This window comes from Triticum aestivum, chromosome 5D, assembly GCF_018294505.1.
Source record: "Triticum aestivum cultivar Chinese Spring chromosome 5D, IWGSC CS RefSeq v2.1, whole genome shotgun sequence".
In the NCBI taxonomy this organism is placed as follows: Eukaryota; Viridiplantae; Streptophyta; class Magnoliopsida; order Poales; family Poaceae; genus Triticum; species Triticum aestivum.
Window position 1 is genome coordinate 487,295,614 of NC_057808.1, and position 72,089 is coordinate 487,367,702.

Sequence of the window (72,089 nt, forward strand, 5' to 3'; positions counted from 1 at the left end):
TGTATTATTTCCAATAAGTCAGTGGTTCACTCCATTGTTCCGAAGAATGGAGTCTTAGTCATCTTGCCCACGAGGCATGGTTTGCAAGCATCAAATGATTCATAATCAAGTGATTCCAAAAGTCCATCGGCATGGAGTTTCTTCATGCGCTTTACACCAATATGACCTAAACGGCAGTGCCACAAATAAGTTGCACTATCATTATTAACTTTGCATCTTTTGGCTTCAATATTTATGAATATGTGTATCACTACGATCGAGATTTAATAAACCATTTACATTGAGTGTATGACCATAAAAGGTTTTTATTCATGTAAATAGAACAACAATTATTCTTTGACTTAAATGAATAATTGTATTATAATAAACATGATCCAATCATATTCATGCTTAACGCAAACACCAAATAACATTTATTTTAGGTTCAACACTAATCCCGAAGGTAAAAGGAGTGTGCGATGGTGATCTTATCAACCTTGGAATCATTTCCAACACACATCGTCACCTTGCCCTTAACTAGTCTCTGTTTATTTTGCAACTCCCGTTTCGAGTTACTACTCTTAGCAACTGAACTAGTATCAAATACCGAGGGGTTGCTATAAACACTAGTAAAGTACACATCAATAACATGTATATCAAATATACCTTTGTTCATTTTGCCATCCTTCTTATCCGCCAAGTATCTAGGGCAGTTCCACTTCCAGTGACCATTTCCTTTGTAGTAGAAGCACTCAGTTTCAGGCTTGAGTCTAGCTTTGGGTTTCTTCACGGGAGTGACAACTTGTTTGTCATTCTTCTTGAAGTTCCCTTACTATTATTTTGCCATTTTTCTTGAAACTAGTGGTCTTGTAAACCATCAACACTTGATGCTCTTTCTTGATTTCTACCTTCGCCAATTTCAACATCGCGAAGAGCTCGGGAATTACTTTCGTCATCCCTATATTATAGTTCATCACAAAGTTCTAGTAACTTGGTGATAGTGACTAAAGAACTTTGTCAATTACTTTAAGTTCATCACAAAGTTCTAGTAACTTGGTGATAGTGACTAAAGAACTTTGTCAATTACTATCTTATCTGGAAGATTAATACCCACTTGATTCAAGCAATTGTAGTACCCAGACAATGTGAGCACATGCTCACTGGTTGAGCCATTCTTCTCCATTTTGTAGGAAAAGTACTGTCAGAGGTCTCATACCTCTCGACACGGGCATGAGTATGAAATACCAATTTCAACTCTTGGAACATCTTATATGCTCCATGGCGTTCAAAACATTTTTGAAGTCCCGGTTCTAAGCCATAAAGCATGGTGCACTAAACTATCAAGTAGTCATCATACCGAGCTTTGTCAAACGTTCATAACATCTGTATCTGCTCCTGCAATAGGTCTGTCATCTAGCGGTGCATCAAGGACATAATTTTTCTGTGCAGCAATGAGGATAATCCTCAGATCATGGACCAAGTCCGCATCATTGCTACTATCATCTTTCAACTTAGTTTTCTCTAGGAACATATCATAAATAAAACGGGGAAGCTATTTGCGAGCTATTGATCTACAACATAGATATGCAAATACTATCAGGACTAAGTTCATGATAAATTTAAGTTCAATTAATCATATTACTTAAGAACTCCCACTTAGATAGACATCCCTCGAGTCATCTAAATGATCACGTGATCCATATCAACTAAACCATGTCCGATCATCACGTGAGATGGAGTAGTTTTCAATGGTGAACATCACTATGTTGATCATATCTACTATATGATTCACGTTCGACCTTTCGGTCTCCAGTGTTACGAGGCCATATCTGCATATGCTAGGCTCGTCAAGTTTAACCCGAGTATTCTGCATGTGCAAAACTGGCTTGCACCCGTTGTATGTGAACGCAGAGCTTATCACACCCGATCATCACGTGGTGTCTCAGCACGAAGAACTTTCGCAACGGTGCATACTCAGGGAGAACACTTATACCTTGAAATTTTAGTAAGGGATCATCTTATAAAGCTAACGCCGAACCAAGCAAAATAAGATGTATAAAGATAAACATCACATGCAATCAAAATATGTGACATGATATGGCCATCATCATCTTGTGCCTTTGATCTCCATCTCCAAAGTACCGTCATGATTTCTATCGTCACCGGCATGACACCATGATATCTATCATCTTGGTCTCTATCAACGTGTCGTCATATGCTCGTCTCGCCAACTATTGCTTTTGCAACTATTGCTATCGCATAGCGATAAAGTAAAGCAATTACATGGCACTTGCATATTATGCAATAAAGAGACAACCATAAGGCTCCTGCCAGTTGCCAATAATTTCAAAAACATGATCATCTCATACAACAATTTATATCTTATCACGTCTTGACCATATCATATCACAACATGCCCTGCAAAAACAAGTTAGACGTCCTCTACTTTGTTGTTGCAAGCTTTACGTGGCTGCTACGGGCTGAGCAAGAACCGTTCTTACCTACGCATCAAAACCACAATGATTTTTCATCAAGTATGTGCTGTTTTAACCTTCAACAAGGACCGGGCGTAGCCACACTCGATTCAACTAAAGTTGGAGAAACTGTCACCCGTTGGCCACCTGTGTGCGAAGCACGTCGGTAGAACCAGTCTCGCGTAAGCGTACGCGTAATGTCGGTCCGGGCCGTTTCTTCCAACAATACCGCCAAATCAAAGTATGACATGTGTAACATCCCAAAATTCTAAATTTTGGAATGTTATATTAAATAGATAGTTTTGATTGATTGTTTGATTGTTGTGTGATTGATTGTGTGAAATTGAGTGAAATTCGAAACTTTTGAAAGTTAAATGAGAGCGAATAAAAGGACTTTCCATAACTTTCATTTTTTGCTTTTATGATCTCCGTGAATTCAAATTCTTTTCACCACAAAACCTTGGAGAGAAGATGACATGACTTCTTCCATTTATTTAAATGACAAGGGGTGTTGAAAATATTTGAATTTCATTTGAGAATATTTCCAATTCTGAAACTTTATGCAACTCAATGATTTTCACGAGCGAAGATAAAATGACTTCTTCAAAACATATGAAATATGAGTTGGGAGTTTCAAAGGATCAAATTCAAAGTCCTTTTGGAAATTATTTTTAATTTGGAGTTATTTGGGTTTTATTCAAATTATTTTTCTCCAAAAATAAAATACATGGAAAAGGGTAACATGATTCCCTACAATAGAAAATTGGAGAGAAATAAATTTGAATTCATTTTGGTATTTTTAAAATAATTTTTATTGGGTTTTATTACAACAGCAGCACTCTTTGCTTTATTTAAAATTGTGTGGATTTTATTTGACGCTAGGAAAATGTTCATGCTGTAGGAAATCTTTTTCTGAAAATTTGATATATTATATGCCTATATTTTTTTTTCTGTTTTATTGTTCTTATTTATTTTCATTTGTCTGGGTTTTTTTTTAAAAAAAACCTCCCCCGAACTGGGCCGGCCCAGCTAGCCACCAGGCCAGCCGCAACGCAGCAGCTCCCTCGCCCGAATCAGATTCGCTCCGCTCGCCCGCTCTGCCAACCGATCGGCCGCGCCTCTCTGTGTCGCCGACAGGTGGACCCCACCTAACGGGTTCTTCTTCTTCATGCCATGGCGGAGTCCCGCTGCTGCACGCCGTCGCCGGCCACTGCCGAGCTCGACCCGGACTCCTCCCTCGCCCTGCCCCTCGCCCAAGCCACTGCCTCGCACCCTTCATTAAATACCGAGGCCCCGGCCCCGTTTTCCCCCACGCCGCAGTAGCCCCGCACACCCTCGCCGGAGTTGCAAACTCCGACGAGATCCGCTGCCGTCGCCCGCTCCGCTGCTGTCGCCCTCGACCCCCGCCAACGCCACCATCGTCCTTGCCTCGCCAAGCCGCTCCTCGCCGAGCCCTTCGCCGCTCTCCTCGATGATCATCATCATTAGCTTCCTCACTAATTGGTGTAGGAGTCACAGGAACAGGTTTCTGTGATGAACTACTTTCCAATAAGGGAGCAGGTACAGTTACCTCATCAAGTTCTACTCTCCTCCCACTCACTTCTTTCGAGAAAAAATCCTTCTCCAGAAAGGATCCATTCTTAGCAACAAAGATCTTGCCTTCGGATTGTGATAGAAGGTGTACCCAACAGTCTCTTTTGGGTATCCTATGAAGACACATTTCTCCGATTTGGGTTCGAGCTTATTAGGTTGAAGCTTTTTCACATAAGCATCGCAGCCTCAAACTTTAAGAAACAACAACTTGGGTTTCTTGCCAAACCACAGTTCATAAGGTGTCGTCTCAACAGATTTAGGTGGTGCCCTATTTAACGTGAATGCAGCTGTCTCTAATGCATAACCCCAAAACGGTAGTGGTAAATCGGTAAGAGACATCATAGATTGCACTATATCCAATAAAGTATGGTTATGACGTTCGGACACACCATTATGCTGTGGTGTTCCAGGTGGCATGAGTTTGTGAAACTATTCCACATTGTTTTAATTGAAGGCCAAAACTCGTAACTCAAATATTTGCCTCTATGATCAGATTGTAGAAACTTTATTTTTCCTGTTACAATGATTCTCTACTTCACTCCGAAAATCTTTGAACTTTTCAAGTGTTTCAGACTTGTGTTTCATCAAGTAGATATACACATATCTGCTCAAATCATCTGTGAAGGTCAGAAAACAATGATACCCGCCGTGAGCCTCAACACTCATTGGACCGCATACATCGATATGTATTATTTCCAATAAGTCAGTGGTTCACTCCATTGTTCCGAAGAATGGAGTCTTAGTCATCTTGCCCACGAGGCATGGTTTGCAAGCATCAAATGATTCATAATCAAGTGATTCCAAAGTCCATCGGCATGGAGTTTCTTCATGCGCTTTACACCAATATGACCTAAACGGCAGTGCCACAAATAAGTTGCACTATCATTATTAACTTTGCATCTTTTGGCTTCAATATTTATGAATATGTGTATCACTACGATCGAGATTTAATAAACCATTTACATTGAGTGTATGACCATAAAAGGTTTTTATTCATGTAAATAGAACAACAATTATTCTTTGACTTAAATGAATAATTGTATTATAATAAACATGATCCAATCATATTCATGCTTAACGCAAACACCAAATAACATTTATTTTAGGTTCAACACTAATCCCGAAGGTAAAAGGAGTGTGCGATGGTGATCTTATCAACCTTGGAATCATTTCCAACACACATCGTCACCTTGCCCTTAACTAGTCTCTGTTTATTTTGCAACTCCCGTTTCGAGTTACTACTCTTAGCAACTGAACTAGTATCAAATACCGAGGGGTTGCTATAAACACTAGTAAAGTACACATCAATAACATGTATATCAAATATACCTTTGTTCATTTTGCCATCCTTCTTATCCGCCAAGTATCTAGGGCAGTTCCACTTCCAGTGACCATTTCCTTTGTAGTAGAAGCACTCAGTTTCAGGCTTGAGTCTAGCTTTGGGTTTCTTCACGGGAGTGACAACTTGTTTGTCATTCTTCTTGAAGTTCCCTTACTATTATTTTGCCATTTTTCTTGAAACTAGTGGTCTTGTAAACCATCAACACTTGATGCTCTTTCTTGATTTCTACCTTCGCCAATTTCAACATCGTGAAGAGCTCGGGAATTACTTTCGTCATCCCTATATTATAGTTCATCACAAAGTTCTAGTAACTTGGTGATAGTGACTAAAGAACTTTGTCAATTACTTTAAGTTCATCACAAAGTTCTAGTAACTTGGTGATAGTGACTAAAGAACTTTGTCAATTACTATCTTATCTGGAAGATTAATACCCACTTGATTCAAGCAATTGTAGTACCCAGACAATGTGAGCACATGCCCACTGGTTGAGCCATTCTTCTCCATTTTGTAGGAAAAGTACTGTCAGAGGTCTCATACCTCTCGACACGGGCATGAGTATGAAATACCAATTTCAACTCTTGGAACATCTTATATGCTCCATGGCGTTCAAAACATTTTTGAAGTCCCGGTTCTAAGCCATAAAGCATGGTGCACTAAACTATCAAGTAGTCATCATACCGAGCTTTGTCAAACGTTCATAACATCTGTATCTGCTCCTGCAATAGGTCTGTCATCTAGCGGTGCATCAAGGACATAATTTTTCTGTGCAGCAATGAGGATAATCCTCAGATCATGGACCAAGTCCGCATCATTGCTACTATCATCTTTCAACTTAGTTTTCTCTAGGAACATATCATAAATAAAACGGGGAAGCTATTTGCGAGCTATTGATCTACAACATAGATATGCAAATACTATCAGGACTAAGTTCATGATAAATTTAAGTTCAATTAATCATATTACTTAAGAACTCCCACTTAGATAGACATCCCTCGAGTCATCTAAATGATCACGTGATCCATATCAACTAAACCATGTCCGATCATCACGTGAGATGGAGTAGTTTTCAATGGTGAACATCACTATGTTGATCATATCTACTATATGATTCACGTTCGACCTTTCGGTCTCCAGTGTTACGAGGCCATATCTGCATATGCTAGGCTCGTCAAGTTTAACCCGAGTATTCTGCATGTGCAAAACTGGCTTGCACCCGTTGTATGTGAACGCAGAGCTTATCACACCCGATCATCACGTGGTGTCTCAGCACGAAGAACTTTCGCAACGGTGCATACTCAGGGAGAACACTTATACCTTGAAATTTTAGTAAGGGATCATCTTATAAAGCTAACGCCGAACCAAGCAAAATAAGATGTATAAAAGATAAACATCACATGCAATCAAAATATGTGACATGATATGGCCATCATCATCTTGTGCCTTTGATCTCCATCTCCAAAGTACCGTCATGATTTCTATCGTCACCGGCATGACACCATGATATCTATCATCTTGGTCTCTATCAACGTGTCGTCATATGCTCGTCTCGCCAACTATTGCTTTTGCAACTATTGCTATCGCATAGCGATAAAGTAAAGCAATTACATGGCACTTGCATATTATGCAATAAAGAGACAACCATAAGGCTCCTGCCAGTTGCCAATAATTTCAAAAACATGATCATCTCATACAACAATTTATATCTTATCACGTCTTGACCATATCATATCACAACATGCCCTGCAAAAACAAGTTAGACGTCCTCTACTTTGTTGTTGCAAGCTTTACGTGGCTGCTACGGGCTGAGCAAGAACCGTTCTTACCTACGCATCAAAACCACAATGATTTTTCATCAAGTATGTGCTGTTTTAACCTTCAACAAGGACCGGGCGTAGCCACACTCGATTCAACTAAAGTTGGAGAAACTGTCACCCGCTGGCCACCTGTGTGCGAAGCACGTCGGTAGAACCAGTCTCGCGTAAGCGTACGCGTAATGTCGGTCCGGGCCGTTTCTTCCAACAATACCGCCAAATCAAAGTATGACATGTGTAACATCCCAAAATTCTAAATTTTGGAATGTTATATTAAATAGATAGTTTTGATTGATTGTTTGATTGTTGTGTGATTGATTGTGTGAAATTGAGTGAAATTCGAAACTTTTGAAAGTTAAATGAGAGCGAATAAAAGGACTTTCCCAAACTTTCATTTTTTGCTTTTATGATCTCCGTGAATTCAAATTCTTTTCACCACAAAACCTTGGAGAGAAGATGACATGACTTCTTCCATTTATTTAAATGACAAGGGGTGTTGAAAATATTTGAATTTCATTTGAGAATATTTCCAATTCTGAAACTTTATGCAACTCAATGATTTTCACGAGCGAAGATAAAATGACTTCTTCAAAACATATGAAATATGAGTTGGGAGTTTCAAAGGATCAAATTCAAAGTCCTTTTGGAAATTATTTTTAATTTGGAGTTATTTGGGTTTTATTCAAATTATTTTTCTCCAAAAATAAAATACATGGAAAAGGGTAACATGATTCCCTACAATAGAAAATTGGAGAGAAATAAATTTGAATTCATTTTGGTATTTTTAAAATAATTTTTATTGGGTTTTATTACAACAGCAGCACTCTTTGCTTTATTTAAAATTGTGTGGATTTTATTTGACGCTAGGAAAATGTTCATGCTGTAGGAAATCTTTTTCTGAAAATTCTGATATATTATATGCCTATATTTTTTTTCTGTTTTATTGTTCTTATTTATTTTCATTTGTCTGGGTTTTTTTTAAAAAAAACCTCCCCCGAACTGGGCCGGCCCAGCTAGCCACCAGGCCAGCCCAGCGCCAGGCCAGCCGCAACGCAGCAGCTCCCTCGCCCGAATCAGATTCGCTCCGCTCGCCCGCTCTGCCAACCGATCGGCCGCGCCTCTCTGTGTCGCCGACAGGTGGACCCCACCTAACGGGTTCTTCTTCTTCATGCCATGGCGGAGTCCCGCTGCTGCACGCCGTCGCCGGCCACTGCCGAGCTCGACCCGGACTCCTCCCTCGCCCTGCCCCTCGCCCAAGCCACTGCCTCGCACCCTTCATTAAATACCGAGGCCCCGGCCCCGTTTTCCCCCACGCCGCAGTAGCCCCGCACACCCTCGCCGGAGTTGCAAACTCCGACGAGATCCGCTGCCGTCGCCCGCTCCGCTGCTGTCGCCCTCGACCCCCGCCAACGCCACCATCGTCCTTGCCTCGCCAAGCCGCTCCTCGCCGAGCCCTTCGCCGCTCTCCTCGATGATCATCATCATTAGCTTCCTCACTAATTGGTGTAGGAGTCACAGGAACAGGTTTCTGTGATGAACTACTTTCCAATAAGGGAGCAGGTACAGTTACCTCATCAAGTTCTACTCTCCTCCCACTCACTTCTTTCGAGAAAAAATCCTTCTCCAGAAAGGATCCATTCTTAGCAACAAAGATCTTGCCTTCGGATTGTGATAGAAGGTGTACCCAACAGTCTCTTTTGGGTATCCTATGAAGACACATTTCTCCGATTTGGGTTCGAGCTTATTAGGTTGAAGCTTTTTCACATAAGCATCGCAGCCTCAAACTTTAAGAAACAACAACTTGGGTTTCTTGCCAAACCACAGTTCATAAGGTGTCGTCTCAACAGATTTAGGTGGTGCCCTATTTAACGTGAATGCAGCTGTCTCTAATGCATAACCCCAAAACGGTAGTGGTAAATCGGTAAGAGACATCATAGATTGCACTATATCCAATAAAGTATGGTTATGACGTTCGGACACACCATTATGCTGTGGTGTTCCAGGTGGCATGAGTTTGTGAAACTATTCCACATTGTTTTAATTGAAGGCCAAACTCGTAACTCAAATATTTGCCTCTACGATCAGATTGTAGAAACTTTATTTTTCCTGTTACAATGATTCTCTACTTCACTCCGAAAATCTTTGAACTTTTCAAGTGTTTCAGACTTGTGTTTCATCAAGTAGATATACACATATCTGCTCAAATCATCTGTGAAGGTCAGAAAACAATGATACCCGCCGTGAGCCTCAACACTCATTGGACCGCATACATCGATATGTATTATTTCCAATAAGTCAGTGGTTCACTCCATTGTTCCGAAGAATGGAGTCTTAGTCATCTTGCCCACGAGGCATGGTTTGCAAGCATCAAATGATTCATAATCAAGTGATTCCAAAAGTCCATCGGCATGGAGTTTCTTCATGCGCTTTACACCAATATGACCTAAACGGCAGTGCCACAAATAAGTTGCACTATCATTATTAACTTTGCATCTTTTGGCTTCAATATTTATGAATATGTGTATCACTACGATCGAGATTTAATAAACCATTTACATTGAGTGTATGACCATAAAAGGTTTTTATTCATGTAAATAGAACAACAATTATTCTTTGACTTAAATGAATAATTGTATTATAATAAACATGATCCAATCATATTCATGCTTAACGCAAACACCAAATAACATTTATTTTAGGTTCAACACTAATCCCGAAGGTAAAAGGAGTGTGCGATGGTGATCTTATCAACCTTGGAATCATTTCCAACACACATCGTCACCTTGCCCTTAACTAGTCTCTGTTTATTTTGCAACTCCCGTTTCGAGTTACTACTCTTAGCAACTGAACTAGTATCAAATACCAAGGGGTTGCTATAAACACTAGTAAAGTACACATCAATAACATGTATATCAAATATACCTTTGTTCATTTTGCCATCCTTCTTATCCGCCAAGTATCTAGGGGCAGTTCCACTTCCAGTGACCATTTCCTTTGTAGTAGAAGCACTCAGTTTCAGGCTTGAGTCTAGCTTTGGGTTTCTTCACGGGAGTGACAACTTGTTTGTCATTCTTCTTGAAGTTCCCTTACTATTATTTTGCCATTTTTCTTGAAACTAGTGGTCTTGTAAACCATCAACACTTGATGCTCTTTCTTGATTTCTACCTTCGCCAATTTCAACATCGCGAAGAGCTCGGGAATTACTTTCGTCATCCCTATATTATAGTTCATCACAAAGTTCTAGTAACTTGGTGATAGTGACTAAAGAACTTTGTCAATTACTTTAAGTTCATCACAAAGTTCTAGTAACTTGGTGATAGTGACTAAAGAACTTTGTCAATTACTATCTTATCTGGAAGATTAATACCCACTTGATTCAAGCAATTGTAGTACCCAGACAATGTGAGCACATGCTCACTGGTTGAGCCATTCTTCTCCATTTTGTAGGAAAAGTACTGTCAGAGGTCTCATACCTCTCGACACGGGCATGAGTATGAAATACCAATTTCAACTCTTGGAACATCTTATATGCTCCATGGCGTTCAAAACATTTTTGAAGTCCCGGTTCTAAGCCATAAAGCATGGTGCACTAAACTATCAAGTAGTCATCATACCGAGCTTTGTCAAACGTTCATAACATCTGTATCTGCTCCTGCAATAGGTCTGTCATCTAGCGGTGCATCAAGGACATAATTCTTCTGTGCAGCAATGAGGATAATCCTCAGATCATGGACCAAGTCCGCATCATTGCTACTATCATCTTTCAACTTAGTTTTCTCTAGGAACATATCATAAATAAAATGGGGAAGCTATTTGCGAGCTATTGATCTACAACATAGATATGCAAATACTATCAGGACTAAGTTCATGATAAATTTAAGTTCAATTAATCATATTACTTAAGAACTCCCACTTAGATAGACATCCCTCGAGTCATCTAAATGATCACGTGATCCATATCAACTAAACCATGTCCGATCATCACGTGAGATGGAGTAGTTTTCAATGGTGAACATCACTATGTTGATCATATCTACTATATGATTCACGTTCGACCTTTCGGTCTCCAGTGTTACGAGGCCATATCTGCATATGCTAGGCTCGTCAAGTTTAACCCGAGTATTCTGCATGTGCAAAACTGGCTTGCACCCGTTGTATGTGAACGTAGAGCTTATCACACCCGATCATCACGTGGTGTCTCAGCATGAAGAACTTTCGCAACGGTGCATACTCAGGGAGAACACTTATACCTTGAAATTTTAGTAAGGGATCATCTTATAAAGCTAACGCCGAACCAAGCAAAATAAGATGTATAAAAGATAAACATCACATGCAATCAAAATATGTGACATGATATGGCCATCATCATCTTGTGCCTTTGATCTCCATCTCCAAAGTACCGTCATGATTTCTATCGTCACCGGCATGACACCATGATATCTATCATCTTGATCTCTATCAACGTGTCGTCATATGCTCGTCTCGCCAACTATTGCTTTTGCAACTATTGCTATCGCATAGCGATAAAGTAAAGCAATTACATGGCACTTGCATATTATGCAATAAAGAGACAACCATAAGGCTCCTGCCAGTTGCCAATAATTTCAAAAACATGATCATCTCATACAACAATTTATATCTTATCACGTCTTGACCATATCATATCACAACATGCCCTGCAAAAACAAGTTAGACGTCCTCTACTTTGTTGTTGCAAGCTTTACGTGGCTGCTACGGGCTGAGCAAGAACCGTTCTTACCTACGCATCAAAACCACAATGATTTTTCATCAAGTATGTGCTGTTTTAACCTTCAACAAGGACCGGGCGTAGCCACACTCGATTCAACTAAAGTTGGAGAAACTGACACCCGCTGGCCACTTGTGTGCGAAGCACGTCGGTAGAACCAGTCTCGCGTAAGCGTACGCGTAATGTCGGTCCAGGCCGTTTCTTCCAACAATACCGCCAAATCAAAGTATGACATGTGTAACATCCCAAAATTCTAAATTTTGGAATGTTATATTAAATAGATAGTTTTGATTGATTGTTTGATTGTTGTGTGATTGATTGTGTGAGATTGAGTGAAATTTGAAACTTTTGAAAGTTAAATGAGAGCGAATAAAAGGACTTTCCCAAACTTTCATTTTTGCTTTTATGATCTCCGTGAATTCAAATTCTTTTCACCACAAAACCCTGGAGAGAAGATGACATGACTTCTTCCATTTATTTAAATGACAAGGGGTGTTGAAAATATTTGAATTTCATTTGAGAATATTTCCAATTCTGAAACTTTATGCAACTCAATGATTTTCACGAGCGAAGATAAAATGACTTCTTCAAAACATATGAAATATGAGTTGGGAGTTTCAAAGGATCAAATTCAAAGTCCTTTTGGAAATTATTTTTAATTTGGAGTTATTTCTGTTTTATTCAAATTATTTTTCTCCAAAAATAAAATACATGGAAAATAGGGTAACATGATTCCCTACAATAGAAAATTGGAGAGAAATAAATTTGAATTCATTTTGGTATTTTTAAAATAATTTTTATTGGGTTTTATTACAACAGCAGCACTCTTTGCTTTATTTAAAATTGTGTGGATTTTATTTGACGCTAGGAAAATGTTCATGCTGTAGGAAATCTTTTTCTGAAAATTTTGATATATTATATGCATATATTTTTTTTCTGTTTTATTGTTCTTATTTATTTTCATTTGTCTGGGTTTTTTTTTAAAAAAAACCTCCCCCGAACTGGGCCGGCCCAGCTAGCCACCAGGCCAGCCCAGCGCCAGGCCAGCCGCAACGCAGCAGCTCCCTCGCCCGAATCAGATTCGCTCCGCTCGCCCGCTCTGCCAACCGATCGGCCGCGCCTCTCTGTGTCGCCGACAGGTGGACCCCACCTAACGGGTTCTTCTTCTTCATGCCATGGCGGAGTCCCGCTGCTGCACGCCGTCGCCGGCCACTGCCGAGCTCGACCCGGACTCCTCCCTCGCCCTGCCCCTCGCCCAAGCCACTGCCTCGCACCCTTCATTAAATACCGAGGCCCCGGCCCCGTTTTCCCCCACGCCGCAGTAGCCCCGCACACCCTCGCCGGAGTTGCAAACTCCGACGAGATCCGCTGCCGTCGCCCGCTCCGCTGCTGTCGCCCTCGACCCCCGCCAACGCCACCATCGTCCTTGCCTCGCCAAGCCGCTCCTCGCCGAGCCCTTCGCCGCTCTCCTCGATGATCATCATCATTAGCTTCCTCACTAATTGGTGTAGGAGTCACAGGAACAGGTTTCTGTGATGAACTACTTTCCAATAAGGGAGCAGGTACAGTTACCTCATCAAGTTCTACTCTCCTCCCACTCACTTCTTTCGAGAAAAAATCCTTCTCCAGAAAGGATCCATTCTTAGCAACAAAGATCTTGCCTTCGGATTGTGATAGAAGGTGTACCCAACAGTCTCTTTTGGGTATCCTATGAAGACACATTTCTCCGATTTGGGTTCGAGCTTATTAGGTTGAAGCTTTTTCACATAAGCATCGCAGCCTCAAACTTTAAGAAACAACAACTTGGGTTTCTTGCCAAACCACAGTTCATAAGGTGTCGTCTCAACAGATTTAGGTGGTGCCCTATTTAACGTGAATGCAGCTGTCTCTAATGCATAACCCCAAAACGGTAGTGGTAAATCGGTAAGAGACATCATAGATTGCACTATATCCAATAAAGTATGGTTATGACGTTCGGACACACCATTATGCTGTGGTGTTCCAGGTGGCATGAGTTTGTGAAACTATTCCACATTGTTTTAATTGAAGGCCAAACTCGTAACTCAAATATTTGCCTCTATGATCAGATTGTAGAAACTTTATTTTTCCTGTTACAATGATTCTCTACTTCACTCCGAAAATCTTTGAACTTTTCAAGTGTTTCAGACTTGTGTTTCATCAAGTAGATATACACATATCTGCTCAAATCATCTGTGAAGGTCAGAAAACAATGATACCCGCCGTGAGCCTCAACACTCATTGGACCGCATACATCGATATGTATTATTTCCAATAAGTCAGTGGTTCACTCCATTGTTCCGAAGAATGGAGTCTTAGTCATCTTGCCCACGAGGCATGGTTTGCAAGCATCAAATGATTCATAATCAAGTGATTCCAAAAGTCCATCGGCATGGAGTTTCTTCATGCGCTTTACACCAATATGACCTAAACGGCAGTGCCACAAATAAGTTGCACTATCATTATTAACTTTGCATCTTTTGGCTTCAATATTTATGAATATGTGTATCACTACGATCGAGATTTAATAAACCATTTACATTGAGTGTATGACCATAAAAGGTTTTTATTCATGTAAATAGAACAACAATTATTCTTTGACTTAAATGAATAATTGTATTATAATAAACATGATCCAATCATATTCATGCTTAACGCAAACACCAAATAAAATTTATTTTAGGTTCAACACTAATCCCGAAGGTAAAAGGAGTGTGCGATGGTGATCTTATCAACCTTGGAATCATTTCCAACACACATCGTCACCTTGCCCTTAACTAGTCTCTGATTATTTTGCAACTCCCGTTTCAAGTTACTACTCTTAGCAACTGAACTAGTATCAAATACCGAGGGGTTGCTATAAACACTAGTAAAGTACACATCAATAACATGTATATCAAATATACCTTTGTTCATTTTGCCATCCTTCTTATCCGCCAAGTATCTAGGGCAGTTCCACTTCCAGTGACCATTTCCTTTGTAGTAGAAGCACTCAGTTTCAGGCTTGAGTCTAGCTTTGGGTTTCTTCACGGGAGTGACAACTTGTTTGTCATTCTTCTTGAAGTTCCCTTACTATTATTTTGCCATTTTTCTTGAAACTAGTGGTCTTGTAAACCATCAACACTTGATGCTCTTTCTTGATTTCTACCTTCGCCAATTTCAACATCGCGAAGAGCTCGGGAATTACTTTCGTCATCCCTATATTATAGTTCATCACAAAGTTCTAGTAACTTGGTGATAGTGACTAAAGAACTTTGTCAATTACTTTAAGTTCATCACAAAGTTCTAGTAACTTGGTGATAGTGACTAAAGAACTTTGTCAATTACTATCTTATCTGGAAGATTAATACCCACTTGATTCAAGCAATTGTAGTACCCAGACAATGTGAGCACATGCTCACTGGTTGAGCCATTCTTCTCCATTTTGTAGGAAAAGTACTGTCAGAGGTCTCATACCTCTCGACACGGGCATGAGTATGAAATACCAATTTCAACTCTTGGAACATCTTATATGCTCCATGGCGTTCAAAACATTTTTGAAGTCCCGGTTCTAAGCCATAAAGCATGGTGCACTAAACTATCAAGTAGTCATCATACCGAGCTTTGTCAAACGTTCATAACATCTGTATCTGCTCCTGCAATAGGTCTGTCATCTAGCGGTGCATCAAGGACATAATTTTTCTGTGCAGCAATGAGGATAATCCTCAGATCATGGACCAAGTCCGCATCATTGCTACTATCATCTTTCAACTTAGTTTTCTCTAGGAACATATCATAAATAAAACGGGGAAGCTATTTGCGAGCTATTGATCTACAACATAGATATGCAAATACTATCAGGACTAAGTTCATGATAAATTTAAGTTCAATTAATCATATTACTTAAGAACTCCCACTTAGATAGACATCCCTCGAGTCATCTAAATGATCACGTGATCCATATCAATTAAACCATGTCCGATCATCACGTGAGATGGAGTAGTTTTCAATGGTGAACATCACTATGTTGATCATATCTACTATATGATTCACGTTCGACCTTTCGGTCTCCAGTGTTACGAGGCCATATCTGCATATGCTAGGCTCGTCAAGTTTAACCCGAGTATTCTGCATGTGCAAAACTGGCTTGCACCCGTTGTATGTGAACGCAGAGCTTATCACACCCGATCATCACGTGGTGTCTCAGCACGAAGAACTTTCGCAACGGTGCATACTCAGGGAGAACACTTATACCTTGAAATTTTAGTAAGGGATCATCTTATAAAGCTAACGCCGAACCAAGCAAAATAAGATGTATAAAAGATAAACATCACATGCAATCAAAATATGTGACATGATATGGCCATCATCATCTTGTGCCTTTGATCTCCATCTCCAAAGTACCGTCATGATTTCTATCGTCACCGGCATGACACCATGATATCTATCATCTTGGTCTCTATCAACGTGTCGTCATATGCTCGTCTCGCCAACTATTGCTTTTGCAACTATTGCTATCGCATAGCGATAAAGTAAAGCAATTACATGGCACTTGCATATTATGCAATAAAGAGACAACCATAAGGCTCCTGCCAGTTGCCAATAATTTCAAAAACATGATCATCTCATACAACAATTTATATCTTATCACCTCTTGACCATATCATATCACAACATGCCCTGCAAAAACAAGTTAGACGTCCTCTACTTTGTTGTTGCAAGCTTTACGTGGCTGCTACGGGCTGAGCAAGAACCGTTCTTACCTACGCATCAAAACCACAATGATTTTTCATCAAGTATGTGCTGTTTTAACCTTCAACAAGGACCGGGCGTAGCCACACTCGATTCAACTAAAGTTGGAGAAACTGTCACCCGCTGGCCACCTGTGTGCGAAGCACGTCGGTAGAACCAGTCTCGCGTAAGCGTACGCGTAATGTCGGTCCGGGCCGTTTCTTCCAACAATACCGCCAAATCAAAGTATGACATGTGTAACATCCCAAAATTCTAAATTTTGGAATGTTATATTAAATAGATAGTTTTGATTGATTGTTTGATTGTTGTGTGATTGATTGTGTGAAATTGAGTGAAATTCGAAACTTTTGAAAGTTAAATGAGAGCGAATAAAAGGACTTTCCCAAACTTTCATTTTTTGCTTTTATGATCTCCGTGAATTCAAATTCTTTTCACCACAAAACCTTGGAGAGAAGATGACATGACTTCTTCCATTTATTTAAATGACAAGGGGTGTTGAAAATATTTGAATTTCATTTGAGAATATTTCCAATTCTGAAACTTTATGCAACTCAATGATTTTCACGAGCGAAGATAAAATGACTTCTTCAAAACATATGAAATATGAGTTGGGAGTTTCAAAGGATCAAATTCAAAGTCCTTTTGGAAATTATTTTTAATTTGGAGTTATTTGGGTTTTATTCAAATTATTTTTCTCCAAAAATAAAATACATGGAAAAGGGTAACATGATTCCCTACAATAGAAAATTGGAGAGAAATAAATTTGAATTCATTTTGGTATTTTTAAAATAATTTTTATTGGGTTTTATTACAACAGCAGCACTCTTTGCTTTATTTAAAATTGTGTGGATTTTATTTGACGCTAGGAAAATGTTCATGCTGTAGGAAATCTTTTTCTGAAAATTTTGATATATTATATGCCTATATTTTTTTCTGTTTTATTGTTCTTATTTATTTTCATTTGTCTGGGTTTTTTTTTAAAAAAACCTCCCCCGAACTGGGCCGGCCCAGCTAGCCACCAGGCCAGCCCAGCGCCAGGCCAGCCGCAACGCAGCAGCTCCCTCGCCCGAATCAGATTCGCTCCGCTCGCCCGCTCTGCCAACCGATCGGCCGCGCCTCTCTGTGTCGCCGACAGGTGGACCCCACCTAACGGGTTCTTCTTCTTCATGCCATGGCGGAGTCCCGCTGCTGCACGCCGTCGCCGGCCACTGCCGAGCTCGACCCGGACTCCTCCCTCGCCCTGCCCCTCGCCCAAGCCACTGCCTCGCACCCTTCATTAAATACCGAGGCCCCGGCCCCGTTTTCCCCCACGCCGCAGTAGCCCCGCACACCCTCGCCGGAGTTGCAAACTCCGACGAGATCCGCTGCCGTCGCCCGCTCCGCTGCTGTCGCCCTCGACCCCCGCCAACGCCACCATCGTCCTTGCCTCGCCAAGCCGCTCCTCGCCGAGCCCTTCGCCGCTCTCCTCGATGATCATCATCATTAGCTTCCTCACTAATTGGTGTAGGAGTCACAGGAACAGGTTTCTGTGATGAACTACTTTCCAATAAGGGAGCAGGTACAGTTACCTCATCAAGTTCTACTCTCCTCCCACTCACTTCTTTCGAGAAAAAATCCTTCTCCAGAAAGGATCCATTCTTAGCAACAAAGATCTTGCCTTCGGATTGTGATAGAAGGTGTACCCAACAGTCTCTTTTGGGTATCCTATGAAGACACATTTCTCCGATTTGGGTTCGAGCTTATTAGGTTGAAGCTTTTTCACATAAGCATCGCAGCCTCAAACTTTAAGAAACAACAACTTGGGTTTCTTGCCAAACCACAGTTCATAAGGTGTCGTCTCAACAGATTTAGGTGGTGCCCTATTTAACGTGAATGCAGCTGTCTCTAATGCATAACCCCAAAACGGTAGTGGTAAATCGGTAAGAGACATCATAGATTGCACTATATCCAATAAAGTATGGTTATGACGTTCGGACACACCATTATGCTGTGGTGTTCCAGGTGGCATGAGTTTGTGAAACTATTCCACATTGTTTTAATTGAAGGCCAAACTCGTAACTCAAATATTTGCCTCTACGATCAGATTGTAGAAACTTTATTTTTCCTGTTACAATGATTCTCTACTTCACTCCGAAAATCTTTGAACTTTTCAAGTGTTTCAGACTTGTGTTTCATCAAGTAGATATACACATATCTGCTCAAATCATCTGTGAAGGTCAGAAAACAATGATACCCGCCGTGAGCCTCAACACTCATTGGACCGCATACATCGATATGTATTATTTCCAATAAGTCAGTGGTTCACTCCATTGTTCCGAAGAATGGAGTCTTAGTCATCTTGCCCACGAGGCATGGTTTGCAAGCATCAAATGATTCATAATCAAGTGATTCCAAAAGTCCATCGGCATGGAGTTTCTTCATGCGCTTTACACCAATATGACCTAAACGGCAGTGCCACAAATAAGTTGCACTATCATTATTAACTTTGCATCTTTTGGCTTCAATATTTATGAATATGTGTATCACTACGATCGAGATTTAATAAACCATTTACATTGAGTGTATGACCATAAAAGGTTTTTATTCATGTAAATAGAACAACAATTATTCTTTGACTTAAATGAATAATTGTATTATAATAAACATGATCCAATCATATTCATGCTTAACGCAAACACCAAATAACATTTATTTTAGGTTCAACACTAATCCCGAAGGTAAAAGGAGTGTGCGATGGTGATCTTATCAACCTTGGAATCATTTCCAACACACATCGTCACCTTGCCCTTAACTAGTCTCTGTTTATTTTGCAACTCCCGTTTCGAGTTACTACTCTTAGCAACTGAACTAGTATCAAATACCGAGGGGTTGCTATAAACACTAGTAAAGTACACATCAATAACATGTATATCAAATATACCTTTGTTCATTTTGCCATCCTTCTTATCCGCCAAGTATCTAGGGCAGTTCCACTTCCAGTGACCATTTCCTTTGTAGTAGAAGCACTCAGTTTCAGGCTTGAGTCTAGCTTTGGGTTTCTTCACGGGAGTGACAACTTGTTTGTCATTCTTCTTGAAGTTCCCTTACTATTATTTTGCCATTTTTCTTGAAACTAGTGGTCTTGTAAACCATCAACACTTGATGCTCTTTCTTGATTTCTACCTTCGCCAATTTCAACATCGCGAAGAGCTCGGGAATTACTTTCGTCATCCCTATATTATAGTTCATCACAAAGTTCTAGTAACTTGGTGATAGTGACTAAAGAACTTTGTCAATTACTTTAAGTTCATCACAAAGTTCTAGTAACTTGGTGATAGTGACTAAAGAACTTTGTCAATTACTATCTTATCTGGAAGATTAATACCCACTTGATTCAAGCAATTGTAGTACCCAGACAATGTGAGCACATGCTCACTGGTTGAGCCATTCTTCTCCATTTTGTAGGAAAAGTACTGTCAGAGGTCTCATACCTCTCGACACGGGCATGAGTATGAAATACCAATTTCAACTCTTGGAACATCTTATATGCTCCATGGCGTTCAAAACATTTTTGAAGTCCCGGTTCTAAGCCATAAAGCATGGTGCACTAAACTATCAAGTAGTCATCATACCGAGCTTTGTCAAACGTTCATAACATCTGTATCTGCTCCTGCAATAGGTCTGTCATCTAGCGGTGCATCAAGGACATAATTCTTCTGTGCAGCAATGAGGATAATCCTCAGATCATGGACCAAGTCCGCATCATTGCTACTATCATCTTTCAACTTAGTTTTCTCTAGGAACATATCATAAATAAAATGGGGAAGCTATTTGCGAGCTATTGATCTACAACATAGATATGCAAATACTATCAGGACTAAGTTCATGATAAATTTAAGTTCAATTAATCATATTACTTAAGAACTCCCACTTAGATAGACATCCCTCGAGTCATCTAAATGATCACGTGATCCATATCAACTAAACCATGTCCGATCATCACGTGAGATGGAGTAGTTTTCAATGGTGAACATCACTATGTTGATCATATCTACTATATGATTCACGTTCGACCTTTCGGTCTCCAGTGTTACGAGGCCATATCTGCATATGCTAGGCTCGTCAAGTTTAACCCGAGTATTCTGCATGTGCAAAACTGGCTTGCACCCGTTGTATGTGAACGTAGAGCTTATCACACCCGATCATCACGTGGTGTCTCAGCATGAAGAACTTTCGCAACGGTGCATACTCAGGGAGAACACTTATACCTTGAAATTTTAGTAAGGGATCATCTTATAAAGCTAACGCCGAACCAAGCAAAATAAGATGTATAAAAGATAAACATCACATGCAATCAAAATATGTGACATGATATGGCCATCATCATCTTGTGCCTTTGATCTCCATCTCCAAAGTACCGTCATGATTTCTATCGTCACCGGCATGACACCATGATATCTATCATCTTGATCTCTATCAACGTGTCGTCATATGCTCGTCTCGCCAACTATTGCTTTTGCAACTATTGCTATCGCATAGCGATAAAGTAAAGCAATTACATGGCACTTGCATATTATGCAATAAAGAGACAACCATAAGGCTCCTGCCAGTTGCCAATAATTTCAAAAACATGATCATCTCATACAACAATTTATATCTTATCACGTTTTGACCATATCATATCACAACATGCCCTGCAAAAACAAGTTAGACGTCCTCTACTTTGTTGTTGCAAGCTTTACGTGGCTGCTACGGGCTGAGCAAGAACCGTTCTTACCTACGCATCAAAACCACAATGATTTTTCATCAAGTATGTGCTGTTTTAACCTTCAACAAGGACCGGGCGTAGCCACACTCGATTCAACTAAAGTTGGAGAAACTGACACCCGCTGGCCACTTGTGTGCGAAGCACGTCGGTAGAACCAGTCTCGCGTAAGCGTACGCGTAATGTCGGTCCAGGCCGTTTCTTCCAACAATACCGCCAAATCAAAGTATGACATGTGTAACATCCCAAAATTCTAAATTTTGGAATGTTATATTAAATAGATAGTTTTGATTGATTGTTTGATTGTTGTGTGATTGATTGTGTGAGATTGAGTGAAATTTGAAACTTTTGAAAGTTAAATGAGAGCGAATAAAAGGACTTTCCCAAACTTTCATTTTTGCTTTTATGATCTCCGTGAATTCAAATTCTTTTCACCACAAAACCCTGGAGAGAAGATGACATGACTTCTTCCATTTATTTAAATGACAAGGGGTGTTGAAAATATTTGAATTTCATTTGAGAATATTTCCAATTCTGAAACTTTATGCAACTCAATGATTTTCACGAGCGAAGATAAAATGACTTCTTCAAAACATATGAAATATGAGTTGGGAGTTTCAAAGGATCAAATTCAAAGTCCTTTTGGAAATTATTTTTAATTTGGAGTTATTTCTGTTTTATTCAAATTATTTTTCTCCAAAAATAAAATACATGGAAAATAGGGTAACATGATTCCCTACAATAGAAAATTGGAGAGAAATAAATTTGAATTCATTTTGGTATTTTTAAAATAATTTTTATTGGGTTTTATTACAACAGCAGCACTCTTTGCTTTATTTAAAATTGTGTGGATTTTATTTGACGCTAGGAAAATGTTCATGCTGTAGGAAATCTTTTTCTGAAAATTTTGATATATTATATGCCTATATATTTTTTGTTTTTATTGTTCTTATTTATTTTCATTTGTCTGTGTTTTTTTATAAAAAACCTCCCCCGAACTGGGCCGGCCCAGCTAGCCACCAGGCCAGCCCAGCGCCAGGCCAGCCGCAGCGCAGCAGCTCCCTCGCCCGAATCGGATTCGCTCTGCCAACCGATCGGCCGCGCCTCTCTGTGTCGCCGACAGGTGGACCCCACCTATCGGGTTCTTCTTCTTCACGCCATGGCGGAGTCCCGCTGCTGCACGCCGTCGCCGGCCACTGCCGAGCTCGACCCGGACTCCTCCCTCGCCCTGCCCCTCGCCCAAGCCACCGCCTCGCACCCTTCTTTAAATACCGAGGCCCCGGCCCCGTTTTACCCCACGTCGCAGTAGCCCCGCACACCCTCGCCGGAGTTGCAAACTCCGAAGAGATTCGCTGCTGTCGCCCGCTCCGTTGCTATCGCCCTCGACCCCCGCCAACGCCACCATCGTCCTTGCTTCGCCAAGCCGCTCCTCGCCGAGCCCTTCGCCGCTCTCCTCGATGACCGGAGCCGCCACCCCGACCGAAGCCGAGCCGCCGCCGCCGTCTTCCTCGTCACCGGCGACTTCCACGCCGCGGTAAGCGCCGCCTCTCCCCCTTGTCCGTTAGATCGTAGATCTAGGGCTAGGATTAGGTCATGTTTTTTTCTTTTTCGAACCGTTTTCTGTTATCCAGTGAACGTTCGTCCGTTAGTTCTCCGGAGTGAACGGTTTCATCACTTAGGTTCTGTTAGCGAGCGTTCGCTCGATAGTTTTTTTCTTTTTCTTTTTAATTTCGGCCAGGGACCTATTCATGATAATTTTTCTTCACAGATTAGTCCTTGTACTTCAATCGAGCACTACTTTTCGCTCGTTTATCCAAATCCAACAAAACCAACGCCCACTTCTTCGTCATGATCTCCTGCATCCAGATAACCAACTTAAACATGTTTTTGAAAATTTTAAATTTTAAATTTAAATAGTTTTGTATTTGAACTTCGTTTGATCGTAACTTGAGTTTTATAACTCCGTTTGAGTTGATTCTTTTTGCATATCGAAGCTCTTGACCTAAACTTTCTGATAATGCCAAATTCACATAATTTTGGTACTGTTAGAAATTGTTTTATGTTGCAAGAGTTATTTGCTTGGTTTTAATGTTTTCCGAATTGTCTTCTTCGTTCTTTCCGATCTTTTGAGTGATTGCTTATTTGTGGTTACTATTGCTTGCTTACAATAGATTGACCGGAGTGTGACGAGTAGAACTATCAAGAGTTGAGTGCGAATCATCTTCATCAACAGTACAGGCAAGTAACACTTTGATCATACCTCTTTACCACCCAGTTTTATTGCATTAGATCAACCCTCAAACTATTGCATGGTTAGGAACTGTTTAGTATGTGGGTTTTGGGAAGTAGATGAGGTAGTACCTATTTCCCTGTTTATTATCAAACCATTGGGAGTTACTTCTACGTTTGCTTATATTGCTATGCTATGCTCGTAGACGTGGATTGGGTTTTGAGAGTTTTCCATGACAGATGTGAGATTGTTAATTAATGGTTCAACTTAAGGTGGCTACTTTAATTTACATCTGGGTGGATTGAGGCACCTGGGGAACCCAGTGTTGCCTGTATTTTTGGATATCCCGGAGTACCCGTGAGATTATCCTATGGACCGCCACCCAGGTTCAAAGGGATCATGAGATTATTCATGCTAGAAACTTCCGTGTGCAGCCACAAGCTATTATGGGCTCTAGCATAGTTGAGTAGGTTACATGACCTCTTGAAGAGGTGGGCTAGCAGATGTAGGGGAAAGTAGGTGTAACTGTCCACCCGGAGTAAAGAGTATTGTTTCTGAAAGACTGTGTCTCGGTCATCTGTTTCTCAAACACCATGTAGTGTGAGAAATCAAGCGGAGGCGATCGAGTCTTGTGGGGAAAAGTGCGCAAACCTCTGCAGAGTGTATAATCTAATCATGGTTAGCTGTGTCCCCGGTTATGGACATCTTGAGTATCTAGTTCTTGGATTATCATGTTGATCTCATCATGTTACTTAATTAATTTGTTGGGTTATTAATTACCTTTTAATTGGGATTGAAAAGGGGTTTACCTTCTCAATGTTTTCAACAAACTTTGTAGTTAATTAAAATATATTCCTTTGCAGTAGGGAAAAATTGGCTTTTCGCAAAAACCTTATAACCATAGAGCTTTTCCACCAGCCATATATGCATGTAGTGATAGCCTTTGTTCATCATTTCTCTATGGTGTGAAATTGCCAGTACATTCAATGTACTGACCCTTTGTGGCTGCAACGTCTCATGTTGCAGGATTCTTACGACGAGTAAGTGATACGTTAGGGTTACGATTTCTACACTCAACTTTGCCATTGGTGTTGATGGGAATCCACAACCTTGTATTTACGTTACTTTATACATGTGATTTACCTCTGTTATAAATCCTCGAGTACTGTGTGTGTCAGCATACCGATCCAGGGATGACACTTAAGCACAGAGACTTGACCGTCTGAGGTCGGGTCGCTACAACATGCTGGTAAGCAGTATGACTATTATCGACCACAACTCACTTGTGTTCTACTCGTGCATATAACATCTACGCATAGACGTGGCTCGGATGCCACTATTGGGGAACGTAGTAATTTCAAAAAAATTCCTACGCACACGCAAGATCATGGTGATGCATAGCAACGAGAGGGGAGAGTGTTGTCTACGTACCCTCGTAGACCGTAAGCGAAAGCGTTATGACAACACGGTTGATGTAGTCGTACGTCTTCACGATCGATCGATCCTAGTACTGAAGGTACGACACCTCCGCGATCTGCACACATTCGGCTCGGTGACGTCCCACGAACTCATGATACAGTATAGTGTCGGGGAAGAGCTTCGTCAGCACGACAATGTGATGACGGTGATGATGAAGCTACCGGCGCAGGGCTTCGCCTAAGCACTACGACGATATGACCGAGGTGGATTATGGTGGAGGGGGGCACCGCACACGGCTAAGAGATTAAGGATCAACTTGTGTGTCTATGGGGTGCCCTCTGGCCACGTATATAAAAGATGGAGGGAGGAGGAGGCCGGCCCTCATAGGGTGCGCCCAAAGTGAGGAGTCCTACTAGGACTCCCTAGTCCTAGTAGGATTCCACCTTCCACATGGAATAGGAAAAAGGGAAGGGAGAAGGAGAAGGAAGGAAGGGGGCGCCCCCTTTCCCTGGTCCAATTCAGACCAGTCCATGGGGAAGGGGTGCGGCCACCCTTGAGGCCTCTCTCTCCTTTCCCGTATGGCCCATTAAGGCCCAATACGAATTCCCGTAACTCTCCGGTACTCCGAAAAATACCCGAATCACTCGGAACCTTTCCGATGTCGGAATATAGCCTTCCAATATATAGATCTTTACGTCTCGACCATTTCGAGACTCCTCGTCATGTCGCCGATCTCATCCGGGACTCTGAACAAACTTCGGTCATCAAATCACATAACTCATAATACAAAATCGTCACAGAATGTTAAGCGTGCGGACCCTATGGGTTCGAGAACTATGTAGACATGACCGAGACACATCTCCGGTCAATAACCAATAGCGGAACCTGGATGCTCATATTGGCTCCTACATATTCTACGAAGATCTTTATCGGTCAAACCGCATAACAACATACGTTGTTCCCTTTGTCATTGGTATGTTACTTGCCCGAGATTCGATCGTCGGTATCACCATACCTAGTTCAATCTCGTTACCGGCAAGTCTCTTTACTCGTTTCGTAATGCATCATCCCGCAACTAACTCATTAGTCACATTGCTTGCAAGGCTTATAGTGATGTGCATTACCGAGAGGGCCCAGAGATACCTCTCCGACAATCGGAGTGACAAATCCTAATCTTCATCTATGCCAACTCAACAAACACCATCGGAGACACCTGTAGAGCATCTTTATAATCACCCAGTTATGTTGTTACGTTTGATAGCACACAAAGTGTTCCTCCGGTATTCGGGAGTTGCATAATCTCATAGTCATAGGAACATGTATAAGTCATGAAGAAAGCAATAGCAACATACTAAACGATCAAGTGCTAAGCTAACGGAATGGGTCAAGTCAATTACATCATTCTCTAATGATGTGATCCCGTTAATCAAATGACAACTCATGTCTATGGCTAGGAAACTTAACCATCTTTGATTAACGAGCTAGTCAAGTAGAGGCATACTAGTGACACTGAGTTTGTCTATGTATTCACACATGTACTAAGTTTCCGGTTAATACAATTCTAGCATGAATAATAAACATTTATCATGATATAAGGAAATAAATAATAACTTTATTATTGCGTCTAGGGCATATTTCCTTCACTTGCTCCTTTATATACGGGGGCAGGGGGCACCCTAGAACACACAAGTTGATAGTTGTCTTAGCCGTGTGCGGTGCCCCCCTCCATAGATTTCCACCTCGGTCATATCGTTGCAGTGCTTAGGCGAAGCCCTGCGCCGGTAATGTCATCATCACCGTCACCGCGCCGTCATGCTGACGAAACTCTCCCTCGACCTCAACTGGATCTAGAGTTCGTGGGACGTCACCGAGCTGAGCGTGTGCAGATCGCGGAGGTGCCGTACCTTCGGTGCTAGGATCGGTCGGATCATGAAGACGTACGACTACATCAACCGTGTTGTCATAACGCTTCCGCTTTCAGTCTACGAGGGTACGTGGACAACACTGTCCCCTCTCATTGCTATGCATCACTTAGATGGATCTTGCGTGTGCGTAGGAATATTTTTGAAATTACTCTTTCCCCAACAGTGGCATCCGAGCCAGGTCTATGCGTAGATGTTATATGCACAAGTGGAACACAAAGAGTTGTGGGCGATAATTGAAGGAAATATGCCCTAGAGGCAATAATAAAGTTGTTATTTATATTTCCTTATATCATGATAAATGTTTATTATTCATGCTAGAATTATATTAACCAGAAACTTAGTACATGTGTGAATACATAGACAAACAGAGTGTCACTAGTATGCCTCTACTTGACTAGCTCGTTAATCAAAGATGGTTAAGTTTCCTAGCCATAGACATGAGTTGTCAGTTGATTAACAGGATCACATCATTCGAGAAAGATGTGATTGACTTGACCCATCCATTAGCTTAGCACGATGATCGTTTAGTTTGTTGCTATTGCGTTCTTCATGACTTATACTTGTTCCTATGACTATGAGATTATGCAACTCCCGAGTACCGAAGGAACACTTTGTGTGCTACCAAATGTCACAACGTAACTGGGTGATTATAAAGGTGCTCTATAGGTGTCTCCGATGGTGTTTGTTGAGTTGGCATAGATCTAGATTAGGATTTGTCTCTCCGATTGTCGGAGAGGTGTCTCTGGGCCCTCTCGGTAATGCACATCATTATAAGCCTTGCAAGCAATGTGACTAATGAGTTAGTTGTGGGATGATGCATTACGGAACGAGTAAAGAGACTTGCCGGTAACGAGATTGAACTAGGTGTTGAGATACCTACGATCGAATCTCGGGCAAGTAACATACCGATGACAAAGGGAACAACATATGTTGTTATGTAGTTTGACCGATAAAGATCTTCGTAGAATATGTGGGAGCCAATATGAGCATCCGGGTTCCGCTATTGGTTATTGACCAGAGATGTGTCTCAGTCATGTCTACATAGTTCTCGAACCTGTAGGGTCCGCACGCTTAACGTTCGGTGACGGTATTATGAGTTTATGTGTTTTGATGTACCAAATGTAGTTCGGAGTCCCGGATATGATCACGGACATGACGAGGAGTCTCGAAATGGTCGAGACATAAAGATCGATATATTGGATGACTATGTTTGGACATCGGAATGGTTCCGGGTGAGTTCGGGCATTTACTGGAGTACCGGGAGGTTACCGGAACCCCCCGGGAAGTATATGGGCCTTATTGGGCCATAGTGGGAGAGAGGAGAAGGGAGCCTAGGAGGGGGCGCGTCCCTCCAAGCCCAATCCGAATTGGGTGGGGGCCGGCCCCCGCTTTCCTTCCTCCTTCCTCCCCCTTCCTTCCTCTCCTAGCCCAACTAGGGAAGGGGGGGGATCCTACTCCCGGTGGGAGTAGGACTCCTCCAGGGCGCTCCATAGAGGGCCGGCCCTCCCCCTCCTCCACTCCTTTATATACAAGGGAAGGGGGCACCCCATAGAGACACAAGTTGACATTGTCTTAGCCATGTGCGGTGCCCCCTCCACCATAATCCACCTCGGTCATATCGTTGCAGTGCTTAGGTGAAGCCCTGCGCCGATAACTTCATCATCACCGTCATCATGCCATCGTGCTGACGAAGCTCTCCCTCGACACTCAACTGGATCAAGAGTTCGTGGGACGTCACCGAGCTGAACGAGTGGAGATCGCGGAGGTGCCGTACTTTCAGTACTAGGATCGGCCGGATCGTGAAGACATACGACTACATCAACCGCGTTGTCATAACTCTTCCGCTTTCGGTCTACAAGGGTACGTAGACAACACCGTCCCCTCTCGTTGCTATGCATCACCTAGATGGATCTTGCATGTGCGTAGGATTTTTTTTGAAATTACTATGTTCCCCAACAGTTGCATCCGAGCCAGGTCTATGCGTAGATGTTATATGCACGAGTAGAACACAAAGAGTTGTCAGCGATAATAGTCATACTTCTTACCAGCATGTCATACTTTGATTCGGCGATATTGTTGGATGAAGCGGCCCGAACCAACATTACGCGTACGCTTACGCGAGACTGGTTCTACCGACGTGCTTCGCACATAGGTGGCTGGCGGGTGTCAGTTTCTCCAACTTTAGTTGAATCGAGTGTGGCTACGCCCGGTCCTTGTTGAAGGTTAAAACAACACACTTGACGAAAAATTGTTGTGTTTTTGATGCGTAGGTAAGAACGGTTCTTGCTCAGCCCGTAGCAGCCACGTAAAACTTGCAACAACAAAGTAGAGGACGTCTAACTTGTTTTTGCAGGGCATGTTGTGATGTGATATGGTCAAGACATGATGCTAATTTTTTTTGTATGAGAAGATCATGTTTTGTAACAGAGTTATCGGCAACTGGCAGGAGCCATATGGTTGTCGCTTTATTGTATGAAATTCAATCGCCATGTAATTGCTTTACTTTATCACTAAGCGGTAGTGATAGTCGTAGAAGCAATAGTTGGCGAGGCGACAACGATGCTTCGATGGAGATCAAGGTGTCAAGCCGGTGATGATGGTGATCATGACGGTGCTTTGGAGATGGAGATCAAAGGCACAAGATGATGATGGCCATATCATATCACTTATATTGATTGCATGTGATGTTTATCCTTTATACATCTTATATTGCTTAGTTCGGTGGTAGCATTATAAGATGATCTCTCACTAAATTTCAAGTTACAAGTGTTCTCCCTGAGTATGCACCGTTGCGAAATTTCGTCGTGCCGAGACACCACGTGATGATCGGGTGTGATAAGCTCTACGTTCACATACAACGGGTGCAAGCCAGTTTTGCACACACAGAATACTCGGGTTAAACTTGACGAGCCTGGCATATGCAGATATGGCCTCGGAACACTGAGACCGAAAGGTCGAGCGTGAATCATATAGTAGATATGATCAACATAGTGATGTTCACCATTGAAAACTAGTCCATCTCACGTGATGATCGGACCTGGTTTAGTTGATATGGATCACATGATCACTTAGATGATTAGAGGGATGTCAATCTACATGGGAGTTCTTAAGTAATATGATTAATTGAACTTTAATTTATCATGAACTTAGTACCTGATAGTATTTTGCATGTCTATGTTGTTGTAGATAGATGGCCCGTGCTGTTGTTCCGTTGAATTTTAATGCGTTCCTAGAGAAAGCTAAGTTGAAAGATGATGGTAGAAATTACACGGACTGGGTCAGTAACTTGAGGATTATCCTCATTGCTGCACAGAAGAATTACGTTCTGGAAGCACCGCTAGGTGCCAAACCCGCTGAAGGAGCAACGCCAGATGTTATGAACGTCTGGAAGAGCAAAGCTGATGACTACTCGATAATGCAGTGTGCCATGCTTTACGGCTTAGAACCGGGACTTCAACGACGTTTTGAACATCATGGAGCATATGAGATGTTCCAGGAGTTGAAGTTAATATTTCAAGCAAATGCCCGGATTGAGAGATATGAAGTCTCCAATAAGTTCTACAGCTGCAAAATGAAGGAGAATAGTTCTGTCAGTGAGCATATACTCAAAATGTCTGGGTATAACAATCACTTGATTCAACTGGGAGTTAATCTTCCTGATGATAGTGTCATTGACAGAATTCTTCAATCACTGCCACCAAGCTACAAGAGCTTCGTGATGAACTATAATATGCAAGGGATGGATAAGACAATTCCCGAGCTCTTCGCGATGCTAAAGGTCGCGGAGGTAGAAATCAAGAAGGAGCATCAAGTGTTGATGGTCAACAAGACCACTAGTTTCAAGAAAAAGGGTAAAGGGAAGAGGGAACTTCAAGAAGAACGGCAAGCAAGTTGCTTCTCAATTGAAGAAGCCCAAGTCTGGACCTAAACCCGAGACTGAGTGCTTCTACTGCAAAGGGACTGGTCACTGGAAGCGGAACTGCCCAAAGTATTTGGCGGATAAGAAGGATGCCAAGGTGAACAAAGGTATATGTGATAACCCCGATGACAAGCCAAGCCAAGCAATTGTTTCATACTTTAGTAATCTCAAACCTTTGCAACTTGCACAACCCCGATGACAAGCCAAGCAATTGTTTCATACTTTAGTAATCTCAAACCTTTTCAACTTTCACACAATACATGAGTGTGAGCCATGGATATAGCACTATGGGTGGAATAGAATATAATGATGGGGGTTGTGTGGAGAAGACAAAAAAAGGAGAAAGTCTCACATTGACGCGGCTAATCAACGGGCTAGGGAGGTGCCCATCAATTGATGTCAATGAAAGGAGTAGGGATTGCCATGCAACGGATGCACTAGAGCTATAAATGTATGAAAGCTCAACAAAAGAAACTAGGTGGGTGTGCATCCAACTTGCTTGCTCACGAAGACCTAGGGCACTTGAGGAAGCCCATCGTTGGAATATACAAGCCAAGTTCTATAATGAAAAATTCCCACTAGTATATGAAAGTGACAAAACAAGAGACTCTCTATCATAAAAATCACGGTGCTACTTTGAAGCACAAGTGTGGAAAAAGGATAGTAGCATTGCCTCTTTTTTTCTTTTTTTTGGGGCCTTCCTTTTTTTTATTTGGCCTTTTTCTCTTTTTTTGGGACAATGCTCTATGGATGATGATCATCACAGTTCTATTTATTTACAACTCAATGATTACAACTCGATACTAGAACAAAATATGACTCTATATGAATGCCTCCGGCGGTGTACCGGGATATGCAACGAATCAAGAGTGACATGTATGAAAAGTTATGCATGGTGGCTTTGCCACAAATACGATGTCAACTACATGATCATGCAAAGCAATATGACAATGATGAAGCGTGTCATAATAAACGGAACGGTGGAAAGTTGCATGGCAATATATCTCGGAATGGCTATGGAAATGCCATGATAGGTAGGTATGGTGGCTGTTTTGAGGAAGATATAAGGAGGTTTATGTGTGATAGAGCGTATCATATCACGGGGTTTGGATGCACCGACGAAGTTTGCACCAACTCTCAAGGTGAGAAAGGGCAATGCACGGTACCGAAGAGGCTAGCAATGATGGAAGGTTGAGAGTGCGTATAATCCATGGACTCAACATTAGTCATAAAGAACTCACATACTTATTGCAAAAATCTACAAGTCATCAAAAACCAAGCACTACGCGCATGCTCCTAGGGGGATAGATTGGTAGGAAAGGACTATCGCTCGTCCCCGACCGCCACTCATAAGGATGACAATCAAAGAACACCTCATGTTTCAAATTTGTCACACAACGTTTACCATACGTGCATGCTACGGGACTTGCAAACTTCAACACAAGTATTTCTCAAATTCACAACTACTCAACTAGCACGACTTTAATATCACTATCTCCATATCTCAAAACAATCATCAAGTATCAAACTTCTCCTATTATTCAATGCACTCAATATGGAAGTTTTTATTATGCTCATCTTGGATGCCTATCATATTAGGATTAATTTCATAATTAAAGCAATTTACCATGCTATTTAAGACTCTCAAAATAATATAAGTGAAGCATGAGAGATCAATAATTTCTATAAAATATAACCACCACCGTGCTCTAAAAGATATAAGTGAAGCACTAGAGCAAAAACTATATAGCTCAAAAAATATAAGTGAAGCACATAGAGTATTCTAACAAATTCCGAATCATGTGTGTCTCTCTCAAAAGGTGTGTACAGCAAGGATGATTGCATTAAACTAAAAAGCAAAGACTCAAATCATGCAAGACGCTCCAAGCAAAACACATATCATGTGGTGAATAAAAATATAGCTCCAAGTAAAGTTACCGATAAACGAAGAAGAAAGAGGGGATGCCTTCCGGGGCATCCCCAAGCTTAGGATTTTGGTTGTCCTTGAATTATACCTTGGGGTGCCTTGGGCATCCCCAAGCTTAGGCTCTTGCCAATCCTTATTCCATAATCCATCAAATCTTTACCCAAAACTTGAAAACTTCACAACACAAAAATTAACAGAAAATCTCGTGAGCTCCGTTAGCGAAAGAAAACAAAACACCACTTCAAGGTACTGTAATGAACTCATTCTTTATTTATATTGGTGTTAAACCTACTGTATTCCAACTTCTCTATGGTTTATAAACTCTTTTACTAGCCATAGATTCATCAAAATAAGCAAACAACACACGGAAAACAGAATCTGTCAAAAACAGAACAGTCTGTAGTAATCTGTAACCAACGCAAACTTCTGGAACTCCAAAACTTCTACCAAAATAGGAAGACCTAGAAAAATTGTTTATTGATCTACTGCAATTGTAATCAGTATTTTATCACGTTCTGGTGATTTTTAACAATTTTTTCGTGAACAGAAAGTTTCTGGAATTTTCAGCAAGATCAAATAACTATCATCCAAGAAGATCCTATAGGTTTCACTTGGCACAAACACTAATTAAAACATAAAAACACATCTAACCAGAAGCTAGATGGATTATTTATTACTAAACAGAACCAAAAAGCAAAAAAAAAAACTAAAATAAAATTGGGTTGCCTCCTAACAAGCGCTATCGTTTAAGGCCCCTAGCTAGGCATAAAAGCAAGGATAGATCTAGGTATTGCCATCTTTGGTAGGCAATCCATAAGTGGCTCTCATAATAGATTCATAAGGTAATTTAATCTTCTTTTTAGGGAAGTGTTCCATGCCTTTCCTTAATGGAAATTGGAATATAATATTCCCTTCCTTCATATCAATAATTGCACCAATCGTTCTAAGGAAATGTCTACCAAGAATAATAGGACATGAAGGATTGCAATCTATATCAAGAACAATAAAATCAACGGGCACATAATTCCTATTTGCAACAATAAGAACATCATTAATTCTTCCCATAGGTTTCTTGATAGTGGAATCCGCAAGATGCAAGTTTAAAGAACAATCATCAAATTCACGGAAACCTAGCAAATCACACATAGTTTTTGGGATTGTGGAAACACTAGCACCCAAATCACACAAAGAATAGCATTCATGATCTTTAATTTTAATTTTAATTGTAGGTTCCCATTCATCATAAAGTTTTCTAGGGATAGAAACTTCCAACTCAAGTTTTTCTTCATAGGATTGCATCAAAGCATCAACGATATGTTTAGTAAAGGCTTTATTTTGACTATAAGCATGAGGAGAATTTAGCACGGATTGCAACAAGGAAATGCAATCTATCAAAGAGCAATTATCATAATTAAATTCCTTGAAATCCAAAATAGCGGGTTCATTACTATCTAAAGTTTTAACCTCTTCAATCCCACTTTAACAATTTTTGCATCAAGATCTAAAAACTCCGAATTTTTGGGATGCCTTCTTACTAAAGTTGACTCATCTCCAGTCTCATCATTATCAAGATTCATATTGCAAAACAAAGATTTAATAGGGGACACATCAATAACTTTTAGATCTTCATCTTTATTCTCATAAAAATTAGAAGAACACGCCTTCACAAAGCAATCTTTTTTAGCACGCATCCTAGCGGTTCTTTCCTTGCACTCATCAATGGAAATTATCATGGCTTTGAGAGACTCATTGATATCATGCTTAGGTGGAATAGATCTAAGCTTCAAAGAATCAACATCAAGAGAAATTCTATCCATGTTCCTAGCCAATTCGTCAACTTTAAGCAATTTTTCTTCAAGCAAAGTATTGAAATTCTTTTGTGAATTCATAAACTCCTTAACACTAGTCTCAAAATAGAGGGCAACTTATTAAAATTTCCATAAGAATTGTTGTAGGAATTACCATAATTATTAGAGGAATTACTAGGATACGACCTAGAATTAAAGTTTCCTCTATAAGCGTTGTTACCAAAATTGTTCCTACCAACAAAATTCACATCCATAGATTCATTATTATTCTCAATCAAAGTAGACAAAGGCATATCATTAGGATCAGAAGAAACACTCTTATTAGCAAACAATTTCATAAGTTCATCCATCTTTCCACTCAAAACATTAATTTCTTCAATTGCATGCACCTTTTTACTAGTAGATCTTTCAGTGTGCCATTGAGAATAATTAACCATAATATCATCTAGGAGTTTAGTAGCTTCTCCTAAAGTGATTTCCGGAAAAGTGCCTCCCGCGGCCGAATCTAAAAGATTTCTAGAAGCCAAATTCAATCCGACATTAAAATTTTGTATAATTATCCATAAATTCAAACCATGAGTAGGGCAATTACGTACCATTAATTTCATTCTCTCCCAAGCTTGTGCAACATGTTCATGATCAAGTTGCTTAAAATTCATAATATCGTTTCTAAGAGAGATGATCTTAGCGGGAGGAAAATACTTAGAGATAAAAGCATCTTTGCACTTATTCCAAGAATTGATACTATTTTTAGGCAAAGACGAAAACCAAGTTTTAGCACGATCTCTAAGCGAAAAGGGAAATAGGTTCAATTTGACAATATCATTGTCCACATCTTTCTTCTTTTGCATATCACACAAATCAACAAAGCTATTTATATGGGTAGCGGCATCTTCACTAGGAAGGCCGGCGAATTGATCTTTCATGACAAGATTCAACAAAGCAGCATTAATTTCACAAGATTCAGCTTCGGTAAGAGGAGCAATCGGGGTACTAAGAAAATCACTGTTGTTGGTATTGGCAAAGTCACACAATTTAGTATTATCTTGAGCCATCGTGACAAGCAAGCAATCCAACACACGAGCAAACAAGAAGCGAGCGGAAAAGAGGCGAACGGAAAAGAGGGCGAATAAAACGGAAAGGGTGAAGTGGGGGAGAGGAAAACGAGAGGCAAATGGCAAATAATGTAATGCGAGGGATAAGAGTTGGTGATGGGTACTTGGCATGTCTTGACTTGTGCATAGACTCCCCGGCAACGGTGCCAGAAATCCTTCTTGCTACCTCTTGAGCACTGTGTTGGTTTTCCCTTGAAGACGAAAGGGTGATGCAGTAAAGTAGCGTAAGTATTTCCCTCAGTTTTTGAGAACCAAGGTATCAATCCAGTAGGAGACCACGCTCAAGTCCCTCGTACCTACACAAACAAATAAGAACCTTGCAACCAACACGATAAAGGGGTTGTCAATCCCTTCACGACCACTTGCAAAAGTGAGATCTGATAGAGATGATAAGATAATATTTTTGGTATTTTTATGATAAAGACTAAAATTAAAGAAAGCAAAATAAACGGCGACAGAAATAGCTTGTTGACGGGAGATTAATATGATAGAGAATAGACCCGGGGGCCATAGGTTTCACTAGTGGCTTCTCTCAAGATAGCATAAGTATTATGGTGGGTAAACAAATTACTGTCGAGCAATTGATAGAATTGAGCATAGTTATGAGAATATCTAGGTATAATCATGTATATAGGCATCACGTCCGTGACAAGTAGACCGACTCCTGCCTGCATCTACTACTATTACTCCACACATCGACCGCTATCCAGCATGCATCTAGAGTATTAAGTTCATAAGAACGGAGTAACGCTTTAAGCAAGATGACATGATGTAGAGGGATAAACTCATGCAATATGATATAAACCCCATATTTTTATCCTCGATGGCAACAATACAATACGTGTCGTTTCCCCTACTGTCACTGGGATCGAGCACCGCAAGATTGAATCCAAAGCTAAGCACTTCTCCCATTGCAAGAAAGATCAATCTAGTAGGCCAAACCAAACTGATAATTCGAAGAGACTTGCAAAGATAACCAATCATACATAAAAGAATTTAGAGAAGATTCAAATATTGTTCATAGATAATCTTGATCATAAACCCACAATTCATCGGATCTCGACAAACACACGGCAAAAGAAGATTACATTGAATAGATCTCCAAGAGAATCGAGGAGAACTTTGTATTGAGATCCAAAGAGAGAGAAGAAGCCATCTAGCTAATAACTATGGACCCGAAGGTCTGAGGTAAACTGCTCACACATATTCAGAGAGGCTATGGTGTTGATGTAGAAGCCCCCCATGATCAATGGCCCCTCCGGCGGAGCGCCGGAAAAGGCCCCAAGATGGGATCTCACGGGTACAGAAGGTTGCGGCTATGGAAATAGGGTTTTGGCTCCTCTGCTGATGGTTTGGGGGTACGTAGGTATTTATAGGAGGAAGAAGTAGGTCGGTGGAGCCACAAGGGGCCCACGAGGGTGGAGGGCGCGCCCAGGGGGGTAGGCGCGCCCCCCTACCTCGTGGCCTCCTCGTTGATTGCTTGACGTCCACTCCAAGTCCTGTGGATCACGTTTGTTCCAAAAATCACGTTCCCGAAGGTTTCATTCCGTTTGGACTCCGTTTGATATTCTTTTTCTGCGAAACACTAAAATAGGCAAAAAAACAGCAATTTGGGTTGGGCCTCCAGTTAATATGTTAGTCCCAAAAATAATATAAAAGTGTATAATAAAGCCCATTAATCGTCCAAAACAGAATATATAATACCATGGAACAATAAAAAATTATAGATACGTTGGAGACGTATCAGGAAGCGATGATGAGCCCAGGTTCCATGAAATGGCTTGAGGCCATGAAATCTGAGATGGGATCCATGTATGAGAACAAAGTGTGGACTTTGGTTGACTTGCCCGATGATTGGCAAGCCATAGAAAATAAATGGATCTTCAAGAGGAAGACGGACGCTGATAGTAGTGTTACTATCTACAAAGCTAGACTTCTCGAAAAAGGTTTTTGACAAAGTTCAAGGTGTTGACTACGATGAGATTTTCTCACTCGTAGCGATGCTTAAGTCTGTCCGAATCATGTTAGCAAATTGCCACATTTTATGAAATCTAGCAAATGGATGTCAAAACTACATTCCTTAATGGATTTCTTAAAGAAGAGTTGTATATGATGCAACCAGAAGGTTTTGTCGATCCTAAAGGTGCTAACAAAATGTGCAAGCTCCAGCGATCCATCTATGGACTGGTGCAAGCATCTCGGAGTTGGAATATACGCTTTGATGAGTTGATCAAAGCATATAGTTTTATACAGACTTGCAGTGAGCCTGTTTTTACAAGAAAGTGAGTGGGAGCACCACAGCATTTCTGATAAGTATATGTGAATGACATATTGTTGATCGGAAATAATGTACAATTTTCTGGAAAGCATAAAGGAGTATTTGGAAGGAGTTTTTCAAAGAAAGACCTCAGTGAAGCTGCTTACATATTGAGCATCAAGATCTATAGAGATAGATCAAGACGCTTGATAAGTTTTTTCAATGAGTACATACCTTGACAAAATTTTGAAGTAGTTCAAAATGGAACAGTCAAAGAAGTAGTTCTTGGCTGTGTTGCAAGGTGTGAAGTTGAGTAAGACTCAAAGCCCGGCCACGGAAGAAGATAGAGAGAGAATGAAAGTCATTCCCTATGCCTCAGCTATAGGTTCTATAAAGTATGCCATGCTGTGTACCAGACTTATTGTATACCCTACACTGAGTTTGGCAAGGGAGCACAATAGTGATCTAGGAGTAGATCACTGGACACCGGTCAAAATTATCCTTAGTGGAATAAGGATATATTTCTCGATTATGGAGGTGACAAAAGGTTCGTCGTAAAGGGTTATGATAACCCACAAGTATAGGGGATCGCAACAGTTTTCGAGGGTAGAGTATTCAACCCAAATTTATTGATTCGACACAAGGGGAGCCAAAGAATATTCTCAAGTATTAGCAGCTGAGTTGTCAATTCAACCACACCTGGATAAATTAATATCTACAGCAAATTATTTAGTAGCAAAGTATTATGGAAGTAACGGTAATGGTAGCAAAAGTAATATTTTTGGGTTTTGTAGGGATTATAACAGTAGCAACGGAAAAGTAAATAAGCGAAGACCAATATGTGAAAAGCTCGTAGGCATTGGATCGGTGATGGAGAATTATGCCAGATACGGTTCATCATGTAACAGTCATAACATAGGATGACACAGAACTAGCTCCAATTCATCAATGTAATGTAGGCATGTATTCCGAACATAGTCATACGTGCTTATGGAAAAGAACTTGCATGACATCTTTTGTCCTACCCTCCCGTGGCAGCGGGGTCCTAGCGGAAACTAAGGGATATTAAGGCCTCCTTTTAATAGAGTACCGGACCAAAGCATTAACACATAGTGAATACATGAACTCCTCAAACTATGGTCATCACCGGGAGTGGTCCCGATTATTGTCACTTCGGGGTTGCCGGATCATAACACATAGTAGGTGACTATAGACTTGCAAGATAGGATCAAGAACTCACATATATTCATGAAAACATAATAGGTTCAGATCTGAAATCATGGCACTCGGGCCCTAGTGACAAGCATTAAGCATAGCAAAGTCATAGCAACATCAATCTCAGAACATAGTGGACACTAGGGATCAAACCCTAACAAAACTAACTCGATTACATGATAAATCTCATCCAACCCATCACCGTCCAGCAAGCCTACGATGGATTTACTCACGCACGGCGGTGAGCATCATGAAATTGGTGATGGAGGATGGTTGATGATGACGATGGCGACGGATTCCCCTCTCCGGAGCCCCGAATGGACTCCAGATCAGCCCTCCCGAGAGAGTTTAGGGCTTGGCGGCGGCTCCGTATCGTAAAACGCGATGAATCTTTCTCTCTGATTTTCCCCCCAACACGAATATATGGAGTTGGAGTTGAGGTCGGTGGAGCGTCAGGGGGCCCACGAGGCAGGGGGCGCGCCCAGGGGGGCAGGTGCGCCCCCCACCCTCGTGGACAGGTGGTGGCCCCCTGGCCTTGATTCTTTCGCCAATATTTTTAATATTTTCCAAAAATAAGTTCCGTGGAGTTTCAGGTCATTCCGAGAACTTTTGTTTCTGCACATAAACAACACCATGGAAAGTCTGTTGAAAATAGCGTCAGTCCGGGTTAGTTCCATTCAAATCATGCAAGTTATGTTGGGGAACGTAGTAATTTCAAAAAAATTCCTACGCACACGCAAGATCATGGTGATGCATAGCAACGAGAGGGGAGAGTGTTGTCCACGTACCCTCGTAGACCGACAGCGGAAGCGTTATCACAACGCGGTTGATGTAGTCGTACGTCTTCACGATCCGACCGATCAAGTACCGAACGCACGGCACCTCTGAGTTCTACACACGTTCAGCTCGATGACGTCCCTCGAACTCCGATCCAGCCGAGTGTTGAGGGAGAGTTTCGTCAGCACGACGGCGTGGTGACGATGATGATGTTCCACCGGCGCAGGGCTTCGCCTAAGTTCCGCAACGGTATTATCGAGGTGTAATATGGTGGAGGGGGGCACCGCACACGGCTAAGAGATCTCAAGGATCAATTGTTGTGTCTCTGGGGTGCCCCCTTGCCCCCGTATATAAAGGAGCAAGGGAGGAGGAGGCCGGCCCTAGGAGGGGGCGCACCAAGTGTGGAGTCCTACTAGGACTCCCTAGTCCTAGTAGGATTCCACCTCCCATATGGAATAGGAAAAGAGGAAGGGAAAAAGAGAAGGAAGGAAGGGGGCGCCCCCCTTCCCTAGTCCAATTCGGACCAGACCAAGGGGAGGGGTGCGGCCACCCTTGAGGCCCTTTTTCTTCTTTCCCGTATGGCCCAATAAGGCCCAATACGTATTCCCGTAACTCTCCGGTACTCCGAAAAATACCCGAATCACTCGGAACCTTTCCGAAGTCCGAATATAGTCGTCCAATATATCGATCTTTACGTCTCGACCATTTTGAGACTCCTCGTCATGTCCCCGATCTCATCCGGGACTCCGAACTCCTTCGGTACATCAACATACATAAACTCATAATAAAACTGTCATCGTAACTTTAAGCGTGCGGACCCTACGGGTTCGAGAACTATGTAGACATGACCGAGACACGTCTCCGGTCAATAACCAATAGCGGGACCTGGATGCCCATATTGGCTTCCACATATTCTACGAAGATCTTTATCGGTCAGACCGCATAACAACATACGTTGTTCCCTTTGTCATCAGTATGTTACTTGCCCGAGATTCGATCGTCGGTATCTCGATACCTAGTTCAATCTCGTTACCGGCAAGTCTCTTTACTCGTTCCGTAACACATCATCCCGCAACTAACTCATTAGTCACAATGCTTGCAAGGCTTATAGTGATGTGCATTACCGAGTGGGCCCAGAGATACCTCTCCGACAATCGGAGTGACAAATCCTAATCTCGAAATACGCCAACCCAACAAGTACCTTTGGAGACACCTGTAGAGCACCTTTATAATCACCCATTTACGTTGTGACGTTTGGTAGCACACAAAGTGTTCCTCCGGTAAACGGGAGTTGCATAATCTCATAGTCATAGGAACATGTATAAGTCATGAAGAAAGCAATAGCAACATACTAAACGATCGGGTGCTAAGCTAACGGAATGGGTCAAGTCAATCACGTCATTCTCCTAATGAGGTGATCCCGTTAATCAAATGACAACTCATGTCTATGGCTAGGAAACATAACCATCTTTGATTAACGAGCTAGTCAAGTAGAGGCATACTAGTGACACTCTGTTTGTCTATGTATTCACACATGTATTATGTTTCCGGTTAATACAATTCTAGCATGAATAATAAACATTTATCATGATATAAGGAAATAAATAATACTTTATTATTGCCTCTAGGGCATATTTCCTTCAGTCTCCCACTTGCACTAGAGTCAATAATCTAGTTCACATCGCCATGTGATTTAACATCAAAATTCACATCACCATGTGATTAACACCCATAGTTCACATCTCTATGTGACCAACACTCAAAGGGTTTACTAGAGTCAATAATCTAGTTCACATCGCTATGTGATTAACACCCAAAGAGTACTAAGGTGTGATCATGTTTTGATTGTGAGATAATTTTAGTCAACGGGTCTGTCACATTCAGATCCGTAAGTATTTTGCAAATTTCTATGTCTACAATGCTCTGCACGGAGCTACTCTAGCTAATTGCTCCCACTTTCAATATGTATCTAGACCGAGACTTAGAGTCATCTAGATTTAGTGTCAAAACTTGCATCGACGTAACCCTTTACGACGAACCTTTTGTCATTTCCATAATCGAGAAACATATCCTTATTCCACTAAGGATAATTTTGACCGCTGTCCAGTGATCTACTCCTAGATCAATATTGTACTCCCTTGCCAAAATCAGTGTAGGGTATACAATAGATCTGGTACACAGCATGGCATACTTTATAGAACCTATGGCCAAGGCATAGGGAATGACTTTCATTCTCTTTCTATCTTCTGCCGTGGTCGGGCTTTGAGTCTTACTCAATTTCACACCATGTAACACAGGCAAGAAACTCTTTCTTTGACTGTTCTATTTTGAACTACTTCAAAATCTTGTTAAGGTATGTACTCATTGAAAAAACTTATCAAGCGTCTTGATCTATCTCTATAGATCTTGATGCTCAATATGTAAGCAGCTTCACCGAGGTCTTTCTTTGAAAAACTCCTTTCAAACACTCCTTTATGCTTTGCAGAATAATTCTACATTATTTCCGATCAACAATATGTCATTCACATATACTTATCAGAAATGCTGTAGTGCTCCCACTCACTTTCTTGTAAATACAGGCTTCACCGCAAGTCTGTATAAAACTATATCCTTTGATCAACTTATCAAAGTGTATATTCCAACTCCGAGATGCTTGCACCAGTCCATAGATGGATCGCTGGAGCTTGCATATTTTGTTAGCACCTTTAGGATTGACAAAACCTTCTGGTTGCATCATATACAACTCTTCTTTAATAAATCCATTAAGGAATGCAGTTTTGTTTATCCATTTGCCATATTTCATAAAATGCGGCAATTGCTAACATGATTCAGACAGACTTAAGCATAGATACGAGTGAGAAACTCCATCGTAGTCAACACCTTGAACTTGTCGAAAAACCTTTTTGCGACAATTCTAGCTTTGTAGATAGTAACACTACTATCAGCGTCCATCTTCCTCTTGACGATCCATTTATTCTCAATTGCTTGCCGATCATCGGGCAAGTCAACCAAAGTCCACACTTTGTTCTCATACATGGATCTCATCTCAGATTTCATGTCCTCAAGCCATTTTGCGGAATCTGGGCTCACCATCGCTTCTTCATAGTTCGTAGGTTCGTCATGGTCTAGTAACATAACCTCCAGAACAGGATTACCGTACCACTCTGGTGCGGATCTTACTCTGGTTTACCTACGAGGTTTGGTAGTTACTTGATCTGAAGTTACATGATCATCATCATTAACTTCCTCACTAATTGGTGTAGAAGTCACAGGAACAGATTTTTGTGATCCAATAAGGGAGCAGGTACAGTTACCTCATCAAGTTCTACTTTCCTCCCACTCACATCTTTCGAGAGAAACTCCTTCTCTAGAAAGGATCCATTCTTAGCAACGAATGTCTTGCCTTCGGATCTGTGATAGAAGGTGTACCCAACTATCTCCTTTGGGTATCCTATGAAGACACATTTCTCCGATTTGGGTTTGAGCTTATCAGGATGAAACCTTTTCACATAAGCATCGCCACCCCAAACTTTAAGAAACGACAACTTTGGTTTCTTGCCAAACCACAGTTCATAAGGCGTCGTCTCAACGGATTTCGATGGTGCCCCTTTTTTATGTGAATGCAGCTGTCTCTAATGCATAACCCCAAAGCTATAGTGGTAAATCAGTAAGAAACATCATAGATTGCACTATATCCAATAAAGTACGGTTATGACGTTCGGACACACCATTATGCTGTGGTGTTCCAGGTGGCGTGAGTAGTGAAACTATTTCACATTGTTTTAACTGAAGGCCAAACTCGTAACTTAAATACTCTCCTCCACGATCAGATCGTAGAAACTTTATTTTCTTGTTACGATGATTTTCTGCTTCACTCTGAAATTATATGAACTTTTCAAATGTTTCAGACTCTTGTTTCATTAAGTAGATATACCCATATCTGCTCAAATCATCTGTGAAGGTCAGAAAATAATGATACCTGCTACGAGCCTCAATATTCATCGGACCACATACATCTGTATGTATGATTTCCAACAAATCTGTTGCTCTCTCCATAGTTCCGGAGAACGGCGTTTTAGTCATCTTGCCCATGAGGCACGGTTCGCAAGCATCAAGTGATTCATAATCAAGTGATTCCAAAATCCCATCAGTATGGAGTTTCTTCATGCGCTTTACACCAATATGACCTAAACGGCAGTGCCACAAATAAGTTGCACTATCATTATTAACTTTGCATCTTTTGGCTTCAATATTATGAATATGTGTATCACTACGATCGAGATCCAACAAACCATTTTCGTTGGTGTGTATGACCATAGAAGGTTTTATTCATGTAAACAGAACAACAATTGTTCTCTAACTTAAATGAATAACCGTATTGCAATAAACATGATCAAATCATATTCATGCTCAACGCAAACACCAAATAACACTTATTTAGTTTCAACACTAATCTCGAAAGTACAGGGAGTGTGCGATGATGATCATATCAATCTTGGAACTACTTCCAACACACATCGTCACCTCGCCTTTTACTAGTCTCTGTTTATTCTGCAACTCCTGTTTTCGAGTTACTACTCTTTAGCAACTGAACCAGTATCAATTACCGAGGGGTTGCTATAAACACTAGTAAAGTACACATCAATAATCTGTATATCAAATATACCTTTGTTCACTTTTACTAGTCTCTGTTTAGTCTGCAACTCCCGTTTCGAGTTACTACTCTTAGCAACTGAACCAGTATCAATTACCGAGGGGTTGCTATAAACACTAGTAAAGTACACATCAATAATCTGTATATCAAATATACCTGTATTCACTTTGCCATCCTTCTTATCCACCAAATAGTTGGGGTAGTTCCGCTTCCAGTGACCAGTCCCTTTGTAGTAGAAGCACTTAGTCTCAGGCTTAGGACCAGACTTAGGCTTCTTCACTTGAGCAGCAACTTGCTTGCCGTTCTTCTTGAAGTTCCCCTTCTTCCCTTTGCCCTTTTCTTGAAACTAGTGGTCTCGTCAACCATCAATACTTGATGTTTTTCTTGATTTCTACCTTCGTCGATTTCAGCATCACGAAGAGCTCGGGAATTACTTTCGTCATCCCTTGCATACTATAGTTCATCACGAAGTTCTACTAAATTGGTGATGGTGACTAGAGAATTCTGTCAATCACTATTTTATCTGGAAGATTAACTCCCACTTGATTCAAGCGATTGTAGTACCCAGACAATCTGAGCACATGCTCACTAGTTGAGCGATTCTCCTCCATCTTTTAGCTATAGAACTTGCTGGAGACTTCATATCTCTCAACTCGGGTATTTGCTTGAAATATTAACTTCAACTCCTGGAACATCTCATATGGTCCATGACGTTCAAAACGTCTTTGAAGTCCCGATTCTAAGCCGTTAAGCATGGTGCACTAAACTATCAAGTAGTCATCATATTGAGCTAGCCAAACGTTCATAACGTCTGCATCTGCTCCTGCAATAGGTCTGTCACCTAGCGGTGCATCAAGGACATAATTTTTCTGTGCAGCAATGAGGATAATCCTCAGATCACGGATCCAATCCGCATCTTTGCTACTAACATCTTTCAACATAATTTTCTCTAGGAACATATCAAAAATAAAACAGGGAAGCAACAACGCGAGCTATTGATCTACAACATAATTTGCAAAATACTATCAGGACTAAGTTCATGATAAATTTAAGTTCAATTAATCATATTACTTAAGAACTCCCACTTAGATAGACATCTCTCTAATCATCTAAGTGATTACGTGATCCAAAGCAACTAAACCATGTCCGATTAACACGTGAGATGGAGTAGTTTCAATGGTGAACATCACTATGTTGATCATATCTACTATATGATTCACGCTCGACCTTTCGGTCTCTGTGTTCCGAGGCCATATCTGTATATGCTAGGCTCGTCAAGTTTAACCTGAGTATTCCGCGTGTGCAACTGTTTTGCACCCGTTGTATTTGAACGTAGAGCCTATCACACCCGATTAACACGTGGTGTCTCAGCACGAAGAACTTTTGCAACGGTGCATACTCAGGGAGAACACTTTTATCTTGAAATTTTAGTGAGAGATCATCTTATAATGCTACCGTCAATCAAAGCAAGATAAGATGCATAAAGGATTAACATCACATGCAATCAATATAAGTGATATGATATGGCCATCATCATCTTGTGCTTGTGATCTCCATCTCCGAAGCACCGTGCTTGTGATCTCCATCTCCGAAGCACCGTCATGATCACCATCGTCACCGGCGCGACACCTTGATCTCCATCGTAGCATCGTTGTCGTCTCGCCAACTTATTGCTTTTACGACTATCGCTACCGCTTAGTGATAAAGTAAAACTATTACATGGCGATTGCATCTCATACAATAAAGCGACAACCATATGGCTCCTGCCAGTTGCCGATAACTCGGTTACAAAACATGATCATCTCATACAACACATTATATCACATCATGTCTTGACCATATCACATCACAACATGCCCTGCAAAAACAAGTTAGACGTCCTCTACTTTGTTGTTGCAAGTTTTACGTGGCTGCTACGGGCTTAGCAAGAACCGTTCTTACCTACGCATCAAAACCACAACGATAGTTTGTCAAGTTGGTGCTGTTTTAACCTTCGCAAGGACCGGGCGTAGCCACACTCGGTTCAACTAAAGTGAGAGAGACAGACACCCGCCGGTCACCTTTAAGCAACGAGTGCTCGCAACGGTGAAACCAGTCTCGCGTAAGCGTACGCGTAATGTCGGTCCGGGCCGCTTCATCTCACAATACCGCTGAACCAAAGTATGACATGCTGGTAAGCAGTATGACTTATATCGCCCACAACTCACTTGTGTTCTACTCGTGCATAGCATCAACGCATAAAACCAGGCTCTGATACCACTGTTGGGGAACGTAGTAATTTCAAAAAAATTCCTACGCACACGCAAGATCATGGTGATGCATAGCAACGAGAGGGGAGAGTGTTGTCCACGTACCCTCGTAGACCGACAGCGGAAGCGTTATCACAACGCGGTTGATGTAGTCGTACGTCTTCACGATCCGACCGATCAAGTACCGAACGCACGGCACCTCCGAGTTCTACACACGTTCAGCTCGATGACGTCCCTCGAACTCCGATCCAGCCGAGTGTTGAGGGAGAGTTTCGTCAGCACGACGGCGTGGTGACGATGATGATGTTCCACCGGCGCAGGGCTTCGCCTAAGCTCCGCAACGGTATTATCGAGGTGTAATATGGTGGAGGGGGGCACCGCACACGGCTAAGAGATCTCAAGGATCAATTGTTGTGTCTCTGGGGTGCCCCCTTGCCCCCGTATATAAAGGAGCAAGGGAGGAGGAGGCCGGCCCTAGGAGGGGGCGCACCAAGTGTGGAGTCCTACTAGGACTCCCTAGTCCTAGTAGGATTCCACTTCCCATATGGAATAGGAAAAGAGGAAGGGAAAAAGAGAAGGAAGGAAGGGGGCGCCCCCCTTCCCTAGTCCAATTCGGACCAGACCAAGGGGAGGGGTGCGGCCACCCTTGAGGCCCTTTTTCTTCTTTCCCGTATGGCCCAATAAGGCCCAATACATATTCCCGTAACTCTCCGGTACTCCGAAAAATACCCGAATCACTCGGAACCTTTCCGAAGTCCGAATATAGTCGTCCAATATATCGATCTTTACGTCTCGACCATTTCGAGACTCCTCGTCATGTCCCCGATCTCATCCGGGACTCCGAACTCCTTCGGTACATCAACATACATAAACTCATAATAAAACTGTCATCGTAACTTTAAGCGTGCGGACCCTACGGGTTCGAGAACTATGTAGACATGACCGAGACACGTCTCCGGTCAATAACCAATAGCGGGACCTGGATGCCCATATTGGCTCCCACATATTCTACGAAGATCTTTATCGGTCAGACCGCATAACAACATACGTTGTTCCCTTTGTCATCAGTATGTTACTTGCCCGAGATTCGATCGTCGGTATCTCGATACCTAGTTCAATCTCGTTACCGGCAAGTCTCTTTACTCGTTCCGTAACACATCATCCCGCAACTAACTTATTAGTCACAATGCTTGCAAGGCTTATAGTGATGTGCATTACCGAGTGGGCCCAGAGATACCTCTCCGACAATCGGAGTGACAAATCCTAATCTCGAAATACGCCAACCCAACAAGTACCTTTGGAGACACCTGTAGAGCACCTTTATAATCACCCATTTACGTTGTGACGTTTGGTAGCACACAAAGTGTTCCTCCGGTAAACGGGAGTTGCATAATCTCATAGTCATAGGAACATGTATAAGTCATGAAGAAAGCAATAGCAACATACTAAACGATCGGGTGCTAAGCTAACGGAATGGGTCAAGTCAATCACGTCATTCTCCTAATGAGGTGATCCCGTTAATCAAATGACAACTCATGTCTATGGCTAGGAAACATAACCATCTTTGATTAACGAGCTAGTCAAGTAGAGGCATACTAGTGACACTCTGTTTGTCTATGTATTCACACATGTATTATGTTTCCGGTTAATACAATTCTAGCATGAATAATAAACATTTATCATGATATAAGGAAATAAATAATACTTTATTATTGCCTCTAGGGCATATTTCCTTCAAGTTAGAGTCCAAAACAAGGGCAAAAGTGTTTGGAAAAGTAGATACGACGGAGACGTATCAATTCCCCCAAGCTTAAACCTTTGCTTGTCCTCAAGCAATTCAGTTGATAAACTGAAAGTGATAAAGAAAAACTTTTACAAACTCTGTTTGCTCTTGTTGTTGTAAATATGTAAAGCCAACATTCAAGTTTTCAGCAAAGATTATGACTAACCACATTCACAATAACTCTTAGATCTCATGTTTACTCATATCAATGGCATAATCAACTAGCGAGCAATAATAATAAATCTCGGATGACAACACTTTCTCAAAACAATCATAATATGATATAACAAGATGGTATCTCGCTAGCCCTTTCTGAGACCGCAAAACATAAATGCAGAGCACCTTTAAAGATCAAGGACTGACTAAACATTGTAATTCATGGTAAAAGAGATCCAGTCATAGTCATACCCAATATAAATTAATAGTAATGGATGCAAATGACAGCAGTGCTCTCCAGTTGGTGCTTTTTAATAAGAGGGTGATGACTCAACATGAAAGTAAATAGATAGGCCCTTCGCAGAGGGAAGCAGGGATTTGTAGAGGTGCCAGAGCTCGATTTTAAAGCAGAGATAAATAATATTTTGAGCGGCATACTTTCATTGTCAACATAACAACCAAGAGATGGCGATATCTTCCATGCTACACACATTATAGGCGGTTCCCAAACAGAATGGTAAAGTTTATACTCCCCCTCCACCAACAAGCCTCAATCCATGGCTTGCTCGAAACAACGAGTGCCTCCAACTAACAACAGTCCCGGGGGAGTTTTGTTTGCAATTATTTTGATTTAATTTGCATAAAGCATGGGACTGGGCATCCCGGTGACCAGCCATTTTCTCATGAGTGAGGAGCGGAGTCCACTCCTCTTGAGAATAACCCGCCTAACATGGAAGATAAGGACAACCCTAGTTGATACATGAGCTATTCGAGCATACAAAACAAAATTTCATTTAAAGGTTTAGAGTTTGGCACATACAAATTTACTTGGAACGGCAGACAGATACCGCATATAGGAAGGTATAGTGGACTCATATGGAATAACTTTGGGGTTTAAGGAATTGGATGCACAAGCAGCATTCCCGCTTAGTACAAGTGAAGGCTAGCAAAAGACTGGGAAGCGACCAACTAGAGAGCGACAACAGTCATGAACATGCATTAAAATTAATAAACATTGAGTACAAGCATGAGTAGGATATAATCCACCATGAACATAAATATCATGAAGGTTATGTTGATTTGTTTCAACTACATGTGTGAACATGTGCCAAGTCGAGTCACTTAAATCATTCAAAGGAGGATACCACCCCATCATACCACATCACAACCATTTTAATAGCATGTTGGCATGCAAGGTAAACCATTATAACTCATAGATAATCAAGCATGGCACGAGCAACTATAATCTCTAATTGTCATTGCAAACATGTTTATTCATAATAGGCTGAATCAGGAACGATGAACTAATCATATTTACAAAAACATGAGAGGTCGAGTTCATACCAGCTTCTCTCATCTCAATCAGTCCATCATATATCATCATAATTGCCTTTCACTTGCACAACCGAACGATGTGAATAATAATAAGAGTGCACGTGCATTGGACTAAGCTGGAATCTGCAAGCATTCAATAAACAGGAGAAGACAAGGCAATATGGGCTCTTGGGTAATTCAACAATAATGCATATAAGAGCCGCTTCAACATTTTAATTATGGTCTTCTCCTATCGACCCCCAAAGAAAAGAAAAGAAATAAAACTATTTACACGAGAAAGCTCCCAACAAGCAAAAGAAGAATGGGAAATCTTTTTGGGTTTTCTTTTTAATTATTATTACTACAGCAAGAAAGGTAAACTAGCTAAAAGCTACAACTAATTTTTTGGTTTTTCTTAAGGGTTATCAAACACACAAGAAGAAAGCATGAAAAAGAAAGTAAACTAGCATGGATAATACAATGAAAAAGTATGAGCACCGACATCTAGCAATGAGTGTGTGAACATGAATATAATGTCGGTGAGAAATACGTACTCCCCCAAGCTTAGGCTTTTGGCCTAAGTTGGTTTATTGCCACGGATGGCCTGGCGGATATCCAAAATTATAATCGGGGTCGTACTGAGATGCAGCGGCTATTGCCTCCTGAGCTGCAGCGTGGCGGTGAGCTGCCTCCGCCCTCCTCTCGTACTCATCTGCCTCCTCTCTGGTAATAACATGTCTTCCTTTTTCCTGATAATCAAAGAAGGCAGGAGCAGGGAGAGTAATATGGACAGCACGACGTCTGTCAAAGATTAAGCGATACTGGAGGGACTGCTCGTTCCTCTCAAGAAAACGATGATGAACCATGGCATTATAATATAAATAAACATTAGGCAGCTCAACATCACACTCAGGTATAGGTACCCCAAGAAAATTAGCTAGACGGGTTGCATAAATTCCTCCAAAGAAATCTCCATTAATTTTATTATTATGCAACCTACGTGCGACAATGGCTCCTAAATTATAATGTTTGTCTCCTAACACAGCACTCCTGAGAACACTAAGGTCAGGGACACACATGTGACATGCTTCATCCTTACCATTTATGCACCTACCTATGAAGAGAGCAAAATAATGTATAGCAGGAAAATGAATACTCCCTATGGTAGCTTGTGTTATATCTCTACATTCCCCCACAGTTATACTAGCAAGAAAATCTCTAAATTTAGATTTGCGAGGTTCACTAGCACTACCCCATTATGGAAGTTTGCAAGCAGTAGTAAAGTCCTCTAAGTCCATAGTATAAGAATTTTCATAAAGATCAAACAGGACAGTTTGAGAATTACGTGAAGATGAAAATTCAAACCTCCTCACAAAGGAACTAGTGAGATAGTGGTACTGACGGCACTTTTCTGCCTCGAAGCTCACAAGATCAGCGTTACGCAACTATGCGTTAAATTCTTCCTTGATTCCCGCTCGATCCATAAAGTCTTCTGAAGGCCATTCACAAGGCCGCACTGGAGCGTCCCTTGGTGGTTCATCGTCAGCATCACGCATTGCAAGCCTGGGTCCTTGCTTCCTTGAAGAACCACCTTGGTACATTTTCCTAAACATATTTCTTCCTCTGAAAAATTTCTGAAAATTTTAGTAACTTCAAATAAAAGTGAACCAAGCTCAACAAAATTGATAGCAACTACTCCTACAAGTGCCTAGAGACTATATCATGCATTAGAACTACTTGGAACCATATAAATTTGACATGCAAGCTCAAGAACATGGTCACCTAGGCAGCACAAATTTGCAATGAATAAAGCACTAGAACAAAAACTAATTGGACCAATGGAGGAGTCACATACCAAGGAAAAATCCCCCAAAGCAGTTTTGTGAGAGGTGCTTTGAGCAAGGAGATCGAAAATCGCAGCAATGTGAGCTAGAACTCGTGCTTGAGCTGGATGGTAATTTTTTTGGGAGGAAGAAGAAGTGTGTGGGTGCAGGAATAAGTGGAGGGGAGCCACCGTGGGCCCACGAGGCAGGGGGCGCGCCCTAGACCTTCGTGGCCAGGTGCTTGCTCCCCCTGTTGTGTTTTCAGTGCCAGATGTTCTCAAATATTCTAGAAAAAATTATATTAAATTGGCAGGGCATTTGGAGAACTTTTATTTTCGGGGTATTTTTATATTGCACGGATAATTCAGAAAACTGACAGAAAATACTACTTTTACTTTATTTCTACTAAATAACATAAAGTAAAAGGAGGGTACAGAAGGTTGTGCTTTCTAACTTCATCCATCTCATGCTCATCAAAAGGAATCCACTAACAAGGTTGATCAGGTCTTGTTAACAAACTCATTCCGAATAACATGGAACCGGAGAAATTTTGAATAACACTATGTTACCTCAACGGGGATATGCACATCCCCAATAATAGGAATATCATATTTCTTCTTGACAGTAGGAGGAGGAAATTCAAAACCTCCAAAAATAATCGATGGAATTTTTCCAATAGAATTGATACTATGAACTTGAGGTTGTTTCCTCGGAAAGTGTACCGTGTGCTCATTACCATTAACACGAAAAGTGACATTGCCTTTGTTGCAATCAATAACAGCCCCTGCAGTATTCAAAAAAGGTCTTCCAAGAATAATAGACATACTATCGTCCTCGGGAATATCAAGAATAACAAATTCCGTTAAAATAGTAACGTTTGCAACCACAACAGGCACATCCTCACAAATACCGACAGGTATAGCAGTTGATTTATTAGCCATGTGCAAAGATATTTCAGTAGGTGTCAACTTATTCAAATCTAGTCTACGATATAAAGAGAGAGGCATAACACTAACACCAGCTCCAAGATTACATAAAGCAGTTTTAACATAGTTTCTTTTAATGGAGCATGGTATAGTTGGTACTCCTGGATCTCCTAGTTTCTTAGGTATTCCACCCTTGAAAGTGTAATTAGCTAGCATGGTGGAAATTTCAGCTTCCGGTATCTTTCTTTTATTAGTAACAATTTCTTTCATATACTTAGCATAAGGATTCATTTTGAGCATATCAGTTAATCGCATACGCAAGAAGATAGGTCTAATCATTTCAGCTAAGCGCTCAAAATCCTCATCATCCTTTTTCTTGGATGGTTTAGGAGGGAAAGGCATGGGTTTCTGAACCCATGGTTCTCTTTCCTAGCAACAAAGTCTCTCTTATCATAACGTTGATTCTTTGATTTTGGGTTATCAAGATCAACAACAGGTTCAATTTCTACATCATTGTCATTGCTAGGTTGAGCATCAACATGAACATCATCATTAACATTATCACTAGTTTCATGTTCATTACCAGATTGTGTTTCAGCATCAGAGATAGAAATATCATTTGGATTCTCAGGTGGTTCAGGAATAGGTTCACTAGAAGCATGCAAAGTCCTATCGTTTTTCTTTTTCTTCTTTTTAGAAGGACTAGGTGCATCTAAATTATTTCTCTGAGAGTCCTGCTCAATTCGCTTAGGGTGGCCTTCAGGATACAAAGGTTCCTGAGTCATTTTACCAGTTCTAGTAGCCACTCTAACAGCAAAATCATTATTCTTACTATTCATTTCATTGAGCAAATCATTTTGAGCTTTAAGTACTTATTCTACTTGAGTGGTGACCATAGAAGCATGTTTACTAATGAGTTTAAGTTCACCTTTAACTCTAGACATATAATCACCCTAGTGTTCAATCATATAATCATTTTGTTTTAATTGTCTACCAAAATAAGCATTAAAATCTTCTTGCTTAACCATAAAGTTATCAAACTCATCTAAGCATTGGCTAGCAAACTTAATAGGAGGGATTTCAGCTTTATCATATCTATAGAGAGAATTTACCTTTTCTACCTGTGTCTGGTTATCGAGACCATGAGTTTCTTCAATAGGTGATGAATTAAGATCACATATTTCTTCAACAGGAGGTAAATTAAGACCATATATTTCTTCAATAGGAGGTAAATTCTTAACATCTTCGGCTTTAATACCTTTTTCTTTCATAGATTTCTTTGCCTCTTGCATATCTTCAGGACTGAGAAATAGAACACCCCTCTTCTTCGGAGTTGGTTTAGGAATAGGCTCAGGAGTTGGCTTAGGAAGTGTCCAATTATTTTCATTGTTCAACATATTATTCAATAGAATTTCAGCTTCATCCGGTGTTCTTTCCCTCAAAATAGAACCAGCACAACTATCCAGGTAGTCTTTGGAAGCATCGGTTAGTCCATTATAAAAGATATCAAGTATTTCATTTTTCTTAAGAGGATGATCAGGCAAAGCATTAAGTAATTGGAGAAGCCTCCCCCAAGCTTGTGGGAGACTCTCTTCTTCAATTTGCACAAAATTATATATTTCCCTTAAAGCAGCTTGTTTCTTATGAGCAAGGAAATATTTAGCAGAGAAGTAATAAATCATATCCTGGGGACTACGCACACAACCAGGATCAAGAGAATTAAACCATATCTTAGCATCACCCTTTAATGAGAACGGAAATATTTTAAGAATATAAAAGTAGCGAGTTCTCTCATCATTAGTGAATAGGGTGGCTATATCATTTAATTTAGTAAGATGTGCCACAACAGTTTCAGATTCATAGCCATAGAAAGGATCAGATTCAACCAAAGTAATTATATCAGGGTCAATGGAGAATTCATAATCCTTATTAGTAACAAAGATAGGTGAAGTAGCATAAGCAGGATCATATTCCATTCTAGCATTCAGATTTTTTTGTTTAAGCTTAGCTAATAATTTCTTAAGATCACTTCTATCATTGCAAGCAAGAAAGTCTCTTTTAGTTTCTTCATCCATAACATAGCCCTCAGGCACAACAGGTAATTCATATTTATTAGGGGGAGAGTCTTCATCATCAATATTATCAGTTTCAATAATTTCATTCTCTCTAGCCCTAGCAAGTTGTTCATCAAGAAATTCACCAAGTGGCACAGTAGTATCAAGCATAGAAGTAGTTTCATCATAAGTATCATGCATAGCAGAAGAGGCATCATCAATAACATGCGACATATCAGAATTAATAGCAGAAGCATGTTTAGGTGTCGCAAGCTTACTCAAAACAGAAGGTGAATCAAGTGCAGAGCTAGATGGCAGTTCCTTACCTCCCCTCGTAGTTGAGGGATAAATTTTTGTTTTCTCGTCTTTCAAGTTCCTCATAGTGACCAGCAGATATAAATCCCAAGTGACTCAAAGAATAGAGCTATGCTCCCCGGCAACGGCGCCAGAAAATTGTCTTGATAACCCACAACTATAGGGGGTCGCAACAGTTTTCGAGGGTAGAGTAGTCAACCCAAATTTATTGATTTGACACAAGGGGAGCCAAAGAATATTCTCAAGTATTAGCAGCTGAGTTGTCAATTCAACCACACCTGGATAACTTAATATCTGCAGCAAAGTATTTAGTAGCAAAGTAGTATGGAAGTAACAGTAACAGTAGCAAAAGTAATATTTTTGGGTTTTGTAGGGATTGTAACAGTAGCAACGGAAAAGTAAATAAGCGAAGAACAATATGTGAAAAGCTCATAGGCATTGGATCGGTGATGGAGAATTATGCCAGATGCGGTTCATCATGTAACAGTCATAACATAGGGTGACACAGAACTAGCTCCAATTCATCAATGTAATGTAGGCATGTATTCTGAATATAGTCATACGTGCTTATGGAAAAGAACTTGCATGACATCTTTTGTCCTACCCTCCCGTGGCAGCGGGGGCCTAATGGAAACTAAGGGATATTAAGGCCTCCTTTTAATAGAGTACCAGACCAAAGCATTAACACATAGTGAATACATGAACTCCTCAAACTATGGTCATCACAAGGAGTGGTCCCGATTATTGTCACTTCAGGGTTGCCGGATCATAACACATAGTAGGTGACTAGAGACTTGCAAGATAGGATCAAGAACTCACATATATTCATGAAAACATAATAGGTTCAGATCTGAAATCATGGCACTCGGGCCCTAGTGACAAGCATTAAGCATAGCAAATTCATAGCAACATCAATCTCAGAACATAGTGGATACTAGGGATCAAACCCTAACAAAACTAACTCGGTTACATGATAAATCTCATCCAACCCATCATCGTCCAGCAAGCCTATGATGGAATTACTCACGCACGGTGGTGAGCATCATGAAATTGGTGATGGAGGATGGTTGATGATGACGATGGCGACGGATTCCCCTCTCCGGAGCCCCGAACGGACTCCAGACCAGCCCTCCCGAGAGAGTTTAGGGCTTGGCGCCGGCTCCGTATCGTAAAACGCGATGAATCTTTCTCTCTGATTTTTTCTCCCCGAACACGAATATATGGAGTTGGAGTTGAGGTCGGTGGAGCAACAGGGGGCCCACGAGGCAGGGGGCACGCCCAGGGGGGCAAGCGCGCCCCCACCCTCGTGGACAGGTGGTGGGCCCCCTGGCCTTGATTCTTTCGCCAATATTTTTAATATTTTCCAAAAATAAGTTCCGTGGAGTTTCAGGTCATTCTGAGAACTTTTGTTTCTGCACATAAATAACACCATGGAAAGTCTGCTGAAAACAGCGTCAGTTCAGGTTAGTTCCATTCAAATCATGCAAGTTAGAGTCCAAAACAAGGGCAAAAGTGTTTGGAAAAGTAGATACAATGGAGACGTATCAGGTTACGTCGATGCAAGTTTTGACACTGATCCAGATGACTCTAAGTCTCAATTTGGATACATATAGAAAGTGGGAGCAATTAGCTAGTGTAGCTCCATGCAGAGCATTGTTGACATAGAAATTTGCAAAATACATACGGATCTGAATATGGCAGACCCGTTGACTAAACTTCTCTCACAAGCAAAACATGATCACACCTTAGTACTCTTTGGGTGTTAATCACATGGCGATGTGAACAAAGATTACTGACTCTAGTAAACCCTTTGAGTGTTGGTCACATGGTGATGTGAACTATGGGTGTTAATCACATGGTGATGTGAACTATTGGTGTTAAATCACATGGCGATGTGAACTAGATTATTGACTCTAGTGCAAGTGGGAGACTGAAGGAAATATGCCCTAGAGGCAATAATAAAGTTATTATTTATTTCCTTATTTCATGATAAACGTTTATTATTCATGCTAGAATTGTATTGACCGGAAACTTAGTACATGTGTGAATACATAGACAAACTAAGTGTCACAAGTATGCCTCTACTTGACTAGCTCGTTAAATCAAAGATGGTTAAGTTTCCTAGCCATAGACATAAGTTGTCATTTGATTAACGGGATCACATCATTAGAGAATGATGTGATTGACTTGACCCATTCCGTTAGCTTAGCATTTGATCGTTTAGTATATTGCTATTGCTTTCTTCATGACTTATACATGTTCCTATGACTATGAGATTATGCAACTCCCGAATACCGGAGGAACACTTTGTGTGCTACCAAACGTCACAACGTAACTGGGTGATTATAAAGGTGCTCTACAGGTGTCTCTGATGGTACTTGTTGAGTTGGCATAGATCGAGATTAGGATTTGTCACTCCGATTGTGGGAGAGGTATCTCTGGGCCCTCTCGGTAATGGACATCACTATAAGCCTTGCAAGCAATGCAACTAATGAGTTAGTTGCGGGATGATGTATTACGGGACGAGTAAAGAGACTTGCTGGTAACGAGATTGAACTAGGTATTGAGATACCGACGATCGAATCTCGGGCAAGTAACATACCAATGACAAAGGGAACACCATATGTTGTTATGCGGTTTGACCGATAAAGATCTTCGCAGAATATGTGGGAGCCAATATGAGCATCCATGTTCCGCTATTGGTTATTGACCGGAAACGTGTCTTGGTCATGTCTACATAGTTCTCGAACCCGTAGGGTCCGCACGCTTAATGTTCGGTGACGATCGGTATTATGAGTTTATGTGTTTTGATGTACCGAAGGTAGTTCGGAGTCCCGGATGAGATCAGGGACATGACGAGGAGTGTCGAAATGGTCGAGACGTCAAGATCGATATATTGTACGACTATATTCGGACATCGGAAAGGTTCCGAGTGATTCGGTTATTTTTCGGAGTACCGGGGAGTTACTGGAATACGGGGGAAGAAGTATTGGGCCTCACGGGCCAAGTGCTGGAAGAGAGGAGGCAGGACAAGGCAGGGCGCGCCCCCCCCTAGCCCAAACGGAATTGGACTAGGGGGCCGGCCCCCTTTCCTCCTTTCCTCCCTCTCCTTCCTTCTCCGCCCCTTCCTCTTGGTGGACTCCTACTAGGACTTGGAGTCCTAGTAGGACTCCACACTTGGGCGCGCCTCTAGGGCCGGCCGACCTCCCCTCCTCTCCTCCTTTATATACTGAGGCAAGCACTACAAAAAAAAGACACATCCGTGACATTTTGGGCCGAACAATTTTTTTCTGTCACACATATGACACTTCTATGACGATAATTGTGACAAAAACCCGGTATCATCATAGATGTGGTGGGCTCCTACTTCTATGAAAAAAATCATGACAGAAAATGGGCTTTTCGTCCTGGGCGGGCCGGAGACGCAGCTGCATGACATTCTTTGGGCCGTCCATGACGGAAAAAACCGTGGTAGAAGCGAGGGCGAGGAAAATTTCGGGGAGTTCCCGGTTACGGTGGGAGGTCGGGGGCCAAGCGATGCACGTTTCTCTCATACACGTACGCGCGTGTGTGCGAGGCGTTGGGCTCTAACCGAACCCGAGCGATTGCACTGCAGGCTACGCGTTACTGAACCCGAGCGATCGATCGATGGCTGTTAACTGAACCCGATCGAGCGATTCCTTCGCTACTGCTGCTAACTGAAGCCGATCGATGCTGCCTCTGGGATGAACAGTGAGTGTTGCGGGGGGTTTTGGATGAACAGTGAGCGGTGGCGTTGCCTCTGGATGAACAGGACCCCGTGGTGTGGAGGGCTGGATGAACAGTAGACGGTGGAGGGGTGCCCGTGGAGGGGTGGTTGAACAGGACCCCGTGGTGTGGAGGGCTGGATGAACAGTAGACGATGGAGGGGTGGTTGAACAGTATCCGGTGGAGTAGCGCGCGGTGGAGGCTGGATGAACAGGAGCCCGTGGAGGCTGGAGGAGGTCGACGGTAGCCCATGGAGGCTGGAGGAGGTCGACGGTGGAGATGAACAGTATCCCGTGGAGTCCCGTTTTGCGGTACGCCACACCCCTCCCGATGAACAGGACCCCCGTTTCGACCGTAGGAGGTCCGTTTCGTCCGTTTTGCGGTACGCCACACCCCTCCCGATCAACAGGACCCCCGTTTCGACCGTAGGAGGTCCGTTTCCTCCGTTTTGCGGTACGCCACACCCCTCCCGATCAACAGGAACCCCGTTTCGACCGTAGGAGGTCCATTTCCTCGTTTCCATCGCCTGTTCCATCCAAGCCCTCCCGATGAACACGACCACGCATTCCGTTCCGACCCAGCCGGTTGGCTCCCACGCGTTCCGTTGCCTCCCAATGAACACGACGCGTTCCGTTGCCTCCCGATGAACACGACGCATTCCGTTGCCTCCCGATGAACACGATGCATTCCGTTGCCTCCCCATGAACACGATGCATTCCGTTGCCTCCCCATGAACATGACGCATTCCGTTGCCTCCCCATGAACACGACGGCGACGCTGTTTCTCCGTTCCGAGCCAGCCATGTACACGAGCCCTGGCCGTACGTATGCGCGAGTAGGCGTTCGAGACCCTGCCCATATGTACACATACGTGGCCGTATTTTCTTTCTTGCACCTGGGCCGCTGTACGTACGTGTACATGCTACGTGCGCGCCTCTACTACAACACGTGCGCGCCTCTACATCGACCAGTATGTACGTACACGTTCGCGACCAGAATGACAACGCTACGTACGCTTCGACCAAGTGGGTCCCGACTGTCAGGCACTTCCTTGCCTGCGAAGATGTAGCTGGTGGGTCCCAGCAATCAGGGGGGCGAATCGTTTTGGTTTTTTTGCCCGGACGCACTTCCTTGCGTGCGAAGGTGTAGCTGCTGGGTCCCAGCAGTCAGGGGGCGAATCGTTTTTTTTGCCCGGACGCACTTCCTTGCGTGCGAAGGTGTAGCTGGTGGGTCCCAGCAGTCGGGGGACGAATCGTTTTTTTTCGGACGCACTTCCTTGCGTGCGAAGATGTAGCTGGTGGGTCCCAGCAGTCAAGGGGGCGAATCATTTTTTTGGACGCACTTCCTTGCGTGTGAAGATGTAGCTCGTGGGTCCCAGCAGTCTGGGGGCGAATCATTTTTCTCGCGAAATACGGTGGCCCGTCCGGTGGGTCCCCGCTGTCAGGTGGAGGAATAATTATTTTGCGCATAATAAGGAGGCACTTCCTTGCGGCTGTCGTGGACCCAGCTGTCAGCCTCTCCACGTACAGTCCACGTCCGATGGAAGTCGTTCCTTGACCACGTTGACCACGCCGCGCCGAGAGCACCAGGGCGGTGGACGACGGCGAGGCCTAGGAAGGGGACGACGCGGAGCCGGGGAAGACGCGGCAGTGGATGCACACGCGGAGAGGAGTACGAGGGTTCACTGGTTCGGCTGCGCTGCCGTCGCCGCAGAATAACAGGGGGTGTGGGTGAGTGGAGGGATGGCCTGGCCAGCGGTGGGAGTAGTAGGGGGCGGTGAGGCCTCCGCGGCAGCACAGCCGGCCACGGGAGGCAGGAGCAGGCGGCACGACCGGCGCTGCTTTGGGCGGCTGGAGCAAGAAGACCAGAGGTTGAAGAAGCACGACGGCCGTTGGATGGACATCGTACGGTCACTGCAGCTAGAATCGTTTATATTGACTAAGTTGACAAAGCCCTTGGTACGTCAACTTAGTAGGCCCACAGGTCAGCTTCCGAAATGGTGCGCCCCAGATGTCAGGGGGAGGAATCATTTTTTGGGCGGGTGAAGCTAGAATATCCGAGATTGAAGAAGAAGCACGGCATCCGTTGGATGGACATCCAACGGCCACTGCTGCTAGAACCGTGTGTTGACTATAAGTTGACAAAGCCTTGCATACGCGTCAACTCTGTTTTTTAGGGGACGCGTCAACTTAGTAAGGCCAGAAGTGTGTGGCAGAGAACTTATAGCCCATTTGAGATTTGTAAGAATGTGTAGCCCATTTTTGAATTCTAATGGAATTTACTACAGCCCATTTACAGTTTGTTAAAAGTACAGCCCATTTCAACCAACCGTTCAAAACAGAATTCAATAAAATTTCCCACATTTTGATGGGATCCGAAATATTTTTATCCCGAAATTTCTAGTCAGATTAAATACAATTTCAATATAAATTTATATTACGTAAAAATCCAACGAAACATTGCGCTCGCAACAATTAATGAAATTAAAATTTTCAATATCCAAAAATAATATTTTATAAAGTAATCACGTGTTTGGTGCATTTTTTATAGTTACTGCCCAGTTTTTATAATTACATCCCATTTATTATTTCTTAAAGCCCATTTTCTTGTTAAGCCTAATGCATCCCTCCTAGGAAAGATTTGCAGCCCAGCGGGGCGGAGAATAACAACTTGACCTTGCCTGGGTATTCCTAAAAAAAGTATAGCTGGGCTAGCCATTTTCAGCTTGAAAAAAATTAATATCTGGGCTGGATATCTGGCCTGGGCTAGACGGGCCACAGCCCGCCCAGTTAATACCTGCAGCGATGTTTTCGTTGTTGTTCAGAGGAGAAAAATTAATATCTGGGCTAAACATCGAAAAACTCTGCAGTGCTCACACCTCAAAAACACAAATACTGCTCGAGCTGCTTGGTCCCAGCTGTCGGCCGCTTCTTGTGCAATTCTCTCGTTTATTGACTACTACATAGGTTGACAATGGTGTGGGACCGTGATGTCAGGAAACCAGGAGGAAGCAAAATAAATTATAGTTATATATATATATAATAAGGAGGCACTTGCGTACGTGAGGCTATGGACCTGGTGGGTCCCCATTGTCATCCTCTCCAAGTAAAGTCATCTCCTCGCCCGCGCGCGCTTTCCGCCCGAAACAGTCAGCGCCGCCCGCCCCGCTTCCCGGTGCAGGCGATTGCTCCGCCTTCAAACGACACAAGTGTCGTCCGTCCGTCCATCTGCCGCCCACATTAATGATACGCGGTTGCCGAGGCGGCTACTCCGGCGCCACACGTCCGTCCCTCCGCCCGCCCACCATTGCTATATAAACTGCTGCGCCGGCCATAGCCGCAGTCATCCGCATCCGTTCCCTTTCTCCTGTCCACACCACTACTGCCCACCATGGCTTCCTCGCGCTCCAGCGCTCTTCGGGACGGGCGGACGACGGACCACAAGGAGATGGCAGCCATTGCTGCCGACCGGCTGGCCGGCAGGCAGCCGGAGGACGACGACGTCCCAATGGAGAACATGGTAGTCGACGATCCGGCGCCAACCCCCTCCTCCGCGCCATCCTCGCCGGTGCATTGCACCATGACCATCGGCGAGGCCCGTGCCCAATATATGGACAGGGTGAGGCAGATGCGTGAGGAGCAGTTCCGGGAGGCGCAGGCCGACGCCGCCTACAACCACCATCTCCTCCAGGAGCACCTGCAGGCGGAGGAGCAGATCGCCGCGGAGCGGGCGGAGCAGGAGGCGCTGCTCGACTCGTACCGCTCCGCCCGCAAGGGCCGCCTCGAGCGCTGGCGGTACCGCATGCGGGTGGCGGAGGCTGCGGCCGCCTACAAAGAGGCTAGCAAAGAGGGCGATGAAGCGGGCGAGGCGCTGTTTGGCGAGACCGAGGACGAGGCAGAGGACAATGCCGGCTCCGACGAGTCCCCGCTCCGCTGGCGTCGACGAGGCCCTGCTCCGCCGAGGCCCCGCGGCGCCAACAACGAGGCAGAGGACACCGCCGGCTCCGCCGAGGCCCCGCCCCGCCAACAACGAGGCAGAGGACATCGCCGGCTCAGCCGAGGCCCCACCCTGCCGGCAACGTGGGGGAGGATTTCCACCGCTCCGCTGAGGCGCCGCCCGCCGGCAACGAGACAGAGGACATCGCCGGCTCCGCCGAGGCCCCGCCCCGCTGCCAACGAGGCCGCGCCACACAGAAAACGAGGAAGAGTAGAACACGGTAGGTCGCCGCCGCTCGGGTCCAAGTAAGGCCACCGCTGCTACCCTCCGGTTGAAGCCAAGCTAGGCGGGTTGACCATTGACGGCCGGTTAGCTTCTTGGCGGCGACGTGGAGTCGGAGAGCTGCGCTGGAGAAGAACGCTGCTTCTACTTAACTGCTGGTGCAGTTGGCTGACTGACACGTGGGCCCAACAGGCCACATGTCAGTTACGCAACTGCACCTGCAGTTAAGTCACTGAAGCTTCTGTTCGGCTCAGCGGGACACAGGTGGGTAGCTTCGGTTAATTAATTATACCTCCAGCGCACCCCTTTTTAGTTGAAGAATGTATGAAATGTAATGAAATCCGGCATGTTTATATGAAATCCGACCGTGTATGAATGAATTTATTTCGATTAGTTCGAATTCCTGTATCACTGGCATTGGATGAACATGCAAAACAATACGTACTAGCATTATTCCCAGGGTGATCACCTCGTTTGCAGCAGTTTCACATGTACTCCCTCCGGTCCTTTCTAGTCTGCATACAAGTTTTGTCTGCAGTCAAAGTATCTCTACTTTGACCAATCTTATACAAAAAAGTATGCACTTTCACAATGTGCGAAGTAAAAAGGAACAGAAGGAGTACAAAGAGTTTGAGCAGCTTTTTAGCGTTTCTGTACATTGCAATCAAACACACAGGCCTGGCAATTCATAGAGAACATTCAAAACAATCGATGATTATGCATCTCAGCGACTCACATGTCAGAGGCAATATTTACTTCACAACTAAAGAATAAAGAAAAAATTGATCGACGCTGCTGACAGCAAAGGGCGTCCCATTCGAAAATATCAAACGCATGTCTTGCTAAAATCAATGAGCAAAATTTGACAAGGTTGTCCCATTCCAAAATATCAAATGCCTACGATTGTGGAATGGGCAGGGTTTGCCATCAGTTCGGACATTGACATGGCACCTCGTGCTAAATAAACCAGCTGTTCTTTTTGTGCAGTTCCACCAAAATCAACCAAATTCGCGCGTAGCTTGTATGATTTCGCCCTTATATGTTGCAACGCCTTGAACTTATCGGCACCTCCTTTCTTGTGGTGGAAATGAATGATTCGATGTATTCATGAACATTTTGTGCAGTTCCCATTGAAATCAAGCTGAGCACCCCTGTTTGCACAAATACAAAAAAGTGATTAGTATAAAGCAAACTGTACTATGAATTGACAGTTTCAACAGGCACATACATGGTCCATGTAGAGCACACTTTTAGAAAAATGGAACTCACCAGAAAGAATCCTAGAACAACATTGTACTCGCGCATCACAGCAAAAAAATGGAGATTTGTCAGTCCTTCTGAGCTGAAGTTAGTTTGGTCTTGTGGGGAGTAATGTAACCATCCTTCAACTGCTCCTTCTGATGAGAAGATAGACAGGGCTTCTTCATCCTGGCATAATCGGAACTAGTCACTTCACGTACTCCATATTCTTCTTCAGAGGAAGATGATCCTGTTGTGCAAAGACAAGAGGACTACTAAATGCTAGCATCCCTGTTTGCTCGAAAAAAAGGAAAGGAAATATTTAAAACAGCACAGATGAAGCACTTCTCAAGGACAATACCACTTTTTCATGACAGTATCTAAACAGTAGCACAACACCAATAGAGATGACAAAGCTCAATCATATGGATGAAATCAGTGGGCGAGTACCAACCTTTGTCAGGAGGCTTATTGTGTAGAGCATACAGATGAAGCACTTCTCCGGAACCATCTGTTGCTATCTACGGTGGTGGCCATGCTTACTATATACTCCTCGATTAGTTTAATGTTTCCAACATCTTCTTGTGCAGTTCCACTAAAATATATGGTATCTTCAAAGAAGATCCCTGTTTGCACAAGTAGAGATAATTACATATTACATTAAGAGTGGCATCAAATCAGTGGCAAAACAATTGCTCGTTCCAGCCATAGCAATAAATTAAGATGCAAAACTATATCATTACTTGTGTCATCACAGTTCCAGTGCTTCATTACAGCACCGGGAGTTGATTTTTGTTTTTCTTCCGCTTGTTCTTCCCCTTCATCACTTGGTTCAATAACAGACAAGCTTCGCCTTCAATGTAAGATTTGGCATGTCAATTAGGGAGCACAAGTATAGTACTAAACTTAATTTTCTGATGAAAGTGGCAAAATACAGGCCAGCAGTTGTGAAATATCCTTATCTTACCTCAATGGGATATTACGGTGCACATACAGATTGGAAGTCTTGTCTCCATTTGTGCAGTTCACTAAAATCAAGCAACATTATCGTACAAGTAGCACAACATATGAAAGCACACTGCAGAATCATGTGAAAGAAGGCTAGTACTGACCTCTCATGATGCGGAATTCAAACAACTCACAAGAAGAAGATCTGAACCAAATTCGCCTTAACGGATAGGAAGTAAGATCTCCTCTTGTGCAGTTCCACTAAGATCAAGCAATCAAGCAACGTTGTCGGTGTGACATTTTGGTTGAACTGCACAAAACACTCTTAAAACAAAAGTGTTTTGTGCAGTGCAACAAAAGGTCACAATGGCAACGAGGTGAAGTAGATAACCCTGTTTACACAGAGGTGCAAAGGAAACAATTAGTGGTCAATAACGGTGGATGACACAGAAGCCAACAAAAAGAAGCATCTACCTTATCTAAATGGGAAAGAAAGCAAGACAGTAGCATTTCTCAAACGGTGGCATTGATTAATATTAACATAGAGATTATATTAACAATAAAATTCGTTAAACATGTAATTTGCTTTTAACTGTGGCATTGCATCAATTTTCCAGCGGCATTATTAGAGGGTGTTTGTTTACAGGGACATTTTGGTGTAGGGACTAAAAAAACTCCGTGTCAGTCCCATCTAAACCAAACAGGAGGGACTTTTAGGGACTAAAAGTGGGCATTTGGGACTAAAGAAAGAAGACCCCGAGGGAGTCTTTTTGGGACTTTTTCCAACAGTTGCCCCTGCCACGCATCGCACCTTGTCTCTATTAGTTCATTACTAGGGGTAACATGGTCTTTTAGCATGTCATTTAATAACCTCTAGTCCATGTTTAGTCCCTGGAACCAAGCAGGTAGGGACTAGGGAGTTTTTAACCAAACAGGGCCTTAGATTAACAACAGCTAATGAGTTGCACGGGACAGTGGACGCACCAGCACCATGTGCATCTACCGATGTACTGTGGTCATGCACAGTCTGTTGCAACAAAGAACAAACAACCAAGGAGCATATTTGTGTTGGTCCCAGTTTTGTTATCTTTAGACACCTTTCCCTATGTGAGCGCAGCAAATCTAGTCCTGCTCAAACTCTACAGCCTTGTCCCTTCCTTTCCTTTTTGAACTAGTACTTTCGCCCCTTCCTTTCCTCTTTGAACCACGTCCTAGATTTATGCGATACAACTTTCCCCACTACTTTCCCCCATTCCTTTCCTCTTTGAACCACGTCCTAGATTCATGCTATACAACTTTCCCCCTTCATTTCCTCTTTGAACCACGTCCTAGATTCATGCTATATACAACTTTTCCCACTACTTTCCCCCACTCCTTTCCTCTTTGAACCACGTCCTAGATTCATGGTATACATGCAGCTAGAGCAATGCATGTGGAGTAAGTAAATTATACCTTAAGGTTCTTGGGGCGTGGTTCGGTGGGCGACGGGACGGCGGCGAAGAAGAAGGGGTCGGAGGCCCTCCCGCGCCGCCGCTGGGTGGAAAGTGAACAGCTGCGCCGGTAGTCCCTCGCCGACGGCGACAGCGTTAAGCCTCCTTCCCTTCCCGGCGGACGGATCCTGCCGGCTCTTTGAGCAGCAGTGAGGGGAGAGAGAGGCCAACGAAGTCTTGTTTAGATCTGGAGAGGGCGAGAGAGTGTGAAGAGAGCAACTACAAGCGCTGAGGCTCCAGCGGGAGAGGGCGAGAGAGTGTGAAGAGAGCAACTACAAGCGCTGAGGCTCCAGCGTGTATATATATACTGGAGAGAGAGTGTGAAGCGTGCAAACCCTAGAAAACATTTTGACCAGTCAAAGAATCCTCCTGGCACAAATTATGCTCAAGTGTAGTTATCGAACCCGAGACCTCAAGTTTGATGAGCGAACAGGCTAACCAGCTACACAACCCTCCCGTTATGTTCAACGAGAGGGAAATAACCTTTTATACATTCCTGCATTCGTGTGACAAGCATGCCGTGTTTTTTTGTGTGTGTGGGAGTCATTGGGATTTCAATCATAATCGTGTCATGTGGCTTTGGTGGTAAGACTATCCACAGTGGTGCAGAAATAATGCAGCCTTAGTCACCTTACCTCTCTCCACGTAGTACGTTGGGTCCCACCAGTCAGAGGGTGAAACAAACAAATTAATAAGAAAAATTAAAAGCGCCAGCGGTGTATCTTACCTCACACATCTCGCTACTGCTCGGGAACACTGTCCAATTGATCCCTCTGTTCGCGCACGTATTATTTTAAGTGAATCCTTATTATAACATGCACACAGATTTTGGGCACTTGTATTCGACTTAAGTCAGTGTGCCACCGTATCTCGTATACTTACTACTCCCTCCGTCTAGGTGTAATAAGTCACGTTAGAAGGTGCAACGGGACCAAGGTGCGTGCGTGTGCATGTGTGTGTGTGTGTGTGTGTGTGTGTTTAACAACATGTGTGTGTTAGAGAGAGCGACAGATCGACCTACTCCTACAGAGAGATGTTGTGTAGTGTACGATTTTAGCCGCGAGAGTCGGTGCATCCTCTCGTTTCCGGGCGTGTCCGGTAGGGACATGCGGACAGCTGCCACGCCCGCTCCTGACTAGCCTGGCCCACCCAAAGCCCCTCCATCGCCCCCGCGCGCTTCCTGCCCGAAATGGTCAGCGCCGCTCCAAAGAATCGGTGTCGCATTGATGCCCGGGCAGAGCGGATGCGACCTGTCACTGGCGCAAGAGTGATGGTTGCTTCGTCCGTCCAACTTACTGCTGGGTCTATGTGATTTGACGGCTCATTGGTCTTTATTACTGAGGTGGTAGGACTGCTGGATGTCCCACGCTTTCGGCGAAAGGAGGTACTGCTACTAGATTACAATTTTCTCCATTCTTACAGCGGAGGCATGCAAGAGCAGTGAAAACACGCAGGCTCAGTGATTACATGGCCCACCTCACACTATCACCGTGCGACACCTAACTCTTTACATAGTACACCCTCCGTTCCTAAATATTACTAGATGAGTCCCCGCGCGTTGCCGTGGAACAGCGGTATATCTCTTTGCGCAAAATTATCGATTTCATAGAACTAAAAAAACTCTATAACCGCATGACAAATGTGGTAGCCAAACTAAATAAACTCTCATCATCATTTAGATCATCCCACGTAAGGAAAAAAGATCAGCCAACTCCTACTGCATAATGGGATTATATTTTTCTTTTTGACATGTTAATGGGACTTAAAAGCTCACTTACATGCATGCTACCGGTGCATGCTTGCATGCAGACATGTTGATGTGATTTAAAACCCACTCACATGCATGTGCCATGGTATTTCTGCATGCTTGCATGTGGCTTAGTGCGGAGCCTCTCAACGTCTAGATCAGATGGCTATTATGGACTGATTTACTTCATCTAACGGCTACATCAATTTTGATGTGGCTCAAGGAGAGGATAGAGAATTCCTAGTAGTGGGGGCTAGCTATTACTAGTAGATAAGTCTTTGTAGAGATTCCACTACATACGGAACAAAATGAATGAATCTACACTTAAAATGCATCTATATACATCCGCATGTGGTTCATGGTGAAATCTCTACAAAGACTTATATTTAGGAACGGAGGAAGTACTAGTATAGTACGTACTGTAATTTATCAGCGAGATAAATTTATACAATGCTATGAAGCTTCCAGCTTCTGTTACATGTATCTTGCGTCCAAGGTTGCCCGTTGCGACATTTCATCAAATACAAAGGAGACTAACATGCATGCTATTGCATCTCAATGATTGACAGATCATAGCAAATATGTACTCCCTCCGTTCCAAAATAAGTGTCTCAACTTTGTGCAAACTTTAGTACAAAGTTGTACTACTACTAAAGTTGACACTTATTTTGGAACAGAGGCAGCTAAAGAAAAAAACGATCCATGCAGTCCCTAGCCCTTGAACCGTGAACCCTGACCAGGCTTCAATTTGCTGGCAACGTTCGAGCTTCCTAATAAATGAAGTTTGCAACCTTTTGACCATCGGATCATTTTGTGCAGTTTCACCAAAATCGAGATGAGCATCCCTGTGGCAAAGAAATTGAAGAAGCGTGATTAGAATAAGATTATTGGGACTAGTTGATGAGACATAAACTCATCACAAATACAGTACGTAGAAGCCAGTAGAGGTATGTGCGGGGCAAAGAAGTAGAGAAATATCCACAGGGAGTGATGTGGGCAGCTGGAGCAGTGGTGCAAGCCGGCTGTAAAGGGAGTTGTACCTGAGGGACGTAGCTCAACCTTGAGGAGGGCGGCGGGAGGCGGCAACTGCCCACGTCGCGGCAGTGAGCAAGGGACGAAGGCAACCTCACTGGCTTTGTGAGAGAGAACGGCGGGGACCCCTGATCGGGACGTGCCGACAGTGGGTTTTCGCCGTCGGCGACGACCACCGCATCTACACTAAGAATCCACCCCTTCCCCAAGCGGACAAGATCCGCCGGGATGTTAGAGATGTGGCCACAGTCGTTTTGTGCGAGAGAGTGTGAAGAGAGCAACCCCAGCAAGCAACCGTGTAGGCTGGCCCGTCCTGACTATGTATATAGTGGAGCGGTTTCCTTTTCTCTCCATATGAACCTATCATATTGCGTACGTGCCATTGAAGAAAAAAAACTTTATTTATAAATGACGCGGCACCTACTACCCGTTCTCCTATAACCTTGCACTTGGCATCTCCAAAATATTAACCTTGCGATTGGCTCTTCGCCTCTTCAGGAAGTCGAGCAATAATGGTAGTGCAGTATATATTGTTCTGGCTATATGAGACCGAATGAATTGCTGCATGTCCACCACATGGGCGAGGGTCGAGGGGCGAGGGAGAGTGCTACATACGGAGCAAAATGAGTGAATCTACACTCTAAAATACGTCTATATACATCAGTGTTTGGAGTATGTACTAGTAGTTCATATTGAAATCTACTAAAGGACATATATATTCCAAACAATATGATATAATCTCTATAACCAAGGTAGTAGGGACGAGGAGTAAACGGAGGGAGTAGTAAATTTTTCTCCTTGTCCTGCGAGCCACCGCGCGCATGGGCGAGGGAGCGGGCGTAAGGCGGAGCAAGCTTCACCTCATCCTGCGAGCCACCGCGCCCGTGGGCAGGGGAGACGGCATACTAAGCAAGCTTCTCCTCGTTCTGCGAGTTGACGGGACACATCAAAAGTACTCCAGTGTATAGAGCCTTGCCTCTAAGGTAGGCCCCACATGGTTTGCCTCTTTTTTTTAACATAATACGTCAAGTCGCAATTTGTTTGTTCACCCGTGGTACACGATCCTCCCTCCACCAAGTGGACAACCAGTACACGTGCCAAATTACCACGTGGGCTGCCTTTTTTGTACAGAAATGAGCTCCACTATGTACCCGCGCGGGTGTGGTTGGGAAAGAGACGGGAGTACGTGCGCCGTGCATGCACCTCTTCTCTTCGTGCACGTCCCCCACCTACGTGGGTGTGTGTGAGAGATACAAACCGCGTTCGTGAGTGTTTTTTGTTTTGGGGTGGGGGTGAGGTGGGGGGTTGATTTCGTGAATTATTTGTGGGAATATGTGTCGATGACATCTCAAACAAAATTTTGCATGCAATGTGTGTGAAATGGAGGCCTATCCATATCATAAATAGAGGGTCGGGCAATCCACGAGAAGAGAGGGAGGGGTCATAGCTATCGATAGAGTCGAAGAGAGGATCAAGTGGGTGGGTGCGAGATCGATGAAGAGAGCCATCGAAATTGTGTGTGTGTGCAAGTCAAAGATATAGGGCGACTGGCCTACCGGAATGTTAGAGGGCACATGTCAAGTTTGTGTTTGGCAGGGAGACATGACTAGAGTGCTCGATGTATCGGTGTGTGTGGGGGGAGGGGGGTGGGGGGAGGGGTAGGCAGAGGCCTAACTATAGAGGTAGAACGACTCGTATATGTGTTGAGAAGGAGAGACTCAGCTATGTCTTGAGGGAGATCGGTCGACATCCATACATAACTGAAGGACGGGAAATATGATGGGACAGAGAGAGAGAGGGAGGGAGAGGGGTAGAGTGCTGGATGGGTGATGGAGTTGCTTCTCGAAGATGGTGGGAGAGGCCTACTAGACAAACTGAGGGTGGAACTGCAATGTTATCAATAAGAGTGGGGATGTGTTTCTGTGTGTGCCTGTGCGTGATAGATCTGTCGGGACGCATCCATGGATGATGAAGGGGAACCATGTGTTTGGTAAGCAAACCTAACTAGATCGGTAGATCAATTGTTGTTTGTCGGAGGAAGGGAGAGACACAACTAATGAGGTAGATCGATTGACGTGTGGGTAAAAACGAGTTATAAGGACCTAGCTAGCTATATGTATAGCGAGAGATCGGTCGGTGTACGTCCATTTGTTAGAGGCAAATAAGGCCCGGCGAGACGGATAGACAGAGAGAATGGAGCTAGGAGGTGGTGCCAGAGGCCCAACTACTAGCTAGATAGGGGGAGGAGTGTGCGGTTGTGAGATCGATGAAAAGAGGGGCGAGAGTTTACACGTGTGTCTGGCCGTATGAGAGACACGAGGCAAGGACACATAAAGGAGGAGATTGAAGATGTGTCTGTATGTT